The 71,118-nt window shown below is 36.0% G+C and overlaps 3 protein-coding genes and 6 pseudogenes across 3 annotated transcripts; all 9 read right to left on the minus strand.

The window, feature by feature from the left end:
* The window catches only part of LOC135149698 (cullin-3B-like), a 2,950-nt pseudogene extending 1,019 nt beyond the window's left edge, over window positions 1-1,931 (minus strand).
* A 4,686-nt stretch (window positions 1,932-6,617) lies between these two features.
* On the minus strand, window positions 6,618-10,068 carry LOC135146821 (cullin-3B-like). Its single transcript, XM_064085495.1, has 2 exons — window positions 9,920-10,068; window positions 6,618-8,316 (listed from the first exon to the last, which is right to left on the minus strand). The coding sequence occupies exons 1-2, from the start codon at window positions 10,066-10,068 to the stop codon at window positions 6,618-6,620; spliced, it is 1,848 nt and encodes a 615-aa protein (XP_063941565.1).
* A 3,403-nt stretch (window positions 10,069-13,471) lies between these two features.
* Window positions 13,472-16,420, minus strand: LOC108201714 (cullin-3B-like; annotated as a pseudogene).
* Window positions 16,421-21,535: 5,115 nt separating this feature from the next.
* LOC108204132 (cullin-3B-like) lies at window positions 21,536-24,526 on the minus strand. The gene is made up of 2 exons (XM_017373437.2): window positions 24,378-24,526; window positions 21,536-23,234 (listed from the first exon to the last, which is right to left on the minus strand). Exons 1-2 carry the CDS (start codon window positions 24,524-24,526, stop codon window positions 21,536-21,538), a joined length of 1,848 nt encoding a protein of 615 aa, XP_017228926.2.
* A 13,389-nt stretch (window positions 24,527-37,915) lies between these two features.
* Window positions 37,916-40,874, minus strand: LOC135149699 (cullin-3B-like; annotated as a pseudogene).
* Window positions 40,875-45,588: 4,714 nt separating this feature from the next.
* Window positions 45,589-48,575, minus strand: LOC135149700 (cullin-3B-like; annotated as a pseudogene).
* A 1,306-nt stretch (window positions 48,576-49,881) lies between these two features.
* Window positions 49,882-52,840, minus strand: LOC135149701 (cullin-3B-like; annotated as a pseudogene).
* Window positions 52,841-57,559: 4,719 nt separating this feature from the next.
* Window positions 57,560-60,553, minus strand: LOC108201711 (cullin-3B-like). The gene is made up of 2 exons (XM_064085496.1): window positions 60,405-60,553; window positions 57,560-59,258 (listed from the first exon to the last, which is right to left on the minus strand). The coding sequence occupies exons 1-2, from the start codon at window positions 60,551-60,553 to the stop codon at window positions 57,560-57,562; spliced, it is 1,848 nt and encodes a 615-aa protein (XP_063941566.1).
* Window positions 60,554-63,916: 3,363 nt separating this feature from the next.
* LOC135149108 (cullin-3B-like) lies at window positions 63,917-66,865 on the minus strand (annotated as a pseudogene).
* Window positions 66,866-71,118: the final 4,253 nt, after the last annotated feature.

Raw genomic sequence — 71,118 nt, forward strand, 5'->3', positions numbered from 1 at the left:
TGACTGCCTTCAGACCTTTCCTCAGTGTATGATCCAGAAACAATGAGACGAATTCAGCAGAGTGAGGATTCAGATTAAAGATGCTTTCAAACGACGAATCAAAAGCATTTTGAAATGTCTTATCATCGCTAAATGCCAGATATATTATATTATCATATTTCTCCTTGACATCAAGAGGAACTTAACAAACTTTACACTGGATTTCTTGCCCCTTTCCATATCAGTAACAAGCTGTTCACCGGTTTCTCTGAGTGAGAAGCCATCACAGCTCCATCATTGAAAGACCATCTGGAACCCCCGCAAACAAATTGTACATTTTTCTCAGGCTCCTCAAGCTTGTCACCCATAAGCATATTCACTAAGCCTGGCGTATCCAAAAGCCTGGTCTTAATTTAGGGGACAGTAAAACGACGTCCCTCCAAAGATCCATGCCAAGCTTAAGTACAGGGGTTTTTATGGCTATCTGGAATATAAGTCCTGTCCATGTAACTCAGAATGTCATGATCATCTGCAAAGCTTCTTATGATCAACCCAATTTCTGTGGACTTCCTCCAGAAACAACTCATCTTTGGCCTCTTCTAAACCTTTTGAAATCTCTTTTAGGTGGTCAGTCATAGTGGACTCTACCCCTGTATACAGCATCTCGCCAAAGTTGTGCAATACCATTTCATATGCATCTCTAAGACAATGAAGAAAACATATAAGAAACATCATCTTGCAGACTTTGCAGTCACAAGGCATTGCATATATGAGTCTGTAAACTTCGAGGCAGTATCCAGATATCACAATAATCTTTGCAGATTCTAACATACACAATTTTAATGAAATTTTACGAGCAGAAAGGTAAATGATGCAGTTATAAATGCAATTTTAATGAAATATTGTGAGCAGAAAGGTAAATGGTGCAACTACAAATGCAATTTGAATGAAATCTTACGAGCAGAAAGGTAAATGATGCAGCTACAATGGCAATTTTAATGAAATCTTACAAGCAGAAAGGTAAATGATGAACATCTTCAACAATGCAAAAAATTTGATGGTAAGAGCTAGTGTGTGTCAAGTAGATCAAAAGCTCAGCGAAAAACCCTAGTTAAACAAAGAGAGGGAGCTTGAGTTGGGAATTAATATGCAAGGTTATTGTTATATTTCTAGAATGCGTCTCTCAAGTGCAAATTGCTATATATTTAACCTCAGCCCGATTTCCTTTTTTGTTATGAAATATATCATTTAAGAATTCTGTATCAATTCTTCAATCGTGTATTGTAATAATAGAACAACGTTATAATTGTCCACATGTGATAATGGGTAACATTAGCTTAAAAGTATCATGGCCCGATTCTTTTTTCTATATGACATATACCATTTAAGAATCGATTTTGTATCAAATTCAATTGTTTATAATTAAAGTGTGACAATGGATAACATTAGTTTAAAAGTATTACTGCAAGAAACAATTTCCCAAATCAAAACTCCATGTGTCTATCACATAATTTTCCAATAGGGTGATTCTTCAATATCTAATTTAAAATTATCTCATTTTTATATATCTGCGGACTGATGGAATTAATGGGAAGTCCCAGATATGATAAATGTTTACAGATGTTTCAAGACTAGTAGCAAAATACACTTTAAGATCCTGTTACATGTATCAGAGTGAATAACAATCAACAAGATGCAAGCAACTTTGACAAACATAAACAAGAGAAATGCAGTAGCAAACAATTCACTGGTGCAACTGAAAATCAATGCAAAAGAGTAAATAAGTGAAAGATTGAGGCTTACCTATAGAGTTCCTCGTAGCTAAGACGAAAAGCATTGTAATTGTAGATTTCACTGATAGCATGCTCCAATTTTTTCCAAATCTTCTCGGCATACTTGGCATCAACAACCTTGCGCCTCTTAAATTTTTGTTCCTTCCGATTAATATCCATCTCTTCAACTCTTAACTCAATCTACGGATGTACCATTCGGAAAATGAACTCGATCAGCACAATCATGTAGTACAAAATTGATCAGAATTGAACTGACTTTAACATAAACACTTTTTTTTAAGGAGAATACAGACACAACACAATCATACCATACAAAATTCTTATGCATGTAATTAATCAGTCTAAGAAAGAACAAGAATTAAAGAAATGATCAGAATTTTTTTTTAAACAGATTGTACTTGAGGAAAACACCAACCTGCTCTAGCTCTTTTCAATGTAAATTGGTACTTAAAATATTGAACCTTGCTTTGAAATCTTGTAAGTTGCAGAGAATGAACTCAAGAAATCCTTTAATTTAGTTGAGTACGTATTCACTTTAAGAGTAATGCTCCCTACATAAAATTACAAAATTTGTTACTTATGGATTTCAAAAGATGATATAAACGCTTAAGAAGTACTCCCTCGGTCCCATTCACATTTCTATTTTTGTTGGTCAAACTGAAAATTTATATCTTAAAGTTTATTTAAAATTATTTCTAATGATATATTTTTAATTTTTACAGTATCAATTAATAAAATATTAATAAATTTCAGTCAAACTTTAGTCAATTTGAGACGGAGGGAGTAATGACTAATGCATGCTAACTACACAAAATTACAAAATCAGTTACAACTTTTCTAAAGAGTGATGTGTCTATCCATATCCAAGTATAAAGTAGTATTAATTAAGATGTCGGTCATTTTTCTCATGCATGTTTCTCATTTTATTTAAATATATTTTAATTTGTTTTATTTATAATTTTTTCTTTCATGTTCTCATTATACATAAACAGTTTAAGATGAATATTATTTTGTTAATTTTTTTTGCCACATGTTATTTTATATTTACCGTACATAGTTATTAATCTTTATATATTATTAAATTCATTTCACAAGTAACAAGCATATATCATAAAAGTTCATGGTATAACATTTTTATAAAATAATATAACTAGAATAAAAGGAAAATAAAATCTTGACAATAGAAATATGATCAACTTTGTCATGATAGTCGAAAATTATTTAAACTAATTAAAATTATTAAAATAATAAATGAGAAGCGCAACAAAATAACAAAAAAAAATCAAACGACTAATAACTAATTCAAAAAGATACATATCAAAAGATTTTATGTACTTAATCATATTCATAATTTAAAATAAGGAATTACAACAAATCTGCATTATTTATGGTTTATTTTGCTAGCTCCTTTACTTTGAGATTATCTTCAATTTTTAATTTATGTTTAAATATTTAAATTGTAATAATAACCTATAATGGCATTAAATATGTGAGGATCAGAGGGAATTAAATAACTAGCAATCTAGCATTATTGTTTATAAGATGCATTCTGTTCAATATCCTCCTATTTCTCATTTGTGACTTCCACATTACAAGTTTGATCTCATTTTGTAAGAACTCCAAGTAATTGTTACAAGAAATGTTCAAATTTTCGAATGTGTTAATTTGTTTTGTTTGTCTAATTTATTTATAGTGTTGACCTTAACCATCAGGATTGGTCTGTATACAAGACTGATCAACAGCAAGCTTAATGAAGGACTACATAATCACTATTACTAAGCCTGTGATACAAGGAATACCATACTTACCTCAGACAAGCTTCCTTCTGTTAAACATATTGCCTGTAATATGAAGTTTTATGCCATGTAGCTAAAATTGAGTTGATCAGAGAAATTGGCTCAAACACCCGAATAAGCATAGAAAATTAATCCTTTACGGCTTGCAAGTTGCAAAGATTCAAAAATATATTTATGTTAAATGTGAAATAAAATTGGTGTACAATACTCCAACGATAAACAAGGTGACTTGAAAAAATTCTAGTGTCATCCTAAAGTTGTATATAAGGCAAGATCGGTACAAGTTTCTTGCTGTGTCGTGCCCATCCAAGTACTCACACTCAATCAAATACCTTATTCTTGTCTCCATCAATAAGGGTTCACCTGAAATCTGAACTGCAGATGCTTTATGACTTCTGCAATAAATTTTGTAGCCTGCTTTTAACGCGATGGAAGGATATCTGTAGCCTGCTTGATCCCTTTATGTACTGATCAGCACCATTGAATGAAGATCATGAGGACACACATCTCATATGTAGATACATTCAGCTTATTTCTCTGCGCCTTCCCAAAAGCTGCATTTTAAGTCCAAAGTGCGCATGTTAGTTTGCCAAGACAACAGCCTGGGTGCGTTCCTAGATAATGAGAGCGGAACTTCTCACACAGAGCTGACGTTGCAGCTGGCAGGTTGCAAGTGACAATGGGCAAGATCTTAATATATATTGTCATTTGTAAATTGAGGTAGTTCCGAACTCTTTATTTCTTCACTTCGACGTATCAGCTTTCTTTAAGTAGTCCTCACAATCACAGTGTTCATTAAGCTTCCAAAACTAGATCTTGTTGAACTCATCAAGAAATAAAAAGATAGCTCAAAATAATCCCTGTAGGCTGCATGTCCTAACTCTTATGACATAATTCCTTTTTGTGTTTTATAATATTTGACTCCCGTAATCGGACCGAGACGATATCATCTGATCAAGAAGTCATTTATTTGGTTTGTGCCACTTCATAGTTGATTAATCTTGCCAACGTTGTGCAATACCATATTATAAGCATTTCTGAAACATTAAAGAAAACATATTAGAAACATCCTCGTTTGTATAAAAAGTTGTTAGCAACAGAAATTGGGCTGTACATAGGAATTAGTAACATGAAAAAAGGGATTAAACTGGACGATACTAGCTCATAAAGTGGATTTTATAATCTATTTATTAAATTTCTTTTTCAACATGTATTCCATCATCAATTCATCATGTTATCCCAAGTGCAAGAAGATTTTAGAATTCAGCTAAAAGATCTTGATAGGCATCGGAAGATAAACATAGACAACCATCCCGGAGTGAGTTTACAATTGGATAGGCCCAGCAGAGTGCTTTCACCGTTTGTATTTTTTTCGATCTCCAGTTGCACCTAATTATTTAGTGAAATTCAGACACAACACAATCATACAGTACAAAATTGTTAAAAGGAAAAAAAAGTGAACTGATACAAATACTAATATGCATGTAAATAAGTCAAGAAAGAACAAGAATGAAAGAAATGATCAGCAGAAAAATGTTAATAACATTGTAATTAAGAAAAAGACTAATCCGGGCTAGCTTCTTTAAAGGTGAATTAGTGAAAGACTGCACCTTTCTTTAAAAGTTTTTGAGTTGCAGAGAAGTGAATTCAAGAACCCTTTGAATTTACTCCAGGCTATTAGCACATACTCAACTTAAATAGGTGCCTCACTTGATTTTGTAATTAATCTGGAAAAATTGAATCTTTTGGATTTTTGAATATTAAGAGAAGTGCTAGGTATCTGAATTGGGTATTATAAAAGGTTCATGAATGATGTGGCGGAGAATATACGCTATTTCTATTATCATTCGCGGGTAAAATGGAAGATATTAATTGGCGTGGTTGATGTGAAGGAGGTCAGTCTCATTTATTATCTTCGTAACCGACAATGTCTTTTGCAATTTTTTTTTTCTGGAATCAATTTGAGGTCCCTGACATTTTCCTGTAATGATATCAGGTTCACCATAAAAGATCCTGTAATGATATCTGGTTCACCAAAAAAGATAGATCCACTTTTTCAGAAAAAGAAATGAATAAAATCTACGTGGCTATATAAATATTTTGACATTAACAAAAATCAACGTATTCATTTCGAAAAGAATCTACTGGCAACAGTTTGATTCATATTAGACTCTAACATTTTCATGCTAAGCACCAAATTTCATTTTCATACATAATTTCATTTTCAAACATTCACGAATCATTTTGGCGTCTCTAGCATTTCACATTTAAACGGGGTTATTTCAACAAGACCAAATATAAGGAGATCTCATGAGACCTGAGGGCCTCAACGTACCATCAATTTTGTTCCAACTTTTCAACCCTGCAAAAAGTATTCAAGCCTTACAGCAAAACAAGTGTATGTTGGTCAAGACAGAAGAGTGTACTGTTAGTATTAGTTACCCAGGCAAAATGCATGAGCCATGGAGCTATCAGTTCTGAGTTGTCTATATATAGAGAAACATACCTGCTCAACACAAAGCCATATGAAAAATCTCTTGCATTGTAAAGTCTTAAGTGAGGATTAGAGGGAACTAAACATGCAGCATTGTTGTTTGATTACACTTTATGTTTAGTTTCCTCTAATATCTTACCTGTGGCTTTCACTTCTCTCCGCGTTCATTAAAACTCCTCTTCACCGCACATCTCCTTGATTCTACTGTGTATTGCCCTATGTGAGAATCGCAGGGAATTAAATAGCCAGCATCTTTGTTTATAAGATGCATTCTGTTTAATTTCCTCCGATATCTCATTTGTGGCTTGCACAATATTAGTTTCATCTCATTTCGCAAGAACTTCAAGAAATACTAACAAGAAATGTAGCTATAAGAGATTTGACTAAAGAATAAGGCTCAGAATCCCGAATAAGCAAGCATTTATCCTTTACAGATCGCAAACATTCAAAAAAAGACAAATTTATGGTTTAAAAGGAAATATATTCAGAGTACTATACTCCAACAGTAAATAAAGATGAGTTCAAGATATCTGGTAATATCCTAAAGTTGCAGACTCAGGCAAGATATCGGTACAAGTTTCTTTGAGTGCCATCCCTTTCCAAATATTCACGCTCAATCAAACTCTCAATTCTTCTTCCAATCACTATAGGGTCTGCCAGGAATCTTGGCTGCAGATGCTCTGTGACCTCCGCGATGATATCAGTATGATCCAACACTCGCCTTGATTTCATTATTCGTACTATTGCAGCATCAATATGATGATTTCGGTTATTCTCCACTCTCTGCCTTATCTCTACTTTCTTAGGATCAGATTCCTTTTCAGCTGAAACAGTTCTTATAGTTAGTTTGTAACTTTTGCCAATGAAATTTTCATTCACGGAAAATAAATCCCCCTCACTGACATCCTTGGTCTCCGGATCTTTTTTCAGTACATTCTTTCCCTCGACACAAGCCAAGGAGTGCAGGCTCCTCTTCAAGTCTGATGGAGGGATCTCTGTAGCCTCCTGGATCTCTCTATAGCTATACTGATCAGCATTATTGAACATCATGAGGACACACATCTGATAAGTAGATACGGTCAACTGATGCTCTTGTCCCTTCCCAAAGATTGCCTTCAAGACAGCTGTGCCCATGTTAGTTTGCCAAGACAATCTACGGCCTGCATGAATTTCTAGATAATAATAGCGGAACTTCTCACAGAGAGCTGACATTTCAGCTGGCAGGTTGCAAGTGACAGTGGGCTGGGGAGGCCATGACCCTGTCGTCAGAACTTGGACTATAAATGTAGGGCTGTCTACCAGCTCAGCATCATGGGCCCAATAGAACCCCAGCATTGTTTCTTGAGAGGTTATCATGTCCGCGAGCATTCTTTCTGCTTTTAAAGTGAACTGATATCCAAATTCAGTCTTTAGCATAACAATCAGACTTCTCTCAGCATTGTAAGAAACAGTTTTTGCTGACAACAGCCGTTGAGCTAAGTGTTGCTTATAGTATTTCTCAAAAACATCTTTCTCCTTTAAGAAACGGAGGAGCACCACTATCTTGTTAAGAGCAGCCTCAACATTCTCCTCACTGACTACCTTCAGACCTTTCCTCAATGTATAATCCAGAAATAATGAGATGAATTCAGAAGAGCGAGGATTCAGATTAAAGATGCTTTCAAACGACGAATCAAAAGCATTTTGAAATGTCTTATCATCACAAAATGCCAGATATATTATTTTATCATATTTCTCCTTGACATCCAAGAGGAACTTAACAAACTTCACAGGATTTCTTGCCCTTTCCGTATCAGCAACAAGCTGTTCACCGGTTTCTCTGAGGTGAGAAGTCATCACAGCCTTCATCGTTGAAAGACCATCAGGAACCCCGTGAAACAAATTATACATTCTTCTCAGGTCCTCAATCTTGTCATCCATAAGCATATTCACTAAGCCCGGCGTATCCAAAAGCCTGGTCTTAATTTTAGGGGACTGTAAAACAATGTCCCTCCAAAGGTGCATGCCAAGCTCACGTACAGGGGTTTTATGGTTATGTGGAATATAAGTCCTGTCCATGTACCTCAGAATGTCATGGATCATCAGCAACACTGTCCTATTCTTAACCCAATTTTTGAAGACTTCCTCCAGAAACAAATCACCTTCGGCCTCTGCTAAACGTTTTGAAATCTCCCTTAGGCGGTTAGTCATAGTGGACTCTACCCCTGTATACAGCATCTCGCCAAAGTTGTGCAATACCATTTCATATGCATCTCTAAGACAATGAAGAAAACATATTAGAAACATCATCTTACAGACTTTGCAGTCACAAGTTATTGCAGATATGAGTCTGTAAACTTCAAGCAGTATCCAGATATCACAATAAATCTTGGCAGATTCTAACAAACACAATTTTAATGAAATCTTTCAAGCAGAAAGGTAAATGATGCAACTACAAATGCAATTTAAAAAAAAATCTTACAAGCAGAAAGGTAAATTATGCAACTTGTCTTTTTCAAAATCTAGATAATATTTTACTTAATCATATGATACTATCATAACAATTATTATATTAAGTGTAAAGAGTAGTCCTTATCAACATTATAAAGTATCTAATATCATCTCTAAGAGCATAATAACTAAAATATAAATTTAGAATACTCGGTAAGTTGCCCAAAGCACGCCATTTTACTATAATTAGCTTTCATGGTTTCCCCTTGTATCTAATATATATTCCTTAACTGTAAAAGCTATAACAACTACAAAACAAATCTAATTTTAGGGAAATAATATCTTCAGCAATGCAAAAAACTTGACTACAAGAGCCGGTGCGTGTCAATTAGATCAAAAGCTCAGCGAAAAAACCTAGTTGAACAAAGAGAGGGAGCTTGAGTTGGGAAATTAATATGCAAGGTTATTGTTATATTTCTATAATGCGTCTTTTAAGTGCACATTGCTATATATTTAACCTCATCCCCGTTTCCTCTTTCGTTATGACATATACCTATGTTACCCGGACTCTCCATTTTTGTGCCTATACCCGTGTCCACCGGACATGACATGGGTGTGGGTATGGGATCTGAGTCGGATCCTTCTAATTACAACCGGACACTTCACCTTGTAGCATACCAGGTCAAAATGAAAACTTAGGGCTTGTTTCAACTTGTTTATAGAGATCAAGATCCATGAATGACTTGTTTCTATGTTGTTCTATTGATTTTATGCTTCAATTTTCAGTTTATGTGATTTATGTGCAATAGACACTATTTTTATGAATGTATAATAAATCAGTCTATATAAAGTTTTACTTGCGTGGAACTTAAGTGCCAAGTCCCCGTACCCGAGTCTAATTCCGGATCCATGTCCACGAATCCTAATTATCCTAAAACTACGAATCTGACTCTTGGATCTGTACCCGTGTCCGATACCCATACCCGTGTCCGGGTAACTTAGACATATACCATTTAAGAATTCTGTATCGAAGTCAATTGTGTATAGTAATAATAGAATAGAACAACGTTATAATTGTCCCCGTGTGACAATGGGTAACATAAGCCTAAAAGTATCACCGCGATAAACAATATCCCAAATCAAAAGTTCCTGTAACTATAACATAATTTTCCAATAGGGTGCTTCTTTAATATATAATCTAAAATGGTCTAAAAATCATTTATATATCTGCAGACTGATGGAATTAATTGGATTCTGTTACATGTATCAGAGGGAATAACAATCAACTAGATGCAAGCAACTTTGACAAACATAAACACGAAAAACAAAACAAAACTTCCACATAAAATGCAGCAGCAAACAATCCACTGGTGCAACTGAAAATCAATTTAATTAAGAGAGTAAATAAGTGAAAGATTGAGGCTTACCTATAGAGCTCATGGTAACTAAGAAGCCTACCATTGTGATTGTAAATTTCATTGATAGCATGCTCCAATTTCTTCCAAATCTTCTCGGCATATTTGGCATCAACAACCTTGCGCCTCTTAAAATTCTGTTCCTTCTGATTATTATCCATCTCTCCAGCTCTTGGCTCAATCTACTGCTGTATCATTCACCAAAAATGAACTAAATCAGCACAATCATGCAGTACAAAATTGATCAGAAGTGAACCGACATTAACATATACACTTTTTTATCAAGTAGAATCAGACACAACAATCATACAGTACAAAATTGTTATGCATGTAATCATAAGTCTAAGAAAGAACAAGAATTAAAGAAATGATCACCAGTTTTTTAAAAGGTAAATTATTAGTACTTAAAAGACTGCACCTTGCTTTGAAATCTTTGAAGTAGCAGAGACTGAATTCAGGGATTCTTTTAATTTAGTTGAGACTCCGGTGCATATTCACTTTAGGAGTAATGCTACCTACACAAAATTACAAAATCCGTTACTTATGGATATCTACGAGAATGATATCCTCACTTAAGGAGTAATGAGGAATGCATGCTAACTACACAAAATTACAAAATCAGTTACAGTTTTTTAAGAGAATGATGTGTATAGTGAAGTATAAAGTTACCAAGTATTAATTATGCTGTCGTGTCATTTTTCTGGTACATGTTTATCATTTTATTTAAAAGTAAAGTGCATTTTGTGTAAATATTACACTTCTAAAACATAGTAAAGTATATTTATATTTATATTTATAGTAAAGTATATTTATATTTATATTTATAAAGTATATTTATAGTATAGTAAAGTAGCAGAGACTGAATTCAGGGATTCTTTTAATTTAGTTGAGACTCCGGTGCATATTCACATTAGGAGTAATGCTACCTACACAAAATTACAAAATCCGTTACTTATGGATATCTACGAGAATGATATCCTCACTTAAGGAGTAATGAGGAATGCATGCTAACTACACAAAATTACAAAATCAGTTACAATTTTTGAAGAGAATGATGTGTATAGTGAAGTATAAAGTTACTTAGTACTCCCCCCATCTCTTAATACTTTTCCTGTTTCTCTTTGCCACGCTTGTCAACACACACTTGATCATTAACATCTTTAATTTTGTATTAATATTAAATATAAAAATTTCACTGTATTAAGTATTCATAAATACGAATCCAACAAGATCACTCATGACTAAATTTAGTCTTATAGATCAGATGTAAATAAATAATTTATCTCATGTTATGAACAGTCCCGACATATCAAATGGGAAAAGCATTTAGAGACGGAGGGAGTATTAATTATGTTGTCAGGTCATTTTTGTGGTACATGTTTATCATTTTATTTAAAGGCAAAGTGCATTTTGTGTAAATATTACACTTCTAAAACATAGTAAAGTATATTTATATTTTTTTTCTGTCATATTTTCATTATATATAAATTGTTAGAGATGAATATTACTCCCTCCGTCCCTCCCAATCTCTATCTAATGAGTTGGGCACGGAAGTTATGAAATATGGATAAAGTAATGAAAAAAAGAAAGAAAAGTTGGTGAAGTGATAGGACCCATTGATTTTTAATGTATAAAAAGAAGATAGTGGAGTTTAGGTAGTGTGAAAAGGAAAGAAGTGAAGAAGTGGTGGGACCCATTGATTATTTTTGGAGAATTTTGAAATGTAAAGAATTGGATTGGCACCCAAAAAGGAAATTGTAAATAAATGGAAGGACGAAGAAAGTAGTTTTTTATACTTATATTTATCGAACATAGTTATTAATCTTTAAATATTATTAAATTCATTTCACAAATAACAAGCATATATCAAAAAAAATTCATGGTGCAATATTTTTATAAAGTAATATAACTAGAATAAAAAGAAATTAAAACCTTGAAAATATAACTCTAATATTCAATTTTGTCACGGCAGTCAAAGTTATTAAATAGTAAATGAGTAGTGCATTATGTGAGGATCGGAGGGAATTAAATAGCATTTATTTCTTCCACTGTTCAGTTAAATCTCATATGGAGAATAATTAACAAGAAATGGTTTTTCACAGACAAGCCTTCCTTCTGTTGAAGAAAACCATATGTCAGGTGTTATCCGGTCAATGGAAATTATTAGTACTTAAAAGATTGCACATTGCTTTGAAATCTTTGAAGGAGCAGAGAATGAATTTCAGGAATTCTTCTAATTTAGTTGAGACTCCGGTGCATATTCACTTTAGGAGTAATGCTACCTACACAAAATTACAAAATCGTTTACTTATGAATATCTACGAGAATGATATCCTCATTTAAGGAGTAATGAGGAATGCATGCTAACTACACAAAATTACAAAATCAGTTACAGTTTTTTAAGAGAATGATGTGTATAGTGAAGTATAAAGTTATCAAGTATTAATTATGCTGTCGTGTCATTTTTCTGGTACATGTTTATCATTTTATTTAAAAGTAAAGTGCATTTTGTGTACCTACACTTGCAATACTGCACTTCTAAAATATAGTAAAGTGCATTTATATTTTTTTCTGTCATATTTTCATTATACATAAATTGTTCAGATGAATATTATTTGTTATGCTTATATTTATTGAACATAGTTATTAATCTTTAAATATTATTCAATTCATTACACAAATAAAAAGCACATATCAAGGAAAAAAAATCATGGTGCAACATTTTTATAAAATAATATAACTACTATAAAAAGAAAATAAAACCTTTAAAATACAACTTTAATCAATTTTGTCAGGGTTGTCCGAAAATTATTTAAACTAAACTTATTAAAATAGTAAATGAGAAGTGCATTATGTGAGGATCGGAGGGAATTAAATAGCTAGCATTCTAAATTTCAAGTGCATTTATTTCTTCCACTGTTTTCACATATTGAGAATTTATTTTTATCTTTGACAAAATGCAGATTTCATTACTCCAAATCATTCTAATACAATCTCTAACATTAACCGGAACAGAACTCCCGTCAAAACTACGATCAGGGTACATAACTACATATGAGACACATGAGCAAGTTTGTGTGCGGGCATATTCGCAGATCGCTTAATAAAATACAACTTAAGGTTGTTTGCCTCCTTTATTATCTCCCTACACTCCTGAACTACTTGACCAATTCTTGAGCGCATGGGGGCTGAACTTCTGATCATCTGAACTACTACAAGGAAGTCGGATTCAATAGTAACCATAGTCCATCCCATATAAGAAATGCTTAAATTTTCGTGGTCTGCTTGCTGTTTTTTCACAGACAAGCCTTTCTTCTGTTGAAGAAAACCATATCAGGTGTTATCCAGTCAATGGAAATTTTACACTATGTAGCTATAAGAGAGTTGAATAGAGAATATGGCTCAGAAGCCCGAATAAGCAAGCATTTATCCTTTACAGATCGCAAATATTCAAAAAAAAAGAGACAAATTTATGCTTTAAAAGGAAAATTATTCAGAGTACTATACTCCAACAGAAAATAAAGATGAGCTGAAGATATCTGGTAATAGCCTGAAGTTGCAGAGTCAGGCAAGATATCGGTACAAGTTTCTTTGAGTGCCATCCCTCTCCAAATATTCACGCTCAATCAAATCTTCAATTCTTCTTCCAATCACTATAGGGTCCGGCAGAAATCTTGACTGCAGATGCTTTGTGACCTCCACAATGATATCAGTATGATCCAGCACTCGCCTTGATTTCATTATCCGTACTATTGCAGCATCAATATGATGCTTTCGGTTTTTCTCCACCCTCTGCCTTATCTCTAGTTTTTCAGAATCAGAATCCTTTTGAGCAGAAGCAGTTCTTATAGTTAGTTTGTACCTTTTGCCAGTGAAATTTTCATTCACGGAAAATAAGTCCCCCTCACTGACATCCTTGGTGTCCGGATCTTTTTTCAGTACATTCTTTCCCTCGACACAAGCCAAGGAGTGCAGGCTCCTCTTTAAGTCTGATGGAGGGATCTCTGCAGCCTCCTCGATCTCTCTATAGCTATACTGATCAGCATTATTGAACATCATGAGGACACACATCTGATAAGTGGATACAGTCAACTGATGCTCTTGCCCCTTCCCAAAGATTGCCTTCAAGACAGCTGTGCCCATGTTTGTTTGCCAAGACAATCTACGGCCTGCATGAATTCCTAGGTAATAAGAGCGGAACTTCTCACATAGAGCTGAAATTTCGGCTGGCAGGTTGCAAGTGACAGTGGGCTGGGGAGGCCATGACCCTGTCGTCATAACTTGGACAACCAATGTAGGACTGTCTACCAGCTCAGCATCATGGGACCAATAGAACCCCTGCATTGTTTCTTGAGAAGTTACCATATCCGCGAGCATTCTTTCTAATTTTAATGTGAACTGATATCCAAATTCAGCCTTTAGCATAAGAATCAGACTTCTCTCAGCATTTTCAGAAATATATTTCCCTGACAACAGCCGTTGAGCTAAGTGTTGCTTGTAGTATTTCTCAAAAACATCTTTCTCCTAAGTAACGGAGGAGCACCACTATCTTGTTAAGGGCGGCCTCAACATTCTCCTCACTGACTGCCTTCAGACCTTTCCTCAGTGTATGATCCAGAAACAATGAGACGAATTCAGCCGAGTGAGGATTCAGATTAAAGATGCTTTCAAATGACGAATCAAAAGCATTTTGAAATGTCTTATCATCGCTAAATGCCAGATATATTATATTATCATATTTCTCCTTGACATCCAAGAGGAACTTAACAAACTTTACAGGATTTCTTGCCCTTTCCCTATCAGTAACAAGCTGTTCACCGGTTTCTCTGAGGTGAGAAGCCATCACAGCCTCCATCATTGAAAGACCATCTGGAACCCCGCAAAACAAATTGTACATTTTTCTCAGGTCCTCAAGCTTGTCACCCATAAGCATATTCACTAAGCCTGGCGTATCCAAAAGCCTGGTGTTAATATTAGGGGACAGTAAAACGACGTCCCTCCAAAGATCCATGCCAAGCTTAAGTACAGGGGTTTTATGGTTATCTGGAATATAAGTCCTGTCCATGTAACTCAGAATGTCATGGATCTTCTGCAAAGCTTTCTTATGATCAACCCAATTTCTGTGGACTTCCTCCAGAAACAAATCATCTTTGGCCTCTTCTAAACCTTTTGAAATCTCTTTTAGGTGGTCAGTCATAGTGGACTCTACCCCTGTATACAGCATCTCGCCAAAGTTGTGCAATACCATTTCATATGCATCTCTAAGACAATGAAGAAAACATATGAGAAACATCATCTTGCAGACTTTGCAGTCACAAGGCATTGCATATATGAGTCTGTAAACTTCGAGCAGTATCCAGATATCACAATAAATCTTTGCAGATTCTAACATACACAATTTTAATGAAATTTTACGAGCAGAAAGGTAAATGATGCAGTTATAAATGCAATTTTAATGAAATATTGTGAGCAGAAAGGTAAATGGTGCAACTACAAATGCAATTTGAATGAAATCTTACGAGCAGAAAGGTAAATGATGCAACTACAAAGGCAATTTTAATGAAATCTTACAAGCAGAAAGGTAAATGATGAACATCTTCAACAATGCAAAAAAATTGATGGTAAGAGCTAGTGTGTGTCAAGTAGATCAAAAGCTCAGCAGAAAAACCTAGTTGAACAAAGAGAGTGAGCCTGAGTTGGGAATTAATATGCAAGGTTATTGTTAAATTTCTAGAATGCGTCTCTCAAGTGCAAATTGCTATATATTTAACCTCAGCCCGGTTTCCTTTTTTGTTATGAAATATATCATCTAAGAATTCTGTATCCATTCAATTGTGTATCGTAATAATAGAACAACGTTATAATTGTTCACATGTGATAATGGGTAACATTAGCTTAAAAGTATTACGGCCCGATTTCTTTGTTCGTTATGACATATACTATCTAAGAATTTTATATCAAATTCAATTGTTTATTATTGTCCACGTGTGACAATGGGTAACATTAGTTTAAAAGCTTTACCCCGAGAAACAATTTCCCAAATCAAAACTCCATGTGTCTATAACATAATTTTCCAATAGGGTGATTCTTTAATATCTAATCTTAAATTGTCTCATTTTTATATATCTGCGGACTGATGGAATTAATGGGATGTCCCAGATATGATAAATGTTTACAGATGTTTCAAGACTAGTAGCAAAATACACTTTAAGCATCTGTTACATGCATGTATCAGAGTGAATAACAATCAACAAGATGGAAGCAACTTTGACAAACATAAACAAGAGAAATGCAGTAGCAAACAATTCACTGGTGCAACTGAAATCAATGTATGAGAGTAAATAAGTGAAAATTTGAGGCTTACCTATAGAGCTCCTCGTAGCTAAGACGAAAAGCATTGTAATTGTAGATTTCATTGATAGCATGCTCCAATTTCTTCCAAATCTTCTCGGCATACTTGGCATCAACAACCTTGCGCCTCTTAAATTTTTGTTCCTTCTGATTATTATCCATCTCTTCAACTCTTAACTCAATCTACTGATGTACCATTTGGAAAATGAACTCGATCAGCACAATCATGTAGTACATAATTGATCAGAAGTTAACTGACTTTAACATAAACACTTTTTTTCAAGTAGAATACAGACACAACACAATCATACCGTACAAAATTCTTATGCATGTAATTAATAAGTCTAAGAAAGAACAAGAATTAAAGAAATGATCAGAATTTTTTTTTAAACAGATTGTACTTGAGGAAAACACCAACCTGCGCTAGCTCTTTTCAATGTAAATTGGTACTTAAAATATTGAACCTTGCTTTGAAATCTTGTAAGTTGCAGAGAATGAACTCAGAAATCCTTTTAATTTAGTTGAGTAAGTATTCACTTTAGCAGTAATGCTTCCTACATAAAATTACAAAATTTGTTATTTATGGATTTCAAAAAGATGAGATACACGCTTAAGAGTACTCCGTCCGTCCCATTTTAGTTGTCACATTTCTATTTTTGTTGGTCAAATTGACTAATTTTTGACCAAAAATTATGAATCACTTTTTCATTAATTTAAAAAAATGAAAATTACATTTTGAAGTTTATTTAAAATTATTTCTGATGATATATTTTTTAATTTCAGTCAAACTTTAGTCAATTTGACTGGCACAAAACCAAATGTTACAACTAAAATGGGACGGATGGAGTAATGACTAATGCATGCTAACTACACAAAATTACAAAATCAGTTACAACTTTTCTAAAGAGGGATGTGTCTATCCATATCCAAGTATAAAGTTAATTACATAGTATTAATTAAGATGTCGGTAATTTTTCTCGTGCATGTTTCTCATTTTATTTAAATATATTTTAATTTGTTTTATTTATAATTTTTTCTTTCATGTTCTCATTATACATAAACAGTTTAAGATGAATATTATTTTGTTATTTTTTTTTGCCACATGTTATTTTATATTCACCGTACATAGTTATTAATCTTTAAATATTATTAAATTCATTTCACAAGTAACAAGCATATATCATAAAAATTCATGGTATAACATTTTTATAAAATAATATAACTAGAATAAAAGGAAAATAAAATCTTGACAATATAAATATGATCAACTTTGTCATGATAGTCGAAAATTATTTAAACTAATTAAAATTATTAAAATAATAAATGAGAAGCGCAACAAAATAACAAAAGAAATCAAACGACTAATAACTAATTCAAAAAGATACATATCAAAAGATTTTATGTACTTAATCATATTCATAATTTAAAATAAGGAATTACAACAAATCTGCATTATTTATGGTTTATTTTGCTAGCTCCTTTACTTTGAGATTATCTTCAATTTTTAATTTATGTTTAAATATTTAAATTGTAATAACAACCTATAATGGCATTAAATATATGAGGATCAGAGGGATTTTTTTTTTTTTTTTTGTCATAAGACTTTCACAGTGAATTGTATCGAAATACAATACCGATGGAATCGAAAGAGCCTTTTTCATACATATAAACTTTCATCTAACCAAAGGGCATGTCAAAAAGTCCCACAAGAAATGAGATAAAAATTTATGATGCCCGAAAAAAAAACACTCGAAAGAAAAAAAAATCCGCAGAACTAAGAAGAAAGGAGAACTTTCATTCAAAAAAGTCTATCAACTAACCGAAGGTCATGCAGAGATGGCCCCGAAAATTTAGCCAATAAAACTTTAATGACCGAGAAGAAAACCCAGATGAAGGATAAAAATCCGCGGAAAGGAAAAAAAATAAGGTGGAGAGGAAAAAAGGAGGAAGAAAAAAAGAAACAAGCATGAAAGATTATGCTAGGCACCAAAACAAAGTAATCTAAAATGACATAATCGTTAAAATAACGACAACCAAAATCGCAATATACGATCAATTTCCTCCTACTAGCAATCTAGCATTATTGTTTATAAGATGCATTCTGTTCAATTTCCTCCTATTTCTCATTTGTGACTTCCACATTACAAGTTTGACCTCATTTTGTAAGAACTCCAAGTAAATATTGTTACAAGAAATGTTCAAATTTTCGAATGTGCTTGTTTTGTTTGTCTAATTTATTTATAGTGTTGACCTTTAACCATCAGGATTGGTCTGTATACAAGACTGATCAGCAGCAAGCTTAATGAAGGACTGCACAATCACTATTACTAAGCCTGTGATACAATGAAAACCATACTTCCCTCAGACAAGCTTCCTTCTGTTAAACATATTGCCTGTAATTATGCCATGTAGCTAAAATTGAGTTGATCAGAAAAATGGCTCAAACACCCGAATAAGCATAGAAAACTAATTCTTTACCGCTTGCAAGTTGCAAAGATTCAAAAATATATTTATGTTTAAATGTGAAATAAAATTGGTGTACAATACTCCAACCTTAAACAAGGTGACTTGAAAAAATCTAGTGTCATCCTTGTATATACCTTATTCGTGTCTCCACCAATAAGGGTTCAATTGAAATCTGTACTGCAGATGCTTCATGACTTTTGCAATAAATTTTGTAGCCTGCTTTAACGCGATGGAAGGATATCTGTAGCCTGCTTGATCCCTTTACATCTGTACTGATCAGCACCAATGATGATCATGAGGACACACATCTAATATGTAGATAAATTCAGTTTTTTTTTTCTGTGACTTCCCAAAGGTTGCATTTTAAGTCCAAAGTGCACATGTTAGTTAAGCCAAGACAAGAATCTGTGTGTTCTCCTAGAAAATAAGAGCGGAACTTCTCACACAGAGCTGACATTTCAGATGGCAGGTTGCAAGTGACAATGGGCAAGATCTTAATATATATTGTCATTTGTACATTGAGGTAGTTCCGAACTCTTTTTTATTTCTTCACTTCGACGTATCAGTTTTCTTCAAGTAGGCCTGACAATCACAGTGTTCATTAAGCTTCCAAAACTAAATCTTGTAAAACTCATCAAGAAAAGATAGCTCAAAATAATCCCTGTAGGCTGCGTGTCCTAACTCTTACGACATCTTAATTCCTTTTTGTGTTTTATAATATTTGACTCCTGTAATCGGACTGAGACGATATCATCTGATCAAGAAGTCATTTTTTTGGTTTGTGCCACTTCATAGTTGATTAATCTTGCCAAAGTTGTGCAATACCATATTATATGCATTTCTGAAACTTTAAAGAAAACATATTAGAAACATCCTCCTTAGTAATATGAAAAAAGAGATTAAACTGGACAATACTAGCTCATAAAGTGGATTTTATAATCGTTTTTTTATTAAATTTCTTTTTCAACATGTATTCCATAATCAATTCATCATGTTATCCCAAGTGCAAGAAGATTTTAGAATTCAGCTAAAAGATCTTGATAGGCATTGGAAGATAAACATAAACAACCATCCCGGAGTGAGTTTACAATTGGATAGGCCCAGCAGAGTGCTTTCACCGTTTGTATTTTTTTCGATCTCCAGTTGCACCTAATTATTTAGTGAAATTCAGACACAACACAATCATACAGTACAAAATTGTTAGAAGGAAAAAAAAGTGAACTGATACAAATACTAATATGCATGTAAATAAGTCAAGAAAGAACAAGAATGAAAGAAATGATCAGCAGAAAAATGTTAATAACATTGTAATTAAGAAAAAGGCTAATCCGGGCTAGCTTCTTTAAAGGTGAATTAGTGAAAGACTGCACCTTTCTTTAAAAGTTTTTGAGTTGCAGAGAAGTGAATTCAAGAACCCTTTGAATTTACTCCAGGCTATTAGCACATACTCAACTTAAATAGGTGCCTCACTTGATTTTGTAATTAATCTGGAAAAATTGAATCTTTTGGATTTTTGAATATTAAGAGAAGTGCTAGGTATCTGAATTGGGTATTATAAAAGGTTCATGAATGATGTGGCGGAGAATATACGCTAATTCTATTATCATTCGCGGGTAAAATGAAAGATATTCATTGGCGTGGTTGATGTGAAGGAGGTCAGTCTCATTTATTATCTTCGTAACCGACAATGTCTTTTGCAATTTTTTTTTTCTGGAATCAATTTGAGGTCCCTGACATTTTCCTGTAATGATATCAGGTTCACCATAAAAGATCCTGTAATGATATCCGGTTCACCAAAAAAGATAGATCCACTTTTTCAGAAAAAGAAATGAATAAAATCTACGTGGCTATATAAATATTTTGACATTAACAAAAATCAACGTATTCATTTCGAAAAGAATCTACTGGCAACAGTTTGATTCATATTAGACTCTAACATTTTCATGCTAAGCACCAAATTTCATTTTCATACATAATTTCATTTTCAAACATTCACGAATCATTTTGGCGTCTCTAGCATATTTCACATTTAAACGGGGTTATTTCAACAAGACCAAATATAAGGAGATCTCATGAGACCTGAGGGCCTCAACGTACCATCAATTTTGTTCCAACTTTTCAACCCTGCAAAAAGTATTCAAGCCTTACAGCAAAACAAGTGTATGTTGGTCAAGACAGAAGAGTGTACTGTTAGTATTAGTTACCCAGGCAAAATGCATGAGCCATGGAGCTATCAGTTCTGAGTTGTCTATATATAGAGAAACATACCTGCTCAACACAAAGCCATATGAAAAATCTCTTGCATTGTAAAGTCTTAAGTGAGGATTAGAGGGAACTAAACATGCAGCATTGTTGTTTGATTACACTTTATGTTTAGTTTCCTCTAATATCTTACCTGTGGCTTTCACTTCTCTCCGCGTTCATTAAAACTCCTCTTCACCGCACATCTCCTTGATTCTACTGTGTATTGCCCTATGTGAGAATCGCAGGGAATTAAATAGCCAGCATCTTTGTTTATAAGATGCATTCTGTTTAATTTCCTCCGATATCTCATTTGTGGCTTGCACAATATTAGTTTCATCTCATTTCGCAAGAACTTCAAGAAATACTAACAAGAAATGTAGCTATAAGAGATTTGACTAAAGAATAAGGCTCAGAATCCCGAATAAGCAAGCATTTATCCTTTACAGATCGCAAACATTCAAAAAAAGACAAATTTATGGTTTAAAAGGAAATATATTCAGAGTACTATACTCCAACAGTAAATAAAGATGAGTTCAAGATATCTGGTAATATCCTAAAGTTGCAGACTCAGGCAAGATATCGGTACAAGTTTCTTTGAGTGCCATCCCTTTCCAAATATTCACGCTCAATCAAACTCTCAATTCTTCTTCCAATCACTATAGGGTCTGCCAGGAATCTTGGCTGCAGATGCTCTGTGACCTCCGCGATGATATCAGTATGATCCACCACTCGCCTTGATTTCATTATTCGTACTATTGCAGCATCAATATGATGATTTCGGTTATTCTCCACTCTCTGCCTTATCTCTACTTTCTTAGGATCAGATTCCTTTTCAGCTGAAACAGTTCTTATAGTTAGTTTGTAACTTTTGCCAATGAAATTTTCATTCACGGAAAATAAATTCCCCTCACTGACATCCTTGGTCTCCGGATCTTTTTTCAGTACATTCTTTCCCTCGACACAAGCCAAGGAGTGCAGGCTCCTCTTCAAGTCTGATGGAGGGATCTCTGTAGCCTCCTGGATCTCTCTATAGCTATACTGATCAGCATTATTGAACATCATGAGGACACACATCTGATAAGTAGATACGGTCAACTGATGCTCTTGTCCCTTCCCAAAGATTGCCTTCAAGACAGCTGTGCCCATGTTAGTTTGCCAAGACAATCTACGGCCTGCATGAATTTCTAGATAATAATAGCGGAACTTCTCACAGAGAGCTGACATTTCAGCTGGCAGGTTGCAAGTGACAGTGGGCTGGGGAGGCCATGACCCTGTCGTCAGAACTTGGACTATAAATGTAGGGCTGTCTACCAGCTCAGCATCATGGGCCCAATAGAACCCCAGCATTGTTTCTTGAGAGGTTATCATGTCCGCGAGCATTCTTTCTGCTTTTAAAGTGAACTGATATCCAAATTCAGTCTTTAGCATAACAATCAGACTTCTCTCAGCATTGTAAGAAACAGTTTTTGCTGACAACAGCCGTTGAGCTAAGTGTTGCTTATAGTATTTCTCAAAAACATCTTTCTCCTTTAAGAAACGGAGGAGCACCACTATCTTGTTAAGAGCAGCCTCAACATTCTCCTCACTGACTACCTTCAGACCTTTCCTCAATGTATAATCCAGAAATAATGAGATGAATTCAGAAGAGCGAGGATTCAGATTAAAGATGCTTTCAAACGACGAATCAAAAGCATTTTGAAATGTCTTATCATCACAAAATGCCAGATATATTATTTTATCATATTTCTCCTTGACATCCAAGAGGAACTTAACAAACTTCACAGGATTTCTTGCCCTTTCCGTATCAGCAACAAGCTGTTCACCGGTTTCTCTGAGGTGAGAAGTCATCACAGCCTTCATCGTTGAAAGACCATCAGGAACCCCGTGAAACAAATTATACATTCTTCTCAGGTCCTCAATCTTGTCATCCATAAGCATATTCACTAAGCCCGGCGTATCCAAAAGCCTGGTCTTAATTTTAGGGGACTGTAAAACAATGTCCCTCCAAAGGTGCATGCCAAGCTCACGTACAGGGGTTTTATGGTTATGTGGAATATAAGTCCTGTCCATGTACCTCAGAATGTCATGGATCATCAGCAACACTGTCCTATTCTTAACCCAATTTTTGAAGACTTCCTCCAGAAACAAATCACCTTCGGCCTCTGCTAAACGTTTTGAAATCTCCCTTAGGCGGTTAGTCATAGTGGACTCTACCCCTGTATACAGCATCTCGCCAAAGTTGTGCAATACCATATCATATGCATCTCTAAGACAATGAAGAAAACATATTAGAAACATCATCTTACAGACTTTGCAGTCACAAGTTATTGCATATATGAGTCTGTAAACTTCGAGCAGTATCCAGATATCACAATAAATCTTTGCAGATTCTAACATACACAATTTTAATGAAATCTTTCAAGCAGAAAGGTAAATGATGCATCTACAAATGCAATTTTAAAGAAATCTTACAAGCAGAAAGGTAAATTATGCAACTTGTCTTTTTCGAAATCTAGATAATATTTTACTCAATCATATGGTACTATCATAAAATTATTATATTAAGTGTAAAGAATAGTACTTATCAACATTATAAAGTATCTAATATCATCTCTAAGAGCATAATAACTGAAATATAAATTTAGAATACTCGGTAAGTTGCCCAAAGCACGCCATTTTACTATAATTACCTTTCACAGTTTTCCCTTGTATCAAGTATATATACCTTAACTGTCAAAGCTATAACAACAAAACAAATCTAATTTCAGGGAAATAATATCTTCAGCAATGCAAAAAACTTGACTATAAGAGCCGGTGCGTGTCAATTAGATCAAAAGCTCAGCGAAAAAACCTAGTTGAACAAAGAGAGGGAGCTTGAGTTGGGAATTAATATGCAAGGTTATTGTTATATTTCTAAAATGCGTCTCTTAAGTGCACATTGCTATATATTTAACCTCAGCCCGGTTTCATCTTTCGTTATGACACATACCATTTAAGAATTCTGTATCGAATTCAATTGTGTATAGTAATAATAGTATAGAACAACGTTATAATTGTCCACGTGTGACAATGGGTAACATAAGCCAAAGTATCAGCGCGATAAACAATTTCCCAAATCAAAAGTCCCTGTAACTATAACATAATTTTCCAATAGGGTGCTCCTTTAATATTTAATCTAAAATGGTCTAAAAATCATTTATATATCTGCAGACTGATGGAATTAATTGGATTCTGTTACATGTATCAGAGGGAATACCAATCAACAAGATGCAAGCAACTTTGACAAACATACACACGAAAAACAAAACAAAACAAAAATTCCACATAAAATGCAGCAGCAAACAATTCACTGGTGCAACTGAAAATCAATTTAATTAAGAGAATAAATAAGTGAAAGATTGAGGCTTACCTCTGGAGCTCATGGTAACTAAGAAGCCTACCATTGTGATTGTAAATTTCATTGATAGCATGCTCCAATTTCTTCCAAATCTTCTCGGCATACTTGGCATCAACAACCTTGCGCCTCTTAAAATTCTGTTCCTTCTGATTATCATCCATCTCTCCAGCTCTTGGCTCAATCTACTACTGTATCATTCACAAAAAATGAACTAAATCAGCACAATCATGTAGTACAAAATTGATCAGAAGTGAACTGACATTAACATATACACTTTTTTATCAAGTAGAATCAGACACAACAATCATACAGTACAAAATTGTTATGCATGTAATTATAAGTCTAAGAAAGAACAAGAATTAAAGAAATGATCAGCAGTTTTTTTAAAGGTAAATGACTAGTACTTAAAAGATTGCACCTTGCTGTTAACGGAGAAAACTGGTAGGTTAACAAAGATGAGGTTCGCGGCGTGGATCAAGATTCTGTTGGCGAGAATGTAGGAGATGGTTGATTGTTTGTTATGAGGGTGGCTGCAATTGTAAGCAAAGGGTTCTAGATTGCTAACTGGAATAGCTCTCAAGAATGATCGATGCCTACAATCTGCCTACGTACCCCTATTTATAGGGGATCAAGCCGTTACGTAGTTCTTTCTCCTAAGAGACCCATGTGGGCTGGGCCTCCCCTTCTAGAATCTTCCTCCTGGAAGGGGTCCAATACGATGAGGCCTAGCCCTTTGGGCTTACCCCAAATGCAAGGACACTCCCCTACTCCCCGACAGGGACAACCCGCCAGACTACAGAGATAGGACCTTCCAAGGTGTCTTCTTCTCTATCCTCTACCTCCCAAGGAGGACAACTCCTCAGACTACAAGGCAGGGTCTTCTTAATACAACAATGAGACCTACTCATGCTCAAGGGCGTCCCCCTAAACATAAAGTACCCCTCATTGCCCTTCGGAATTATATTAAGATGAACTTTCCTCAGCAAGTGGGCGCGCCTAAAGATAGGGCGCGCCCTTTCTTTTGACAGGGTCACTAGTCTGGACTGATCTTGACTTTCCTGGCCTATGACAAGCCTTCTTCTGTGGGCCCGGCCCATCCAATTAGTCTTCATAATTTTGCATATAACAACTACCCCCCAGATCTTGGTGGCGTTGAAGATGTCGACGAGATCTCTTAAAAGTTTTCATCTCCTTTTAATAACTGTCTTTGGCATATCTAGGCGCGCCTTATGTTTACGACCGTTAAAACTCTTGTTGTATACAGCTGTATCCCATGATCGTGTTATTTTTCCTTTTTTTTTTTTTTTTTATTCTTTATTTTCTTCCAGGTATAAATACGGGTCTTCCTTTTCACTTCTTCATTTTTCACCGTCTTTTACTCTAAAAACCCCCTACGCCGCCGTTATCGTTCTTCGAGCTTTATCAGTCGCATTGCTGCTCCATTCGTGATTTTAAAGTCATCCCACAACTCCTCTCGTCGCAAGGTACACATTCATGTCTTCTTTTTGTTATTTCACCGAGTAAATCTTCGTATTTAAGCACATGACCCTTCACTTTCTTCACTGTTCTTCATACACTTCTCCTGTATGTATATGCGTGTATATATGTTTGATCTTGTTTTCTGATACTGTAATTTTATGTTTATGATATTAAGGTGTTATGATTTAGAGATTTGATGTGTCGGCTAGCCATATTGCATAATCTTTACTTCTCTTTTTGCGTATGTATGTTGGAGAATGATAGTTACTTAGCGCTGCTTGTACTCTCTTTTTTATTGATAAGACGCGCCCTATGACTAGACGCGCCTCTTCTCTTCTTAAGTTAGAACCTTTATCTTCTTTCGTACACATAGATTTGTATATCAGTACCAGGTTTTTGCTTGAAATTTCGTTGCAGCTTTTAAAGTATCCGTTTTTACTTTGTGTTTTGCCAGTCTTCCCCTTTTTATTGTCGTGGCGCGCCCTGTTTCTGGGCGCGCCTACTTGTCGTAGTGTTTGTCTGCATTACCATGACTGGAGCCCTGAATGTTGCTATATCCTTTAGTCTTTGTATCCTCCTTCTTCTTCTTGTATTCGACCCTCCTTTGGGTGTTCATGTTTTCTCAGTAATCTCTTCCTCGTCTCTTTTTCTTTATATGTATCTCGGCGCGCCCAGTTGCTAAATCTTCTTCTGTCTCCTTTTTGCAGCTGGCCGATTTAGGCGCGCCGAGTTATTTCTCCCCTATTCCTTTGAGATCATTTCCTCCTCAATCCTCTAGAACTATGGCTGAAAGTGGAGCTTCCTCACCTGAACCCCCTGTTACTGACCCTGTTGTTTTAGAGGAACTTCTGGATCAGGACGAGGAAGATCTTCGAGGCGCCCCTAACCGCACTAATCCATTCGTAACTTCCCACGGCTCTGAAGATTTACAAAATGAAGATGAGGGCACCGATGAGGAGGATTCAGCTGAAGCTGAGGCCGAAGCCCAGGCCGAAAATTTCTACCAATCCTTAGTTGACGAGGACGAGGACCCTGAGGCGCGCCCTCCTTCTCCTCAGGCTTCACCCAATCCATATGTTCACCCCCCTATTTCTGATCGTGAACTTGATTTCGACTGGGACGAGGACCAGGAAATCCCTGAAGCAGTTAAAGCCAAAAGGCGAAAGAGGGCTGGCAAGTTGGCGTGCGTTGGTCTTTCTTCTACAGCCTCAAATGCTGAAATTAAATGGTGTCTTAAGTATTATAACCTGGGCTGTCTTTGGGCGCGCCCACACCCTGAAATGCGTCCTCACATCTTTGACTACAATCCCCGTCTGAGGATCCCTAGGATGGTGCTTACCCCAAAACTTGTGAGATTAGGTATCGGATTTCCACTTCACCCCTACTTCAGATCTATCTTAGAATGGTTTGACATAGCTCCCATTCAGCTTTCTCCAAACAGCTGGAAACTCGCCATCGCCCTATATATGTTATATCAGGATCACAACCAACGAGCGCCTACTATGATGGATCTTAGCTATTTCTTCAGACTGGGCGCGTCCAGTGTGGGTTATTTTTACTTGGTAGTGAGGAGGTCTCACAATTCCACTGGCTGGTCTGAAGGGAAGACCAGCAACGAGAAGAAGTGGAAAGAGCCCTTTTTCTACCTTTGGCCAGAGTATGACAGAGTTAGGACCCAGTTTAACTTGACCCCTAGTAAGATTCTTCTTTAACTTTGTTCTTTTCTTCCATTTTATCCCCGATTTCTTATAACTGGGCGCGCCTTGTTATATTATATTACTTTTACACTTTTCCTTACTTTTCTTCGTAGCCGAGAGGAAACAGTCAATCCTATCTGGGCGCGCCCAGAGAAGGGCGGACAATATTTCTAACCTTCCATATGAGGCCAAGATAATCAATCATCTGGTTACTACGGAACGCCTGAAGGAGTATGGATTTCTTAGTGAGGCCGTCGGCTCTATCTGCTCCTTTCAAGACTTCTATGGTGGACGCCCCATCAAAAGAAAAGCTAAAGAACCCGAAGAAGCCATTCTTGAGGAAGATGCAAATCCTGACGAAGAAACATCGGATGATCAGGGCGCGCCTGATTATGGTATTGGTAATTCTATGTGGTGTTTTTTTTTTTTTTTTTTTTTTTAGACTGTTTATCAGTTTACTCGGGCATGCTTTGCTTATTTCTTGCCTTTATTCCTGTAAATGCTCCTTATTAACTGCTTTGTCATCTTTCTTTATCTCTTCTGCAGATATGTCACTTCCCAGTGGTTTTGGCGTAAAGAGTGGGCGCGCCTCCAATGCTGGCGCGTCCAGTTCTAAACAGGTGCCGAAGGTATCTGTTAGCCAGCAAGTTACTAGGTTTTCTTCACCTAAGAAGAAAGGTTCTGAGAAGAGAAAAAACCAAGAAACTGATTTGCATAACTCCAAGAAGCCCAAGGTACAGGAACTATCTTCTGGATTCCCTTACGAGGCACCGGTAACTGCTGCAGGGGATTGGTTCTCCAAAGTGGCGGATGGCTATATAGAGCCATCTAAGTTTGCCATCTGGCAACAGAGAAACGGTGAACAAGCGGCCGATGCATGTAGGCGCGCCGCTGCTGAGCTCTTCTTTCACCTTACCTGCAACCCGTCTGATACGGAAAAGCTCAGGGCGCGCCTAGATACCGCGAAGGAAGAGATTGGCCAGTTGAAGGTTCAATTAACTGAGGCTGGGAAAGAAAAAGCTGAGTTGGAGAAATTTAAAGTGAGAGCTGAAAAGGACATTTCCAGGTTGAAGACAGATGCTGACAACCTCCGGGCCAACCTGAATCAATCAGCCCAAGAGCTTACCGCATCTAGTGAGAAGGTGATCGAGCTAGAGAAACAGGCAGAGGACTTTCAACATCAATTAGGGGAGGTTGAGAAGTCATCTTTTGCTGCTGGGTTCAGAGACTTCGTGGCTGGTTTCCTTGCTGTGGACCCTGAGTATGACTGGGGCAAATTCATCCCGGCAACCAAACAGTGGGTTGATGACTTCAGAGTCGAGGAAGCAAAAGCTATTGAAGAAAAGAAGATGGAGATTGAACCGGAGGTTGCAGCGATCTCTGCCAACAAGTTCCTACAGCAACCATCTCCAGGGCAGCTTGACAATGATGAGGCGCGCCAAACCGGAGAGGGCTCGCCTGATGTTCATGCAACTGACCCTGTCCCTCGCCTAACTTCTGGGGAGATTCCTCAAGAGATCCCTGTTATTTCTTCTTCTCAACCTGGGAACATAGACTCCTCACAAGATCAAATCTGATATTTAATTCTGTTTTCTCTGAATATTCATCTGGGTGCGGGTCCCTGTAACCCTGCAAGTTGTATGCTTTTGTTTATTTGGCTGTGATGAAGTTTAATTATGAGGCGTGCCCTCATATTACTGTTCCCGTACTTAATTATTAACTGCTTTTATTATGCACTTTTGTTTTATGATATTGCTTGCCTGCTTTTCTTCCTTGTGTTCACCATGTGTATATGAAGTTCTATTCTATCATGCTGGGTTATTGAATTTTTACAAGTAGACATGTGGCGCGCCGTATGTCTTGGCGCGCCTAGTGTCGATATACTTCGAGCCAGAAAGAGCAAGTGCTGATTGTTCTGCTGGATTATTCCTTCTGCAAACTTTTCTTTAATATTTAACTTCTCTTTTCGTTAGGATTTAGCTGTCCTTGCATACTGAAGGACCAAGTTGATAACATTGGGGCGCGCCTTAAGATGAGGCGCGCCGTGTGTTTTGAAAATGGCGGAATCAAGCGAATTAAGCGAACTATACTAGCTTTATCATTTCATCAAAGGATCAGCAAATACATTCCATCTTCTATTGTTCTAACAATTACAAGTTGCTTCTATTGATAGTATTTCTTTAAGTGCTCAGCATTCCATGCCTTAGAGATGGGCTTCCCCTGCATGTCCTCCAAGTAATATGCACCTCCAAAAATCTCAGCTCGAACACGGTAGGGTCCTTCCCAATTTGCACCGAACACTCCTTGACCTGGCACTTTCATTCCTGGCATCATCTTGCGCAACACCAAGTCTCCTACTTTGAAAGGTCTGGGCTTGACTCGACTGTTGTAGAACCGGGCTGTCCTTTGTTGGTATGCTGCCAACCTAACTTGCGACTCCCTTCTGACTTCTTCCAGCATATCTAGATGTAGCCTCTGGTTGACAGCATTGTCTTCTTCCTGAAAGTGGTCTCTCCTAAAAGAACCTGCTCCGACTTCTACTGGAACCATTGCCTCGCAGCCGTAAGTTAACATGAATGGCGACTCCCCAGTGGTTGTCCTTGGCGTAGTGTTGTACGACCATAGTACCATTGGAAGCTCCTCCGGCCAATCTCCTTTCTTCTCTTCCAACTTGGCCTTCAGCGTGTGTTTGATGATCTTGTTGACTGCTTCAGTCTGTCCATTGCTTTGTGGATGGTACACAGCTGCAAAGTTCCTCCTTATATTCAAGTCATCACATAACTTCTTCAATTCTCTGCTATCAAATTGTTTCCCATTATCAGATATTAGTTTATACGGGATACCAAATCTGCACACGATTGAATTGAATACAAAACTTGTTATCTTCCTAGCAGTAATGGTTGCTAGAGGTGCGGCCTCGGCCCATTTTGTAAAGTAATCTACTGCCACTACTGCATACCTGACTCCTCCTTTGGCCTTTGGAAGTTCTCCAATGAGATCTATCCCCCACAAAGCGAATGGCCATGGACTGAGTAACGGAGTTAGACTAACTGCAGGACGAGATGAATATGTGGCAAATCGCTGGCACTTGTCACAAGCTTGCACGAACTTGCTTGCTTCACTCCTCATAGTTGGCCAGTAGTATCCTTGCCTAAGGATCTTCAGTGCAAGTGAACTACCCCCCGAGTGATTGCCACATATTCCTTCATGCACTTCCCTTAAGATATAATTGCACTCTTCCCCTGCAATGCACTTCAGCAACGGTTGGTTGAACCCTCTCTTGTACAAGACACCATCATATATCACAAATCTTGCTGCTTTGTATCTGAGACTTCTGGCTTCCTTTAAACTCTCTGGGAGTTGACCCTCCTGGATGAACTTAAGTATAGGAGTCATCCAAGTATCCACAACTTCCTTCTCTACTTCCATCAGATCTCCTCTGAACCGGGTGACCTTCTGTGCTTCTAACACACTAGGCTTCTCCTGAACACAGAATTGGATAGTTCCTAATAACTTGGTGTCCCTTCTTGAACTGGCCTTGGCCAAGGCATCAGCACCTTCATTTTTCTCGCGAGGAACTTTTTCCAAATGTACCTCTCTGAACTTCTTCATCAGTTCTTGCGTATGGGTCATGTATAAGTTCGTCCTCCATCCTCGAGCTAAGAACCCCCCATTTACCTGGTGGACCACCAACATTGAGTCACTATATACAATAAGGTTCCTAGCCCTCATTTCCACAGCTAGGGCTAGACCATTGATCAAAGCTTCATACTCTGCATCGTTATTGGTAGCGGGGAACCCCAGGTGGATGGCACTCAACAACCGACACCCCCCGGGACTAACCAAAACTATACCAACTCCAGCTCCGTCAGAGTTGACAGCTCCATCGACATGCAAGTTCCACCATGTGTCATCCTCTACTAAAAGACCTTCAATGGGTTCAACAACTGGACTATATGGTATTATTGCCCACTCTTGAGTATCATCCTCAAATTCCAATAAGAAATCAGCCAGGGCTTGGCCTTTGATAGTAGCCCTAGGCTTGTAATCCAAGTCAAACTGTCCTAGCTCAACAGCCCACTTCATGAGTCTTCCCGTTGCTTCCGGCTTATGCATAATCTGACGGAGAGGGTATGAAGTTCTTACCTCAATCTTATGTGCCTGAAAGTATGGACGAAGCTTCCTTGCTGCTAAGATCAAAGAGTATACCAACTTTTCCATGCTAGTGTATCTTGTCTCAGCATCCAATAGCCTTTTGCTAACATAATATACCGGGAATTGAACATCCTTCTCCTCCTTTACAAGAACGGCGCTGACCGAGTATCTTGAAACGGCCAGGTATAAGATCAATGTTTCCCCTTCTACGGGTTTGGCCAAGAGAGGTGGCTTTCCCAATTGTTCCTTTATCTTTCGGAAGGCCTCTTCACATTCATCCGTCCATACAAACGTTTTCCCAGCCTCCTTTATAGCCTTAAAGAACTCCTTGCACTTGTCTGAGGATTTAGACACAAATCTATTTAGTGCCGCTATCCTTCCCGTAAGGCTCTGAACTTGCCTCACATTCTGAGGAGACTTCATATCGAGTAATGCCTTGATTTTTGCAGGATTAGCTTCGATCCCTCGATGATTTACCATGAACCCCAAGAATTTACCAGACTCAACTCCAAATACACACTTCTGGGGATTCAACTTCATTCGATACTTCCTAAGTATGTCAAACATTTCAGACAAATGCCGAATGTGATCTTGCGCCTCCTTGGACTTGACCAGCATGTCATCCACATAAACCTCCATAGTCTTACCAATCTGATCCTTAAACATCATGTTCACAAGGCGTTGGTAAGTTGCGCCAGCATTGATTAGTCCAAATGGCATCCCTATATAGCAATAGAGTCCTCTATCAGTTATAAATGAAGTGTGCTCCTGATCCGGTTCATGCATGGGTATCTGATTATACCCTGAATAGGCATCCATGAAACTTAACAGAGCGTGTCCTGCTGTGGCATCCACCAACTGGTCTATCCTTGGGAGTGGAAAACTATCTTTTGGGCATGCTTTGTTTAGATCTGTGAAATCAACACAGGTTCTCCACTTCCCATTAGGCTTCCTGACAAGGACCGGATTAGCCAGCCATGTAGGGTAGAACGACTCCTTGATCAACTTAGCACCCAACAACCGGTCAACCTCCTCCTTTAGTGCTTGAGCTCTTTCTCCACTAACAGGCCTTCTCTTCTGTCTCATCCCTTTCTTGGTAGGGTCAATGTTTAAATGGTGACTCATTACTTCTGGGTCGATCCCTACCATATCAGCATGACACCAAGCAAAAACATCCAAGTTGCTTCTTAAGAAACGGATAAGGCTTGCCTTCAACTCTCCTTTAAGTTTAGATCCTATCTTCAATGTTTTGGCCTCTCCGGCCTCCCCAACCTGGATTTCAACGGTATCTTCGGCCGGACCGGTCTTGGTTGACTCTAAGGGCAGCCTTGGGTCTAGATCAGACTCCTCTTTGGTTCCAGATGTCTCCCCTTTTTCCCATATAGAGCAAGGCTTAAGCTCGGCATCTGAATCTACTTCCATTGGTTCTTTCCCTTTTGATTGCCCGAGATTATCTCCTTCATCAGGAAATTGGACAAAGTAAGTCATATTGACCTCCCCACCAGTGTTGGCAACAAGGGGCTCTTTCAGCGGTCTACCCTTCTTGAAACCTTTAAGAGATTGCAGGTAACACTCTCTGGAGTCATATTGGCACCCCCTCACAACTCCAATTCCTCCAGGTGTCGGGAATTTCATAGACAAATGATATATTGATGTGACCACCCTCATCTCTTTCAATAACGGTCGCCCAATAATAGCATTGTGTGATGAGTCGTGATCGACAATCATAAAATCCATAACCTGAGTGGCTGAGCATGTTCCTTCCCCTAGTGTTACCGGGAGCCGGATTGTCCCTTTTACCTTTACAGCCTCTCCACCAAATCCATAGATATAGACATCCTCAACCTTCATATCCTTATCAGGGAGGCCAAGCTTCTGGTAGGTGCCATAATAAAGAATGTTGACAGAACTTCCATTGTCAACAAGCACACGATGAACATTCATTGGACCAATACGAAGAGCGATCACCAAGGCATCATTGTGCGGGTGGTGAACCCATCTGGCATCTTCTTCTGAAAAAGTAATGTCAATGGCTTCACCTCTAAAGACTTTAGGCGGCCTAGATGACAAATTATGTATATTAGTAAGGGGCCTACCTTTTGCCTCCTTTGCATATCTCTCCATAGCCCTGGTTCCCTCACCGGCCAAATGTGGCCCTCCGAAGATGACATGAATGCTTCCTTCCTTAACGAACTGGATATCCTCTTGCTTCCCTCTCTCTTGGTCGCCAGTATAGCCAAGCCCTCTTCTGTCCTTGGCTCGAATATCTCGTCGGGATCGGGCTTCTCGTACTATCCATTCGTTAAGCTGGCCTTCTTTGATTAACAATTCAATCTCTTCTTTCAGTTGTCTACATTCATGGGTATCATGCCCGGTTGATTCATGGTATTCACAGTACTTGTCCTTATTCTTGGCTTGCCAAGAATTTAGTGGAGCTGGCCTGCGGAAGAGTCCCTTATCACGATTGACTTCAAAGATGTGATCGATTGGTGCGGCAAGCGGTGTCCAGCGATCTTCCCTTTCCTCATGATCTCGGGGAGGTGTATAGTTCCTCCTATACATGGTGTTGACCCGGTTAGGGCTTCGTCGCCTCCCCCTTTGTTCTGGACTTGGAGACCGGTCCCTTCTCTTTTGTCGGGCCTTACCAGGGCTTCTCTCATTCTTTCGGCTCTCAGCCAATGACTGTTCAACATTTTTGTATGCCTCAGCCCTCGCATATAAATCTGCCAGAGACTTGGGATCATTGCCTTGCAAGTGCTTCCAAAAATCAGTCCCCACTCGAAGCCCAGCCACCAAGAAGCTTTTTAATGTCTCGTCAGTCGCCCCCCGAACGTTGGATGACTCTGCATTGAAACGTTTGAAGTAGGCATGAAGAGTCTCTCCTTCCTTCTGTTTGATATTTGCCAGAGTGGTGACTGGTGGAGCATACTTGACGGTTGCCTGGAACTGAGTCAAGAACATGGTCTGCATGCTTGTCCAAGAAGTGATGGATGCTGGTTCCAATTTCCGGAACCATTGGTAGGCGCTATCTCTGAATGTTGCCGCCAGAAGTCTACACCTGACAGGGTCCGGTATCTGGTAAACACCCATCTCGACATTGAATCTTCCAAGAAACTCTACAGCATCTGAGTTGCCGTGAAACTTTAAATCGGAAGTGGTGTTTCTGTAATTGGCTGGCAACGGAGCCTCTATCACTTCCGCAGAGAAGGGTGATAGGGCTTGGCTTGAAAGAGACGTTTGGCTTCCATCGAAGTGTGCCAGAAGTTTCCTTAGGCTGTTGACATCAATAGCTCCGATGCCTGGAATGGTCTGAACGTTTGGCTGTGACTGAGTCATCGATGGTAGCGTTCCGATAGGCACGAAGTCACTTGCCGAGACGAGAGGATTGGACTGATTGGCGTGAGTCTGAGCAGATGGGGGCGCATTGGCCTGAGATAAGGCTTGAATATGCGTATGGGCATGAGCATTGGCCTGAGACGAGGCTTGAATGTGTGGATCGGCAATGGTCTGATCAAGATTTGCCTAACCATTCATTATTACATATCCTACTACTAACAAAACGAAATATAACATAACTTTTATGATAATTCACAAAGAGGAGACAAGAAAAGAACCTGATGATGAGTCTTTCCGTTGCCCGGAGACGTCGCATGCTCGCGCGTTCCTCCCTGACTCTGCCGTCCTTCAAGCACGATCGGGTCTTGCTCCGATCTTCCTCCCAAACCCCGAGGTTCTTGCGATCTGTCATAACTTCTTGGGTCTGATCCATGCGGAATCTCCTTCCTATGTCCTTCTCGACCCGTGCCTGCCGTTCTTGACCCGGTATTCGCATATTCAGGTCTGCTTTCAAGATCTTTGATCAGGGCCAGAAGATCCGCCCTACTGACTCTTCCTCGGTATCTTTCCGCCAGAGCGTTAATATCTCGACTGGCCTCCTCCAGATGTGCGGTCGATCGTCTATCTTGCGGGGGTCTTCCTCCGTCCCTGACGCCCTCTCCTCCGGTAGTAGTTTGGCCGCCTGACGCGAATAAGTTTCGTGGAACAATTACAGCCCTTCTATCGTCGCGATGACCTGACTGACTTTCCTCTTCAAAGGGCTGCTTCCCGGAACGATGTGTTCCGGGAACAAGGGCCTCCAGTTGCGCGACTCGCTCTCTGAGCGCTTGCTGTTCTCTTGCTTCGTTTCTCAAGTAGTGCAACTCCTTGAGTAACTCCTCGTTGCTTATGAATACCGGCGGCGAGCCGGAGATGGGGCGTCTCATAACGCCAGACTCTCCGTCTGTTATGATGATTGCTCTGTCCTGAGAGGCGTTCCCGATCGGTGTGTTGTCGGCGGGAGGGTTATCGCCTATCCCCGATCTGGGATCGGGGGGTTGGTTCCCACCAGGTGTTGTCTCGCCGTGATTCGACATCTTTCTCCTCGATGGAAAATCTTGAACTAGCCCCTCCTTCTAGCGCCAATTTGTTAACGGAGAAAACTGGTAGGTTAACAAAGATGAGGTTCGCGGCGTGGATCAAGATTCTGTTGGCGAGAATGTAGGAGATGGTTGATTGTTTGTTATGAGGGTGGCTGCAATTGTAAGCAAAGGGTTCTAGATTGCTAACTGGAATAGCTCTCAAGAATGATCGATGCCTACAATCTGCCTACGTACCCCTATTTATAGGGGATCAAGCCGTTACGTAGTTCTTTCTCCTAAGAGACCCATGTGGGCTGGGCCTCCCCTTCTAGAATCTTCCTCCTGGAAGGGGTCCAATACGATGAGGCCTAGCCCTTTGGGCTTACCCCAAATGCAAGGACACTCCCCTACTCCCCGACAGGGACAACCCGCCAGACTACAGAGATAGGACCTTCCAAGGTGTCTTCTTCTCTATCCTCTACCTCCCAAGGAGGACAACTCCTCAGACTACAAGGCAGGGTCTTCTTAATACAACAATGAGACCTACTCATGCTCAAGGGCGTCCCCCTAAACATAAAGTACCCCTCATTGCCCTTCGGAATTATATTAAGATGAACTTTCCTCAGCAAGTGGGCGCGCCTAAAGATAGGGCGCGCCCTTTCTTTTGACAGGGTCACTAGTCTGGACTGATCTTGACTTTCCTGGCCTATGACAAGCCTTCTTCTGTGGGCCCGGCCCATCCAATTAGTCTTCATAATTTTGCATATAACACTTGCTTTGAAATCTTTGAAGCAGGAGAGAATGAATTCAGGGATTCTTTTAATTTAGTTGAGACTCCGGTACATATTCACTTTAGAAGTAATGCTACCTACACAAAATTACAAAATCAGTTACTTATGGATTTCTACGAGAATGATATACTCACTTAAGGAGTAATGAGTAATGCATGCTAACTACACAAAATTACAAAATCAGTTACAGTTTTTTAAGAGAATGATGTGTCCAGTGAAGTATAAAGTTACCTAGTATTAATTATGCTATCGGGTCATTTTTGTGGTACATGTTTATCATTTTATTTAAGAGTAAAGTGCATTTTGTGTATCTGCACTTGCAATACTGCACTTCTAAAACATAGTAAAGTGTATTTATATTTTTTTCTGTCATATTTTCATTATACATAAACTGTTGAGATGAATATTATTTTTTATACTTATATTTATTGAACATAGTTATTAATCTTTAAATATTATTAAATTCATTTCGCAAATAACAAGCACATATAAAAAAAATCATGGTGCAACATTTTTATAAAATAATATAACTACAATAAAAAGAAAATAAAACCTTGGAAATATAACTTTAATCAATTTTGTCACGCCAGTCGAAAATTATTTAAACTAATTAGAGTTATTAAATAGTAAATGATTAGTGCATTATGTCAGGATTGGAGGGAATTAAATAGTTAGCATTCTAATTTCAAGTGCATTTATTTCTTCCACTCTTCAGTTAAATCTCACATGGAGAATTAGTAACAATCTGCTTGCTGGTTTTTCACAGACAAGCCTTACTTCTGTTGAAGAAAACCATATATCAGGTGTTAACCAGTCGATGGAAATTTTACACCATTGTAGCTATAAGAGAGTTGATCAGAGAATATGGCTCAGAATCCCGAATAAGCAAGCATTTATCCTTTACAGATCGCAAATATTCAAAAAAAGAGAGACAAATTTATGCTTTAAAAGGAAAATTATTCAGAGTACTATACTCCAACAGAAAATAAAGATGAGCTGAAGATATCTGGTAATAGCCTGAAGTTGCAGAGTCAGGCAAGATATCGGTACAAGTTTCTTCGAGTGCCATCCCTCTCCAAATATTCACGCTCAATCAAATCTTCAATTCTTTTTCCAATCACTATAGGGTCCGGCAGAAATCTTGACTGCAGATGCTTTGTGACCTCCACAATGATATCAGTATGATCCAGCACTAGCCTTGATTTCATTATCCGTACTATTGCAGCATCAATATGATGCTTTCGGTTTTTCTCCACCCTCTGCCTTATCTCTAGTTTTTCAGAATCAGAATCCTTTTGAGCAGAAGCAGTTCTTATAGTTAGTTTGTACCTTTTGCCAGTGAAATTTTCATTCACGGAAAATAAGTCCCCCTCACTGACATCCTTGGTGTCCGGATCTTTATTCAGTACATTCTTTCCCTCGACACAAGCCAAGGAGTGCAGGCTCCTCTTTAAGTCTGATGGAGAGATCTCTGTAGCCTCCTCGATCTCTCTATAGCTATACTGATCAGCATTATTGAACATCATGAGGACACACATCTGATAAGTGGATACAGTCAACTGATGCTCTTGCCCCTTCCCAAAGATTGCCTTCAAGACAGCTGTGCCCATGTTTGTTTGCCAAGACAATCTACGGCCTGCATGAATTCCTAGGTAATAAGAGCGGAACTTCTCACAGAGAGCTGAAATTTCGGCTGGCAGGTTGCAAGTGACAGTGGGCTGGGGAGGCCATGACCCTGTCGTCATAACTTGGACAACCAATGTAGGACTGTTTAGTGTTTACCAGCTCAGCATCATGGGCCCAATAGAACCCCTGCATTGTTTCTTGAGAAGTTACCATATCCGCGAGCATTCTTTCTAATTTTAAGGTGAACTGATATCCAAATTCAGCCTTTAGCATAAGAATCAGACTTCTCTCAGCATTTTCAGAAACATATTTTCCTGATAACAGCCGTTGAGCTAAGTGTTGCTTATAGTATTTCTCAAAAACATCTTTCTCCTTTAAGTAACGGAGGAGCATCACTATCTTGTTAAGGGCAGCCTCAACATTCTCCTCACTGACTGCCTTCAGACCTTTCCTCAGTGTATGATCCAGAAACAATGAGACGAATTCAGCAGAGTGAGGATTCAGATTAAAGATGCTTTCAAACGACGAATCAAAAGCATTTTGAAATGTCTTATCATCGCTAAATGCCAGATATATTATATTATCATATTTCTCCTTGACATCCAAGAGGAACTTAACAAACTTTACAGGATTTCTTGCCCTTTCCATATCAGTAACAAGCTGTTCACCGGTTTCTCTGAGGTGAGAAGCCATCACAGCCTCCATCATTGAAAGACCATCTGGAACCCCGCAAAACAAATTGTACATTTTTCTCAGGTCTTCAAGCTTGTCACCCATAAGCATATTCACTAAGCCTGGCGTATCCAAAAGCCTGGTCTTAATTTTAGGGGACAGTAAAACGACGTCCCTCCAAAGATCCATGCCAAGCTTAAGTACAGGGGTTTTATGGCTATCTGGAATATAAGTCCTGTCCATGTAACTCAGAATGTCATGGACCATCTGCAAAGCTTTCTTATGATCAACCCAATTTCTGTGGACTTCCTCCAGAAACAACTCATCTTTGGCCTCTTCTAAACCTTTTGAAATCTCTTTTAGGTGGTCAGTCATAGTGGACTCTACCCCTGTATACAGCATCTCGCCAAAGTTGTGCAATACCATTTCATATGCATCTCTAAGACAATGAAGAAAACATATAAGAAACATCATCTTGCAGACTTTGCAGTCACAAGGCATTGCATATATGAGTCTGTAAACTTCGAGCAGTATCCAGATATCACAATAAATCTTTGCAGATTCTAACATACACAATTTTAATGAAATTTTACGAGCAGAAAGGTAAATGATGCAGTTATAAATGCAATTTTAATGAAATATTGTGAGCAGAAAGGTAAATGGTGCAACTACAAATGCAATTTGAATGAAATCTTACGAGCAGAAAGGTAAATGATGCAGCTACAAAGGCAATTTTAATGAAATCTTACAAGCAGAAAGGTAAATGATGAACATCTTCAACAATGCAAAAAATTTGATGGTAAGAGCTAGTGTGTGTCAAGTAGATCAAAAGCTCAGCGAAAAACCCTAGTTAAACAAAGAGAGGGAGCTTGAGTTGGGAATTAATATGCAAGGTTATTGTTATATTTCTAGAATGCGTCTCTCAAGTGCAAATTGCTATATATTTAACCTCAGCCCGATTTCCTTTTTTGTTATGAAATATATCATTTAAGAATTCTGTATCAATTCTTCAATCGTGTATTGTAATAATAGAACAACGTTATAATTGTCCACATGTGATAATGGGTAACATTAGCTTAAAAGTATCATGGCCCGATTTCTTTTTTCTATATGACATATACCATTTAAGAATCGATTTTGTATCAAATTCAATTGTTTATAATTAAAGTGTGACAATGGATAACATTAGTTTAAAAGTATTACTGCAAGAAACAATTTCCCAAATCAAAACTCCATGTGTCTATCACATAATTTTCCAATAGGGTGATTCTTCAATATCTAATTTAAAATTATCTCATTTTTATATATCTGCGGACTGATGGAATTAATGGGAAGTCCCAGATATGATAAATGTTTACAGATGTTTCAAGACTAGTAGCAAAATACACTTTAAGATCCTGTTACATGTATCAGAGTGAATAACAATCAACAAGATGCAAGCAACTTTGACAAACATAAACAAGAGAAATGCAGTAGCAAACAATTCACTGGTGCAACTGAAAATCAATGCAAAAGAGTAAATAAGTGAAAGATTGAGGCTTACCTATAGAGTTCCTCGTAGCTAAGACGAAAAGCATTGTAATTGTAGATTTCACTGATAGCATGCTCCAATTTTTTCCAAATCTTCTCGGCATACTTGGCATCAACAACCTTGCGCCTCTTAAATTTTTGTTCCTTCCGATTAATATCCATCTCTTCAACTCTTAACTCAATCTACGGATGTACCATTCGGAAAATGAACTCGATCAGCACAATCATGTAGTACAAAATTGATCAGAATTGAACTGACTTTAACATAAACACTTTTTTTAAGGAGAATACAGACACAACACAATCATACCATACAAAATTCTTATGCATGTAATTAATCAGTCTAAGAAAGAACAAGAATTAAAGAAATGATCAGAATTTTTTTTTAAACAGATTGTACTTGAGGAAAACACCAACCTGCTCTAGCTCTTTTCAATGTAAATTGGTACTTAAAATATTGAACCTTGCTTTGAAATCTTGTAAGTTGCAGAGAATGAACTCAAGAAATCCTTTTAATTTAGTTGAGTACGTATTCACTTTAAGAGTAATGCTCCCTACATAAAATTACAAAATTTGTTACTTATGGATTTCAAAAGATGATATAAACGCTTAAGAAGTACTCCCTCGGTCCCATTCACATTTCTATTTTTGTTGGTCAAACTGAAAATTTATATCTTAAAGTTTATTTAAAATTATTTCTAATGATATATTTTTAATTTTTACAGTATCAATTAATAAAATATTAATAAATTTCAGTCAAACTTTAGTCAATTTGATTGGCACAAAACCAAATGTGACAACTAAAATGGGACGGAGGGAGTAATGACTAATGCATGCTAACTACACAAAATTACAAAATCAGTTACAACTTTTCTAAAGAGTGATGTGTCTATCCATATCCAAGTATAAAGTAGTATTAATTAAGATGTCGGTCATTTTTCTCATGCATGTTTCTCATTTTATTTAAATATATTTTAATTTGTTTTATTTATAATTTTTTCTTTCATGTTCTCATTATACATAAACAGTTTAAGATGAATATTATTTTGTTAATTTTTTTTGCCACATGTTATTTTATATTTACCGTACATAGTTATTAATCTTTATATATTATTAAATTCATTTCACAAGTAACAAGCATATATCATAAAAGTTCATGGTATAACATTTTTATAAAATAATATAACTAGAATAAAAGGAAAATAAAATCTTGACAATAGAAATATGATCAACTTTGTCATGATAGTCGAAAATTATTTAAACTAATTAAAATTATTAAAATAATAAATGAGAAGCGCAACAAAATAACAAAAAAAATCAAACGACTAATAACTAATTCAAAAAGATACATATCAAAAGATTTTATGTACTTAATCATATTCATAATTTAAAATAAGGAATTACAACAAATCTGCATTATTTATGGTTTATTTTGCTAGCTCCTTTACTTTGAGATTATCTTCAATTTTTAATTTATGTTTAAATATTTAAATTGTAATAATAACCTATAATGGCATTAAATATGTGAGGATCAGAGGGAATTAAATAACTAGCAATCTAGCATTATTGTTTATAAGATGCATTCTGTTCAATATCCTCCTATTTCTCATTTGTGACTTCCACATTACAAGTTTGATCTCATTTTGTAAGAACTCCAAGTAATTGTTACAAGAAATGTTCAAATTTTCGAATGTGTTAATTTGTTTTGTTTGTCTAATTTATTTATAGTGTTGACCTTAACCATCAGGATTGGTCTGTATACAAGACTGATCAACAGCAAGCTTAATGAAGGACTACATAATCACTATTACTAAGCCTGTGATACAAGGAATACCATACTTACCTCAGACAAGCTTCCTTCTGTTAAACATATTGCCTGTAATATGAAGTTTTATGCCATGTAGCTAAAATTGAGTTGATCAGAGAAATTGGCTCAAACACCCGAATAAGCATAGAAAATTAATCCTTTACGGCTTGCAAGTTGCAAAGATTCAAAAATATATTTACGTTAAATGTGATATAAAATTGGTGTACAATACTCCAACGATAAACAAGGTGACTTGAAAAAATTCTAGTGTCATCCTAAAGTTGTATATAAGGCAAGATCGGTACAAGTTTCTTGCTGTGTCGTGCCCATCCAAGTACTCACACTCAATCAAATACCTTATTCTTGTCTCCATCAATAAGGGTTCACCTGAAATCTGAACTGCAGATGCTTTATGACTTCTGCAATAAATTTTGTAGCCTGCTTTTAACGCGATGGAAGGATATCTGTAGCCTGCTTGATCCCTTTATGTACTGATCAGCACCATTGAATGAAGATCATGAGGACACACATCTCATATGTAGATACATTCAGCTTATTTTTTTTCTGTGACTTCCCAAAGGTTGCATTTTAAGTCCAAAGTGCACATGTTAGTTAAGCCAAGACAAGAATCTGTGTGTTCTCCTAGAAAATAAGAGCGGAACTTCTCACACAGAGCTGACATTTCAGATGGCAGGTTGCAAGTGACAATGGGCAAGATCTTAATATATATTGTCATTTGTACATTGAGGTAGTTCCGAACTCTTTTTATTTCTTCACTTCGACGTATCAGTTTTCTTCAAGTAGGCCTGACAATCACAGTGTTCATTAAGCTTCCAAAAATAAATCTTGTAAAACTCATCAAGAAAAGATAGCTCAAAATAATCCCTGTAGGCTGCGTGTCCTAACTCTTACGACATCTTAATTCCTTTTTGTGTTTTATAATATTTGACTCCTGTAATCGGACTGAGACGATATCATCTGATCAAGAAGTCATTTTTTGGTTTGTGCCACTTCATAGTTGATTAATCTTGCCAAAGTTGTGCAATACCATATTATAAGCATTTCTGGAACATTAAAGAAAACATATTAGAAACATCCTCGTTTGTATAAAAAGTTGTTAGCAACAGAAATTGGGCTGTACATAGGAATTAGTAACATGAAAAAAGGGATTAAACTGGACGATACTAGCTCATAAAGTGGATTTTATAATCTATTTTATTAAATTTCTTTTTCAACATGTATTCCATCATCAATTCATCATGTTATCCCAAGTGCAAGAAGATTTTAGAATTCAGCTAAAAGATCTTGATAGGCATCGGAAGATAAACATAGACAACCATCCCGGAGTGAGTTTACAATTGGATAGGCCCAGCAGAGTGCTTTCACCGTTTGTATTTTTTTCGATCTCCAGTTGCACCTAATTATTTAGTGAAATTCAGACACAACACAATCATACAGTACAAAATTGTTAAAAGGAAAAAAAAGTGAACTGATACAAATACTAATATGCATGTAAATAAGTCAAGAAAGAACAAGAATGAAAGAAATGATCAGCAGAAAAATGTTAATAACATTGTAATTAAGAAAAAGACTAATCCGGGCTAGCTTCTTTAAAGGTGAATTAGTGAAAGACTGCACCTTTCTTTAAAAGTTTTTGAGTTGCAGAGAAGTGAATTGAAGAACCCTTTGAATTTACTCCAGGCTATTAGCACATACTCAACTTAAATAGGTGCCTCACTTGATTTTGTAATTAATCTGGAAAAATTGAATCTTTTGGATTTTTGAATATTAAGAGAAGTGCTAGGTATCTGAATTGGGTATTATAAAAGGTTCATGAATGATGTGGCGGAGAATATACGCTATTTCTATTATCATTCGCGGGTAAAATGAAGATATTAATTGGCGTGGTTGATGTGAAGGAGGTCAGTCTCATTTATTATCTTCGTAACCGACAATGTCTTTTGCAATTTTTTTTTTCTGGAATCAATTTGAGGTCCCTGACATTTTCCTGTAATGATATCAGGTTCACCATAAAAGATCCTGTAATGATATCTGGTTCACCAAAAAAGATAGATCCACTTTTTCAGAAAAAGAAATGAATAAAATCTACGTGGCTATATAAATATTTTGACATTAACAAAAATCAACGTATTCATTTCGAAAAGAATCTACTGGCAACAGTTTGATTCATATTAGACTCTAACATTTTCATGCTAAGCACCAAATTTCATTTTCATACATAATTTCATTTTCAAACATTCACGAATCATTTTGGCGTCTCTAGCATTTCACATTTAAACGGGGTTATTTCAACAAGACCAAATATAAGGAGATCTCATGAGACCTGAGGGCCTCAACGTACCATCAATTTTGTTCCAACTTTTCAACCCTGCAAAAAGTATTCAAGCCTTACAGCAAAACAAGTGTATGTTGGTCAAGACAGAAGAGTGTACTGTTAGTATTAGTTACCCAGGCAAAATGCATGAGCCATGGAGCTATCAGTTCTGAGTTGTCTATATATAGAGAAACATACCTGCTCAACACAAAGCCATATGAAAAATCTCTTGCATTGTAAAGTGAGGATTAGAGGGAACTAAACATGCAGCATTGTTGTTTGATTACACTTTATGTTTAGTTTCCTCTAATATCTTACCTGTGGCTTTCACTTCTCTCCGCGTTCATTAAAACTCCTCTTCACCGCACATCTCCTTGATTCTACTGTGTATTGCCCTATGTGAGAATCGCAGGGAATTAAATAGCCAGCATCTTTGTTTATAAGATGCATTCTGTTTAATTTCCTCCGATATCTCATTTGTGGCTTGCACAATATTAGTTTCATCTCATTTCGCAAGAACTTCAAGAAATACTAACAAGAAATGTAGCTATAAGAGATTTGACTAAAGAATAAGGCTCAGAATCCCGAATAAGCAAGCATTTATCCTTTACAGATCGCAAACATTCAAAAAAAGACAAATTTATGGTTTAAAAGGAAATATATTCAGAGTACTATACTCCAACAGTAAATAAAGATGAGTTCAAGATATCTGGTAATATCCTAAAGTTGCAGACTCAGGCAAGATATCAGTACAAGTTTCTTTGAGTGCCATCCCTTTCCAAATATTCACGCTCAATCAAACTCTCAATTCTTCTTCCAATCACTATAGGGTCTGCCAGGAATCTTGGCTGCAGATGCTCTGTGACCTCCGCGATGATATCAGTATGATCCAACACTCGCCTTGATTTCATTATTCGTACTATTGCAGCATCAATATGATGATTTCGGTTATTCTCCACTCTCTGCCTTATCTCTACTTTCTTAGGATCAGATTCCTTTTCAGCTGAAACAGTTCTTATAGTTAGTTTGTAACTTTTGCCAATGAAATTTTCATTCACGGAAAATAAATCCCCCTCACTGACATCCTTGGTCTCCGGATCTTTTTTCAGTACATTCTTTCCCTCGACACAAGCCAAGGAGTGCAGGCTCCTCTTCAAGTCTGATGGAGGGATCTCTGTAGCCTCCTGGATCTCTCTATAGCTATACTGATCAGCATTATTGAACATCATGAGGACACACATCTGATAAGTAGATACGGTCAACTGATGCTCTTGTCCCTTCCCAAAGATTGCCTTCAAGACAGCTGTGCCCATGTTAGTTTGCCAAGACAATCTACGGCCTGCATGAATTTCTAGATAATAATAGCGGAACTTCTCACAGAGAGCTGACATTTCAGCTGGCAGGTTGCAAGTGACAGTGGGCTGGGGAGGCCATGACCCTGTCGTCAGAACTTGGACTATAAATGTAGGGCTGTCTACCAGCTCAGCATCATGGGCCCAATAGAACCCCAGCATTGTTTCTTGAGAGGTTATCATGTCCGCGAGCATTCTTTCTGCTTTTAAAGTGAACTGATATCCAAATTCAGTCTTTAGCATAACAATCAGACTTCTCTCAGCATTGTAAGAAACAGTTTTTGCTGACAACAGCCGTTGAGCTAAGTGTTGCTTATAGTATTTCTCAAAAACATCTTTCTCCTTTAAGAAACGGAGGAGCACCACTATCTTGTTAAGAGCAGCCTCAACATTCTCCTCACTGACTACCTTCAGACCTTTCCTCAATGTATAATCCAGAAATAATGAGATGAATTCAGAAGAGCGAGGATTCAGATTAAAGATGCTTTCAAACGACGAATCAAAAGCATTTTGAAATGTCTTATCATCACAAAATGCCAGATATATTATTTTATCATATTTCTCCTTGACATCCAAGAGGAACTTAACAAACTTCACAGGATTTCTTGCCCTTTCCGTATCAGCAACAAGCTGTTCACCGGTTTCTCTGAGGTGAGAAGTCATCACAGCCTTCATCGTTGAAAGACCATCAGGAACCCCGTGAAACAAATTATACATTCTTCTCAGGTCCTCAATCTTGTCATCCATAAGCATATTCACTAAGCCCGGCGTATCCAAAAGCCTGGTCTTAATTTTAGGGGACTGTAAAACAATGTCCCTCCAAAGGTGCATGCCAAGCTCACGTACAGGGGTTTTATGGTTATGTGGAATATAAGTCCTGTCCATGTACCTCAGAATGTCATGGATCATCAGCAACACTGTCCTATTCTTAACCCAATTTTTGAAGACTTCCTCCAGAAACAAATCACCTTCGGCCTCTGCTAAACGTTTTGAAATCTCCCTTAGGCGGTTAGTCATAGTGGACTCTACCCCTGTATACAGCATCTCGCCAAAGTTGTGCAATACCATATCATATGCATCTCTAAGACAATGAAGAAAACATATTAGAAACATCATCTTACAGACTTTGCAGTCACAAGTTATTGCATATATGAGTCTGTAAACTTCGAGCAGTATCCAGATATCACAATAAATCTTTGCAGATTCTAACATACACAATTTTAATGAAATCTTTCAAGCAGAAAGGTAAATGATGCATCTACAAATGCAATTTTAAAGAAATCTTACAAGCAGAAAGGTAAATTATGCAACTTGTCTTTTTCGAAATCTAGATAATATTTTACTCAATCATATGGTACTATCATAAAATTATTATATTAAGTGTAAAGAATAGTACTTATCAACATTATAAAGTATCTAATATCATCTCTAAGAGCATAATAACTGAAATATAAATTTAGAATACTCGGTAAGTTGCCCAAAGCACGCCATTTTACTATAATTACCTTTCACAGTTTTCCCTTGTATCAAGTATATATACCTTAACTGTCAAAGCTATAACAACAAAACAAATCTAATTTCAGGGAAATAATATCTTCAGCAATGCAAAAAACTTGACTATAAGAGCCGGTGCGTGTCAATTAGATCAAAAGCTCAGCGAAAAAACCTAGTTGAACAAAGAGAGGGAGCTTGAGTTGGGAATTAATATGCAAGGTTATTGTTATATTTCTAAAATGCGTCTCTTAAGTGCACATTGCTATATATTTAACCTCAGCCCGGTTTCATCTTTCGTTATGACACATACCATTTAAGAATTCTGTATCGAATTCAATTGTGTATAGTAATAATAGTATAGAACAACGTTATAATTGTCCACGTGTGACAATGGGTAACATAAGCCAAAGTATCAGCGCGATAAACAATTTCCCAAATCAAAAGTCCCTGTAACTATAACATAATTTTCCAATAGGGTGCTCCTTTAATATTTAATCTAAAATGGTCTAAAAATCATTTATATATCTGCAGACTGATGGAATTAATTGGATTCTGTTACATGTATCAGAGGGAATACCAATCAACAAGATGCAAGCAACTTTGACAACATACACACGAAAACAAACAAAACAAAATTCCACATAAAATGCAGCAGCAAACAATTCACTGGTGCAACTGAAAATCAATTTAATTAAGAGAATAAATAAGTGAAAGATTGAGGCTTACCTCTGGAGCTCATGGTAACTAAGAAGCCTACCATTGTGATTGTAAATTTCATTGATAGCATGCTCCAATTTCTTCCAAATCTTCTCGGCATACTTGGCATCAACAACCTTGCGCCTCTTAAAATTCTGTTCCTTCTGATTATCATCCATCTCTCCAGCTCTTGGCTCAATCTACTACTGTATCATTCACAAAAAATGAACTAAATCAGCACAATCATGTAGTACAAAATTGATCAGAAGTGAACTGACATTAACATATACACTTTTTTATCAAGTAGAATCAGACACAACAATCATACAGTACAAAATTGTTATGCATGTAATTATAAGTCTAAGAAAGAACAAGAATTAAAGAAATGATCAGCAGTTTTTTTAAAGGTAAATGACTAGTACTTAAAAGATTGCACCTTGCTTTGAAATCTTTGAAGCAGGAGAGAATGAATTCAGGGATTCTTTTAATTTAGTTGAGACTCCGGTACATATTCACTTTAGAAGTAATGCTACCTACACAAAATTACAAAATCAGTTACTTATGGATTTCTACGAGAATGATATACTCACTTAAGGAGTAATGAGTAATGCATGCTAACTACACAAAATTACAAAATCAGTTACAGTTTTTTAAGAGAATGATGTGTCCAGTGAAGTATAAAGTTACCTAGTATTAATTATGCTATCGGGTCATTTTTGTGGTACATGTTTATCATTTTATTTAAGAGTAAAGTGCATTTTGTGTATCTGCACTTGCAATACTGCACTTCTAAAACATAGTAAAGTGTATTTATATTTTTCTGTCATATTTTCATTATACATAAACTGTTGAGATGAATATTATTTGTTATACTTATATTTATTGAACATAGTTATTAATCTTTAAATATTATTAAATTCATTTCGCAAATAACAAGCACATATAAAAAAAATCATGGTGCAACATTTTTATAAAATAATATAACTACAATAAAAAGAAAATAAAACCTTGGAAATATAACTTTAATCAATTTTGTCACGCCAGTCGAAAATTATTTAAACTAATTAGAGTTATTAAATAGTAAATGATTAGTGCATTATGTCAGGATTGGAGGGAATTAAATAGTTAGCATTCTAATTTCAAGTGCATTTATTTCTTCCACTCTTCAGTTAAATCTCACATGGAGAATTAGTAACAATCTGCTTGCTGGTTTTTCACAGACAAGCCTTACTTCTGTTGAAGAAAACCATATATCAGGTGTTAACCAGTCGATGGAAATTTTACACCATTGTAGCTATAAGAGAGTTGATCAGAGAATATGGCTCAGAATCCCGAATAAGCAAGCATTTATCCTTTACAGATCGCAAATATTCAAAAAAAGAGAGACAAATTTATGCTTTAAAAGGAAAATTATTCAGAGTACTATACTCCAACAGAAAATAAAGATGAGCTGAAGATATCTGGTAATAGCCTGAAGTTGCAGAGTCAGGCAAGATATCGGTACAAGTTTCTTCGAGTGCCATCCCTCTCCAAATATTCACGCTCAATCAAATCTTCAATTCTTTTTCCAATCACTATAGGGTCCGGCAGAAATCTTGACTGCAGATGCTTTGTGACCTCCACAATGATATCAGTATGATCCAGCACTAGCCTTGATTTCATTATCCGTACTATTGCAGCATCAATATGATGCTTTCGGTTTTTCTCCACCCTCTGCCTTATCTCTAGTTTTTCAGAATCAGAATCCTTTTGAGCAGAAGCAGTTCTTATAGTTAGTTTGTACCTTTTGCCAGTGAATTTTTCATTCACGGAAAATAAGTCCCCCTCACTGACATCCTTGGTGTCCGGATCTTTATTCAGTACATTCTTTCCCTCGACACAAGCCAAGGAGTGCAGGCTCCTCTTTAAGTCTGATGGAGAGATCTCTGTAGCCTCCTCGATCTCTCTATAGCTATACTGATCAGCATTATTGAACATCATGAGGACACACATCTGATAAGTGGATACAGTCAACTGATGCTCTTGCCCCTTCCCAAAGATTGCCTTCAAGACAGCTGTGCCCATGTTTGTTTGCCAAGACAATCTACGGCCTGCATGAATTCCTAGGTAATAAGAGCGGAACTTCTCACAGAGAGCTGAAATTTCGGCTGGCAGGTTGCAAGTGACAGTGGGCTGGGGAGGCCATGACCCTGTCGTCATAACTTGGACAACCAATGTAGGACTGTTTAGTGTTTACCAGCTCAGCATCATGGGCCCAATAGAACCCCTGCATTGTTTCTTGAGAAGTTACCATATCCGCGAGCATTCTTTCTAATTTTAAGGTGAACTGATATCCAAATTCAGCCTTTAGCATAAGAATCAGACTTCTCTCAGCATTTTCAGAAACATATTTTCCTGATAACAGCCGTTGAGCTAAGTGTTGCTTATAGTATTTCTCAAAAACATCTTTCTCCTTTAAGTAACGGAGGAGCATCACTATCTTGTTAAGGGCAGCCTCAACATTCTCCTCACTGACTGCCTTCAGACCTTTCCTCAGTGTATGATCCAGAAACAATGAGACGAATTCAGCAGAGTGAGGATTCAGATTAAAGATGCTTTCAAACGACGAATCAAAAGCATTTTGAAATGTCTTATCATCGCTAAATGCCAGATATATTATATTATCATATTTCTCCTTGACATCCAAGAGGAACTTAACAAACTTTACAGGATTTCTTGCCCTTTCCATATCAGTAACAAGCTGTTCACCGGTTTCTCTGAGGTGAGAAGCCATCACAGCCTCCATCATTGAAAGACCATCTGGAACCCCGCAAAACAAATTGTACATTTTTCTCAGGTCCTCAAGCTTGTCACCCATAAGCATATTCACTAAGCCTGGCGTATCCAAAAGCCTGGTCTTAATTTTAGGGGACAGTAAAACGACGTCCCTCCAAAGATCCATGCCAAGCTTAAGTACAGGGGTTTTATGGCTATCTGGAATATAAGTCCTGTCCATGTAACTCAGAATGTCATGGACCATCTGCAAAGCTTTCTTATGATCAACCCAATTTCTGTGGACTTCCTCCAGAAACAACTCATCTTTGGCCTCTTCTAAACCTTTTGAAATCTCTTTTAGGTGGTCAGTCATAGTGGACTCTACCCCTGTATACAGCATCTCGCCAAAGTTGTGCAATACCATTTCATATGCATCTCTAAGACAATGAAGAAAACATATAAGAAACATCATCTTGCAGACTTTGCAGTCACAAGGCATTGCATATATGAGTCTGTAAACTTCGAGCAGTATCCAGATATCACAATAAATCTTTGCAGATTCTAACATACACAATTTTAATGAAATTTTACGAGCAGAAAGGTAAATGATGCAGTTATAAATGCAATTTTAATGAAATATTGTGAGCAGAAAGGTAAATGGTGCAACTACAAATGCAATTTGAATGAAATCTTACGAGCAGAAAGGTAAATGATGCAGCTACAAAGGCAATTTTAATGAAATCTTACAAGCAGAAAGGTAAATGATGAACATCTTCAACAATGCAAAAAATTTGATGGTAAGAGCTAGTGTGTGTCAAGTAGATCAAAAGCTCAGCGAAAAACCCTAGTTAAACAAAGAGAGGGAGCTTGAGTTGGGAATTAATATGCAAGGTTATTGTTATATTTCTAGAATGCGTCTCTCAAGTGCAAATTGCTATATATTTAACCTCAGCCCGATTTCCTTTTTTGTTATGAAATATATCATTTAAGAATTCTGTATCAATTCTTCAATCGTGTATTGTAATAATAGAACAACGTTATAATTGTCCACATGTGATAATGGGTAACATTAGCTTAAAAGTATCATGGCCCGATTTCTTTTTTCTATATGACATATACCATTTAAGAATCGATTTTGTATCAAATTCAATTGTTTATAATTAAAGTGTGACAATGGATAACATTAGTTTAAAAGTATTACTGCAAGAAACAATTTCCCAAATCAAAACTCCATGTGTCTATCACATAATTTTCCAATAGGGTGATTCTTCAATATCTAATTTAAAATTATCTCATTTTTATATATCTGCGGACTGATGGAATTAATGGGAAGTCCCAGATATGATAAATGTTTACAGATGTTTCAAGACTAGTAGCAAAATACACTTTAAGATCCTGTTACATGTATCAGAGTGAATAACAATCAACAAGATGCAAGCAACTTTGACAAACATAAACAAGAGAAATGCAGTAGCAAACAATTCACTGGTGCAACTGAAAATCAATGCAAAAGAGTAAATAAGTGAAAGATTGAGGCTTACCTATAGAGTTCCTCGTAGCTAAGACGAAAAGCATTGTAATTGTAGATTTCACTGATAGCATGCTCCAATTTTTTCCAAATCTTCTCGGCATACTTGGCATCAACAACCTTGCGCCTCTTAAATTTTTGTTCCTTCCGATTAATATCCATCTCTTCAACTCTTAACTCAATCTACGGATGTACCATTCGGAAAATGAACTCGATCAGCACAATCATGTAGTACAAAATTGATCAGAATTGAACTGACTTTAACATAAACACTTTTTTTTAAGGAGAATACAGACACAACACAATCATACCATACAAAATTCTTATGCATGTAATTAATCAGTCTAAGAAAGAACAAGAATTAAAGAAATGATCAGAATTTTTTTTTAAACAGATTGTACTTGAGGAAAACACCAACCTGCTCTAGCTCTTTTCAATGTAAATTGGTACTTAAAATATTGAACCTTGCTTTGAAATCTTGTAAGTTGCAGAGAATGAACTCAAGAAATCCTTTTAATTTAGTTGAGTACGTATTCACTTTAAGAGTAATGCTCCCTACATAAAATTACAAAATTTGTTACTTATGGATTTCAAAAGATGATATAAACGCTTAAGAAGTACTCCCTCGGTCCCATTCACATTTCTATTTTTGTTGGTCAAACTGAAAATTTATATCTTAAAGTTTATTTAAAATTATTTCTAATGATATATTTTTTAATTTTTACAGTATCAATTAATAAAATATTAATAAATTTCAGTCAAACTTTAGTCAATTTGATTGGCACAAAACCAAATGTGACAACTAAAATGGGACGGAGAGAGTAATGACTAATGCATGCTAACTACACAAAATTACAAAATCAGTTACAACTTTTCTAAAGAGTGATGTGTCTATCCATATCCAAGTATAAAGTAGTATTAATTAAGATGTCGGTCATTTTTCTCATGCATGTTTCTCATTTTATTTAAATATATTTTAATTTGTTTTATTTATAATTTTTTCTTTCATGTTCTCATTATACATAAACAGTTTAAGATGAATATTATTTTGTTAATTTTTTTTGCCACATGTTATTTTATATTTACCGTACATAGTTATTAATCTTTATATATTATTAAATTCATTTCACAAGTAACAAGCATATATCATAAAAGTTCATGGTATAACATTTTTATAAAATAATATAACTAGAATAAAAGGAAAATAAAATCTTGACAATAGAAATATGATCAACTTTGTCATGATAGTCGAAAATTATTTAAACTAATTAAAATTATTAAAATAATAAATGAGAAGCGCAACAAAATAACAAAAAAAATCAAACGACTAATAACTAATTCAAAAAGATACATATCAAAAGATTTTATGTACTTAATCATATTCATAATTTAAAATAAGGAATTACAACAAATCTGCATTATTTATGGTTTATTTTGCTAGCTCCTTTACTTTAAGATTATCTTCAATTTTTAATTTATGTTTAAATATTTAAATTGTAATAATAACCTATAATGGCATTAAATATGTGAGGATCAGAGGGAATTAAATAACTAGCAATCTAGCATTATTGTTTATAAGATGCATTCTGTTCAATATCCTCCTATTTCTCATTTGTGACTTCCACATTACAAGTTTGATCTCATTTTGTAAGAACTCCAAGTAATTGTTACAAGAAATGTTCAAATTTTCGAATGTGTTAATTTGTTTTGTTTGTCTAATTTATTTATAGTGTTGACCTTAACCATCAGGATTGGTCTGTATACAAGACTGATCAACAGCAAGCTTAATGAAGGACTACATAATCACTATTACTAAGCCTGTGATACAAGGAATACCATACTTACCTCAGACAAGCTTCCTTCTGTTAAACATATTGCCTGTAATATGAAGTTTTATGCCATGTAGCTAAAATTGAGTTGATCAGAGAAATTGGCTCAAACACCCGAATAAGCATAGAAAATTAATCCTTTACGGCTTGCAAGTTGCAAAGATTCAAAAATATATTTATGTTAAATGTGATATAAAATTGGTGTACAATACTCCAACGATAAACAAGGTGACTTGAAAAAATTCTAGTGTCATCCTAAAGTTGTATATAAGGCAAGATCGGTACAAGTTTCTTGCTGTGTCGTGCCCATCCAAGTACTCACACTCAATCAAATACCTTATTCTTGTCTCCATCAATAAGGGTTCACCTGAAATCTGAACTGCAGATGCTTTATGACTTCTGCAATAAATTTTGTAGCCTGCTTTTAACGCGATGGAAGGATATCTGTAGCCTGCTTGATCCCTTTATGTACTGATCAGCACCATTGAATGAAGATCATGAGGACACACATCTCATATGTAGATACATTCAGCTTATTTCTCTGCGCCTTCCCAAAAGCTGCATTTTAAGTCCAAAGTGCGCATGTTAGTTTGCCAAGACAACAGCCTGGGTGCGTTCCTAGATAATGAGAGCGGAACTTCTCACACAGAGCTGACGTTGCAGCTGGCAGGTTGCAAGTGACAATGGGCAAGATCTTAATATATATTGTCATTTGTAAATTGAGGTAGTTCCGAACTCTTTATTTCTTCACTTCGACGTATCAGCTTTCTTTAAGTAGTCCTCACAATCACAGTGTTCATTAAGCTTCCAAAACTAGATCTTGTTGAACTCATCAAGAAATAAAAAGATAGCTCAAAATAATCCTGTAGGCTGCATGTCCTAACTCTTATGACATAATTCCTTTTTGTGTTTTATAATATTTGACTCCCGTAATCGGACCGAGACGATATCATCTGATCAAGAAGTCATTTATTTGGTTTGTGCCACTTCATAGTTGATTAATCTTGCCAACGTTGTGCAATACCATATTATAAGCATTTCTGAAACATTAAAGAAAACATATTAGAAACATCCTCGTTTGTATAAAAAGTTGTTAGCAACAGAAATTGGGCTGTACATAGGAATTAGTAACATGAAAAAAGGGATTAAACTGGACGATACTAGCTCATAAAGTGGATTTTATAATCTATTTTATTAAATTTCTTTTTCAACATGTATTCCATCATCAATTCATCATGTTATCCCAAGTGCAAGAAGATTTTAGAATTCAGCTAAAAGATCTTGATAGGCATCGGAAGATAAACATAGACAACCATCCCGGAGTGAGTTTACAATTGGATAGGCCCAGCAGAGTGCTTTCACCGTTTGTATTTTTTTCGATCTCCAGTTGCACCTAATTATTTAGTGAAATTCAGACACAACACAATCATACAGTACAAAATTGTTAAAAGGAAAAAAAAGTGAACTGATACAAATACTAATATGCATGTAAATAAGTCAAGAAAGAACAAGAATGAAAGAAATGATCAGCAGAAAAATGTTAATAACATTGTAATTAAGAAAAAGACTAATCCGGGCTAGCTTCTTTAAAGGTGAATTAGTGAAAGACTGCACCTTTCTTTAAAAGTTTTTGAGTTGCAGAGAAGTGAATTGAAGAACCCTTTGAATTTACTCCAGGCTATTAGCACATACTCAACTTAAATAGGTGCCTCACTTGATTTTGTAATTAATCTGGAAAAATTGAATCTTTTGGATTTTTGAATATTAAGAGAAGTGCTAGGTATCTGAATTGGGTATTATAAAAGGTTCATGAATGATGTGGCGGAGAATATACGCTATTTCTATTATCATTCGCGGGTAAAATGGAAGATATTAATTGGCGTGGTTGATGTGAAGGAGGTCAGTCTCATTTATTATCTTCGTAACCGACAATGTCTTTTGCAATTTTTTTTTCTGGAATCAATTTGAGGTCCCTGACATTTTCCTGTAATGATATCAGGTTCACCATAAAAGATCCTGTAATGATATCTGGTTCACCATAAAAGATAGATCCACTTTTTCAGAAAAAGAAATGAATAAAATCTACGTGGCTATATAAATATTTTGACATTAACAAAAATCCACGTATTCATTTCGAAAAGAATCTACTGCCAACAGTTTGATTCATATTAGACTCTAGCATTTTCATGCTAAGCACCAAATTTCATTTTCATACATAATTTCATTTTCAAACATTCACGAATCATTTTGGCGTCTCTAGCATTTCACATTTAAACGGGGTTATTTCAACAAGACCAAATATAAGGAGATCTCATGAGACCTGAGGGCCTCAACGTACCATCAATTTTGTTCCAACTTTTCAACCCTGCAAAAAGTATTCAAGCCTTACAGCAAAACAAGTGTATGTTGGTCAAGACAGAAGAGTGTACTGTTAGTATTAGTTACCCAGGCAAAATGCATGAGCCATGGAGCTATCAGTTCTGAGTTGTCTATATATAGAGAAACATACCTGCTCAACACAAAGCCATATGAAAAATCTCTTGCATTGTAAAGTCTTAAGTGAGGATTAGAGGGAACTAAACATGCAGCATTGTTGTTTGATTACACTTTATGTTTAGTTTCCTCTAATATCTTACCTGTGGCTTTCACTTCTCTCCGCGTTCATTAAAACTCCTCTTCACCGCACATCTCCTTGATTCTACTGTGTATTGCCCTATGTGAGAATCGCAGGGAATTAAATAGCCAGCATCTTTGTTTATAAGATGCATTCTGTTTAATTTCCTCCGATATCTCATTTGTGGCTTGCACAATATTAGTTTCATCTCATTTCGCAAGAACTTCAAGAAATACTAACAAGAAATGTAGCTATAAGAGATTTGACTAAAGAATAAGGCTCAGAATCCCGAATAAGCAAGCATTTATCCTTTACAGATCGCAAACATTCAAAAAAAGACAAATTTATGGTTTAAAAGGAAATATATTCAGAGTACTATACTCCAACAGTAAATAAAGATGAGTTCAAGATATCTGGTAATATCCTAAAGTTGCAGACTCAGGCAAGATATCGGTACAAGTTTCTTTGAGTGCCATCCCTTTCCAAATATTCACGCTCAATCAAACTCTCAATTCTTCTTCCAATCACTATAGGGTCTGCCAGGAATCTTGGCTGCAGATGCTCTGTGACCTCCGCGATGATATCAGTATGATCCACCACTCGCCTTGATTTCATTATTCGTACTATTGCAGCATCAATATGATGATTTCGGTTATTCTCCACTCTCTGCCTTATCTCTACTTTCTTAGGATCAGATTCCTTTTCAGCTGAAACAGTTCTTATAGTTAGTTTGTAACTTTTGCCAATGAAATTTTCATTCACGGAAAATAAATCCCCCTCACTGACATCCTTGGTCTCCGGATCTTTTTTCAGTACATTCTTTCCCTCGACACAAGCCAAGGAGTGCAGGCTCCTCTTCAAGTCTGATGGAGGGATCTCTGTAGCCTCCTGGATCTCTCTATAGCTATACTGATCAGCATTATTGAACATCATGAGGACACACATCTGATAAGTAGATACGGTCAACTGATGCTCTTGTCCCTTCCCAAAGATTGCCTTCAAGACAGCTGTGCCCATGTTAGTTTGCCAAGACAATCTACGGCCTGCATGAATTTCTAGATAATAATAGCGGAACTTCTCACAGAGAGCTGACATTTCAGCTGGCAGGTTGCAAGTGACAGTGGGCTGGGGAGGCCATGACCCTGTCGTCAGAACTTGGACTATAAATGTAGGGCTGTCTACCAGCTCAGCATCATGGGCCCAATAGAACCCCAGCATTGTTTCTTGAGAGGTTATCATGTCCGCGAGCATTCTTTCTGCTTTTAAAGTGAACTGATATCCAAATTCAGTCTTTAGCATAACAATCAGACTTCTCTCAGCATTGTAAGAAACAGTTTTTGCTGACAACAGCCGTTGAGCTAAGTGTTGCTTATAGTATTTCTCAAAAACATCTTTCTCCTTTAAGAAACGGAGGAGCACCACTATCTTGTTAAGAGCAGCCTCAACATTCTCCTCACTGACTACCTTCAGACCTTTCCTCAATGTATAATCCAGAAATAATGAGATGAATTCAGAAGAGCGAGGATTCAGATTAAAGATGCTTTCAAACGACGAATCAAAAGCATTTTGAAATGTCTTATCATCACAAAATGCCAGATATATTATTTTATCATATTTCTCCTTGACATCCAAGAGGAACTTAACAAACTTCACAGGATTTCTTGCCCTTTCCGTATCAGCAACAAGCTGTTCACCGGTTTCTCTGAGGTGAGAAGTCATCACAGCCTTCATCGTTGAAAGACCATCAGGAACCCCGTGAAACAAATTATACATTCTTCTCAGGTCCTCAATCTTGTCATCCATAAGCATATTCACTAAGCCCGGCGTATCCAAAAGCCTGGTCTTAATTTTAGGGGACTGTAAAACAATGTCCCTCCAAAGGTGCATGCCAAGCTCACGTACAGGGGTTTTATGGTTATGTGGAATATAAGTCCTGTCCATGTACCTCAGAATGTCATGGATCATCAGCAACACTGTCCTATTCTTAACCCAATTTTTGAAGACTTCCTCCAGAAACAAATCACCTTCGGCCTCTGCTAAACGTTTTGAAATCTCCCTTAGGCGGTTAGTCATAGTGGACTCTACCCCTGTATACAGCATCTCGCCAAAGTTGTGCAATACCATTTCATATGCATCTCTAAGACAATGAAGAAAACATATTAGAAACATCATCTTACAGACTTTGCAGTCACAAGTTATTGCATATATGAGTCTGTAAACTTCAAGCAGTATCCAGATATCACAATAAATCTTGGCAGATTCTAACAAACACAATTTTAATGAAATCTTTCAAGCAGAAAGGTAAATGATGCAACTACAAATGCAATTTAAAAAAAAATCTTACAAGCAGAAAGGTAAATTATGCAACTTGTCTTTTTCAAAATCTAGATAATATTTTACTTAATCATATGATACTATCATAACAATTATTATATTAAGTGTAAAGAGTAGTCCTTATCAACATTATAAAGTATCTAATATCATCTCTAAGAGCATAATAACTAAAATATAAATTTAGAATACTCGGTAAGTTGCCCAAAGCACGCCATTTTACTATAATTAGCTTTCATGGTTTTCCCTTGTATCTAATATATATTCCTTAACTGTAAAAGCTATAACAACTACAAAACAAATCTAATTTTAGGGAAATAATATCTTCAGCAATGCAAAAAACTTGACTACAAGAGCCGGTGCGTGTCAATTAGATCAAAAGCTCAGCGAAAAAACCTAGTTGAACAAAGAGAGGGAGCTTGAGTTGGGAAATTAATATGCAAGGTTATTGTTATATTTCTATAATGCGTCTTTTAAGTGCACATTGCTATATATTTAACCTCATCCCCGTTTCCTCTTTCGTTATGACATATACCATTTAAGAATTCTGTATCGAAGTCAATTGTGTATAGTAATAATAGAATAGAACAACGTTATAATTGTCCCCGTGTGACAATGGGTAACATAAGCCTAAAAGTATCACCGCGATAAACAATATCCCAAATCAAAAGTTCCTGTAACTATAACATAATTTTCCAATAGGGTGCTGCTTTAATATATAATCTAAAATGGTCTAAAAATCATTTATATATCTGCAGACTGATGGAATTAATTGGATTCTGTTACATGTATCAGAGGGAATAACAATCAACTAGATGCAAGCAACTTTGACAAACATAAACACGAAAAACAAAACAAAACTTCCACATAAAATGCAGCAGCAAACAATCCACTGGTGCAACTGAAAATCAATTTAATTAAGAGAGTAAATAAGTGAAAGATTGAGGCTTACCTATAGAGCTCATGGTAACTAAGAAGCCTACCATTGTGATTGTAAATTTCATTGATAGCATGCTCCAATTTCTTCCAAATCTTCTCGGCATATTTGGCATCAACAACCTTGCGCCTCTTAAAATTCTGTTCCTTCTGATTATTATCCATCTCTCCAGCTCTTGGCTCAATCTATTGCTGTATCATTCACCAAAAATGAACTAAATCAGCACAATCATGCAGTACAAAATTGATCAGAAGTGAACCGACATTAACATATACACTTTTTTATCAAGTAGAATCAAACACAACAATCATACAGTACAAAATTGTTATGCATGTAATCATAAGTCTAAGAAAGAACAAGAATTAAAGAAATGATCACCAGTTTTTTAAAAGGTAAATTATTAGTACTTAAAAGACTGCACCTTGCTTTGAAATCTTTGAAGTAGCAGAGACTGAATTCAGGGATTCTTTTAATTTAGTTGAGACTCCGGTGCATATTCACTTTAGGAGTAATGCTACCTACACAAAATTACAAAATCCGTTACTTATGGATATCTACGAGAATGATATCCTCACTTAAGGAGTAATGAGGAATGCATGCTAACTACACAAAATTACAAAATCAGTTACAGTTTTTTAAGAGAATGATGTGTATAGTGAAGTATAAAGTTACCAAGTATTAATTATGCTGTCGTGTCATTTTTCTGGTACATGTTTATCATTTTATTTAAAAGTAAAGTGCATTTTGTGTAAATATTACACTTCTAAAACATAGTAAAGTATATTTATATTTATATTTATAGTAAAGTATATTTATATTTATATTTATAAAGTATATTTATAGTATAGTAAAGTAGCAGAGACTGAATTCAGGGATTCTTTTAATTTAGTTGAGACTCCGGTGCATATTCACATTAGGAGTAATGCTATCTACGAGAATGATATCCTCACTTAAGGAGTAATGAGGAATGCATGCTAACTACACAAAATTACAAAATCAGTTACAATTTTTGAAGAGAATGATGTGTATAGTGAAGTATAAAGTTACTTAGTACTCCCCCCATCTCTTAATACTTTTCCTGTTTCTCTTTGTCACGCTTGTCAACACACACTTGATCATTAACATCTTTAATTTTGTATTAATATTAAATATAAAAATTTCACTGTATTAAGTATTCATAAATACGAATCCAACAAGATCACTCATGACTAAATTTAGTCTTATAGATCAGATGTAAATAAATAATTTATCTCATGTTATGAACAGTCCCGACATATCAAATGGGAAAAGCATTTAGAGACGGAGGGAGTATTAATTATGTTGTCGGGTCATTTTTGTGGTACATGTTTATCATTTTATTTAAAGGCAAAGTGCATTTTGTGTAAATATTACACTTCTAAAACATAGTAAAGTATATTTATATTTTTTTTCTGTCATATTTTCATTATATATAAATTGTTAGAGATGAATATTACTCCCTCCGTCCCTCCCAATCTCTATCTAATGAGTTGGGCACGGAAGTTATGAAATATGGATAAAGTAATGAAAAAAAGAAAGAAAAGTTGGTGAAGTGATAGGACCCATTGATTTTTAATGTATAAAAAGAAGATAGTGGAGTTTAGGTAGTGTGAAAAGGAAAGAAGTGAAGAAGTGGTGGGACCCATTGATTATTTTTGGAGAATTTTGAAATGTAAAGAATTGGATTGGCACCCAAAAAGGAAATTGTAAATAAATGGAAGGACGAAGAAAGTAGTTTTTTATACTTATATTTATCGAACATAGTTATTAATCTTTAAATATTATTAAATTCATTTCACAAATAACAAGCATATATCAAAAAAAATTCATGGTGCAATATTTTTATAAAGTAATATAACTAGAATAAAAGAAATTAAAACCTTGAAAATATAACTCTAATATTCAATTTTGTCACGGCAGTCAAAGTTATTAAATAGTAAATGAGTAGTGCATTATGTGAGGATCGGAGGGAATTAAATAGCATTTATTTCTTCCACTGTTCAGTTAAATCTCATATGGAGAATAATTAACAAGAAATGGTTTTTCACAGACAAGCCTTCCTTCTGTTGAAGAAAACCATATGTCAGGTGTTATCCGGTCAATGGAAATTACTAGTACTTAAAAGATTGCACATTGCTTTGAAATCTTTGAAGGAGCAGAGAATGAATTTCAGGAATTCTTCTAATTTAGTTGAGACTCCGGTGCATATTCACTTTAGGAGTAATGCTACCTACACAAAATTACAAAATCGTTTACTTATGAATATCTACGAGAATGATATCCTCACTTAAGGAGTAATGAGGAATGCATGCTAACTACACAAAATTACAAAATCAGTTACAGTTTTTTAAGAGAATGATGTGTATAGTGAAGTATAAAGTTATCAAGTATTAATTATGCTGTCGTGTCATTTTTCTGGTACATGTTTATCATTTTATTTAAAAGTAAAGTGCATTTTGTGTACCTACACTTGCAATACTGCACTTCTAAAATATAGTAAAGTGCATTTATATTTTTTTCTGTCATATTTTCATTATACATAAATTGTTCAGATGAATATTATTTGTTATGCTTATATTTATTGAACATAGTTATTAATCTTTAAATATTATTCAATTCATTACACAAATAAAAAGCACATATCAAGGAAAAAAAATCATGGTGCAACATTTTTATAAAATAATATAACTACTATAAAAAGAAAATAAAACCTTTAAAATACAACTTTAATCAATTTTGTCAGGGTTGTCCGAAAATTATTTAAACTAAACTTATTAAAATAGTAAATGAGAAGTGCATTATGTGAGGATCGGAGGGAATTAAATAGCTAGCATTCTAAATTTCAAGTGCATTTATTTCTTCCACTGTTTTCACATATTGAGAATTTATTTTTATCTTTGACAAAATGCAGATTTCATTACTCCAAATCATTCTAATACAATCTCTAACATTAACCGGAACAGAACTCCCGTCAAAACTACGATCAGGGTACATAACATATGAGACACATGAGCAAGTTTGTGTGCGGGCATATTCGCAGATCGCTTAATAAAATACAACTTAAGGTTGTTTGCCTCCTTTATTATCTCCCTACACTCCTGAACTACTTGACCAATTCTTGAGCGCATGGGGGCTGAACTTCTGATCATCTGAACTACTACAAGGCAGTCGGATTCAATAGTAACCATAGTCCATCCCATATAAGAAATGCTTAAATTTTCGTGGTCTGCTTGCTGTTTTTTCACAGACAAGCCTTTCTTCTGTTGAAGAAAACCATATCAGGTGTTATCCAGTCAATGGAAATTTTACACTATGTAGCTATAAGAGAGTTGAATAGAGAATATGGCTCAGAAGCCCGAATAAGCAAGCATTTATCCTTTACAGATCGCAAATATTCAAAAAAAAAGAGACAAATTTATGCTTTAAAAGGAAAATTATTCAGAGTACTATACTCCAACAGAAAATAAAGATGAGCTGAAGATATCTGGTAATAGCCTGAAGTTGCAGAGTCAGGCAAGATATCGGTACAAGTTTCTTTGAGTGCCATCCCTCTCCAAATATTCACGCTCAATCAAATCTTCAATTCTTCTTCCAATCACTATAGGGTCCGGCAGAAATCTTGACTGCAGATGCTTTGTGACCTCCACAATGATATCAGTATGATCCAGCACTCGCCTTGATTTCATTATCCGTACTATTGCAGCATCAATATGATGCTTTCGGTTTTTCTCCACCCTCTGCCTTATCTCTAGTTTTTCAGAATCAGAATCCTTTTGAGCAGAAGCAGTTCTTATAGTTAGTTTGTACCTTTTGCCAGTGAAATTTTCATTCACGGAAAATAAGTCCCCCTCACTGACATCCTTGGTGTCCGGATCTTTTTTCAGTACATTCTTTCCCTCGACACAAGCCAAGGAGTGCAGGCTCCTCTTTAAGTCTGATGGAGGGATCTCTGCAGCCTCCTCGATCTCTCTATAGCTATACTGATCAGCATTATTGAACATCATGAGGACACACATCTGATAAGTGGATACAGTCAACTGATGCTCTTGCCCCTTCCCAAAGATTGCCTTCAAGACAGCTGTGCCCATGTTTGTTTGCCAAGACAATCTACGGCCTGCATGAATTCCTAGGTAATAAGAGCGGAACTTCTCACAGAGAGCTGAAATTTCGGCTGGCAGGTTGCAAGTGACAGTGGGCTGGGGAGGCCATGACCCTGTCGTCATAACTTGGACAACCAATGTAGGACTGTCTACCAGCTCAGCATCATGGGACCAATAGAACCCCTGCATTGTTTCTTGAGAAGTTACCATATCCGCGAGCATTCTTTCTAATTTTAATGTGAACTGATATCCAAATTCAGCCTTTAGCATAAGAATCAGACTTCTCTCAGCATTTTCAGAAATATATTTCCCTGACAACAGCCGTTGAGCTAAGTGTTGCTTGTAGTATTTCTCAAAAACATCTTTCTCCTAAGTAACGGAGGAGCACCACTATCTTGTTAAGGGCGGCCTCAACATTCTCCTCACTGACTGCCTTCAGACCTTTCCTCAGTGTATGATCCAGAAACAATGAGACGAATTCAGCCGAGTGAGGATTCAGATTAAAGATGCTTTCAAATGACGAATCAAAAGCATTTTGAAATGTCTTATCATCGCTAAATGCCAGATATATTATATTATCATATTTCTCCTTGACATCCAAGAGGAACTTAACAAACTTTACAGGATTTCTTGCCCTTTCCCTATCAGTAACAAGCTGTTCACCGGTTTCTCTGAGGTGAGAAGCCATCACAGCCTCCATCATTGAAAGACCATCTGGAACCCCGCAAAACAAATTGTACATTTTTCTCAGGTCCTCAAGCTTGTCACCCATAAGCATATTCACTAAGCCTGGCGTATCCAAAAGCCTGGTGTTAATATTAGGGGACAGTAAAACGACGTCCCTCCAAAGATCCATGCCAAGCTTAAGTACAGGGGTTTTATGGTTATCTGGAATATAAGTCCTGTCCATGTAACTCAGAATGTCATGGATCTTCTGCAAAGCTTTCTTATGATCAACCCAATTTCTGTGGACTTCCTCCAGAAACAAATCATCTTTGGCCTCTTCTAAACCTTTTGAAATCTCTTTTAGGTGGTCAGTCATAGTGGACTCTACCCCTGTATACAGCATCTCGCCAAAGTTGTGCAATACCATTTCATATGCATCTCTAAGACAATGAAGAAAACATATGAGAAACATCATCTTGCAGACTTTGCAGTCACAAGGCATTGCATATATGAGTCTGTAAACTTCGAGCAGTATCCAGATATCACAATAAATCTTTGCAGATTCTAACATACACAATTTTAATGAAATTTTACGAGCAGAAAGGTAAATGATGCAGTTATAAATGCAATTTTAATGAAATATTGTGAGCAGAAAGGTAAATGGTGCAACTACAAATGCAATTTGAATGAAATCTTACGAGCAGAAAGGTAAATGATGCAACTACAAAGGCAATTTTAATGAAATCTTACAAGCAGAAAGGTAAATGATGAACATCTTCAACAATGCAAAAAAATTGATGGTAAGAGCTAGTGTGTGTCAAGTAGATCAAAAGCTCAGCAGAAAAACCTAGTTGAACAAAGAGAGTGAGCCTGAGTTGGGAATTAATATGCAAGGTTATTGTTAAATTTCTAGAATGCGTCTCTCAAGTGCAAATTGCTATATATTTAACCTCAGCCCGGTTTCCTTTTTTGTTATGAAATATATCATCTAAGAATTCTGTATCCATTCAATTGTGTATCGTAATAATAGAACAACGTTATAATTGTTCACATGTGATAATGGGTAACATTAGCTTAAAAGTATTACGGCCCGATTTCTTTGTTCGTTATGACATATACTATCTAAGAATTTTATATCAAATTCAATTGTTTATTATTGTCCACGTGTGACAATGGGTAACATTAGTTTAAAAGCTTTACCCCGAGAAACAATTTCCCAAATCAAAACTCCATGTGTCTATAACATAATTTTCCAATAGGGTGATTCTTTAATATCTAATCTTAAATTGTCTCATTTTTATATATCTGCGGACTGATGGAATTAATGGGAAGTCCCAGATATGATAAATGTTTACAGATGTTTCAAGACTAGTAGCAAAATACACTTTAAGCATCTGTTACATGCATGTATCAGAGTGAATAACAATCAACAAGATGGAAGCAACTTTGACAAACATAAACAAGAGAAATGCAGTAGCAAACAATTCACTGGTGCAACTGAAATCAATGTATGAGAGTAAAAAAGTGAAAATTTGAGGCTTACCTATAGAGCTCCTCGTAGCTAAGACGAAAAGCATTGTAATTGTAGATTTCATTGATAGCATGCTCCAATTTCTTCCAAATCTTCTCGGCATACTTGGCATCAACAACCTTGCGCCTCTTAAATTTTTGTTCCTTCTGATTATTATCCATCTCTTCAACTCTTAACTCAATCTACTGATGTACCATTTGGAAAATGAACTCGATCAGCACAATCATGTAGTACATAATTGATCAGAAGTTAACTGACTTTAACATAAACACTTTTTTTCAAGTAGAATACAGACACAACACAATCATACCGTACAAAATTCTTATGCATGTAATTAATAAGTCTAAGAAAGAACAAGAATTAAAGAAATGATCAGAATTTTTTTTTAAACAGATTGTACTTGAGGAAAACACCAACCTGCGCTAGCTCTTTTCAATGTAAATTGGTACTTAAAATATTGAACCTTGCTTTGAAATCTTGTAAGTTGCAGAGAATGAACTCAGAAATCCTTTTAATTTAGTTGAGTAAGTATTCACTTTAGCAGTAATGCTTCCTACATAAAATTACAAAATTTGTTATTTATGGATTTCAAAAAGATGAGATACACGCTTAAGAGTACTCCGTCCGTCCCATTTTAGTTGTCACATTTCTATTTTTGTTGGTCAAATTGACTAATTTTTGACCAAAAATTATGAATCACTTTTCATTAATTTAAAAAAATGAAAATTACATTTTGAAGTTTATTTAAAATTATTTCTGATGATATATTTTTTAATTTCAGTCAAACTTTAGTCAATTTGACTGGCACAAAACCAAATGTTACAACTAAAATGGGACGGATGGAGTAATGACTAATGCATGCTAACTACACAAAATTACAAAATCAGTTACAACTTTTCTAAAGAGGGATGTGTCTATCCATATCCAAGTATAAAGTTAATTACATAGTATTAATTAAGATGTCGGTAATTTTTCTCGTGCATGTTTCTCATTTTATTTAAATATATTTTAATTTGTTTTATTTATAATTTTTTCTTTCATGTTCTCATTATACATAAACAGTTTAAGATGAATATTATTTTGTTATTTTTTTTTGCCACATGTTATTTTATATTCACCGTACATAGTTATTAATCTTTAAATATTATTAAATTCATTTCACAAGTAACAAGCATATATCATAAAAATTCATGGTATAACATTTTTATAAAATAATATAACTAGAATAAAAGGAAAATAAAATCTTGACAATATAAATATGATCAACTTTGTCATGATAGTCGAAAATTATTTAAACTAATTAAAATTATTAAAATAATAAATGAGAAGCGCAACAAAATAACAAAAGAAATCAAACGACTAATAACTAATTCAAAAAGATACATATCAAAAGATTTTATGTACTTAATCATATTCATAATTTAAAATAAGGAATTACAACAAATCTGCATTATTTATGGTTTATTTTGCTAGCTCCTTTACTTTGAGATTATCTTCAATTTTTAATTTATGTTTAAATATTTAAATTGTAATAACAACCTATAATGGCATTAAATATATGAGGATCAGAGGGATTTTTTTTTTTTTTTGTCATAAGACTTTCACAGTGAATTGTATCGAAATACAATACCGATGGAATCGAAAGAGCCTTTTTCATACATATAAACTTTCATCTAACCAAAGGGCATGTCAAAAAGTCCACAAGAAATGAGATAAAAATTTATGATGCCCGAAAAAAAAACACTCGAAAGAAAAAAAAATCCGCAGAACTAAGAAGAAAGGAGAACTTTCATTCAAAAAGTCTATCAACTAACCGAAGGTCATGCAGAGATGGCCCCGAAAATTTAGCCAATAAAACTTTAATGACCGAGAAGAAAACCCAGATAAAGGATAAAAATCCGCGGAAAGGAAAAAAAATAAGGTGGAGAGGAAAAAAGGAGGAAGAAAAAAAGAAACAAGCATGAAAGATTATGCTAGGCACCAAAACAAAGTAATCTAAAATGACATAATCGTTAAAATAACGACAACCAAAATCGCAATATACGATCAATTTCCTCCTACTAGCAATCTAGCATTATTGTTAATTATAAGATGCATTCTGTTCAATTTCCTCCTATTTCTCATTTGTGACTTCCACATTACAAGTTTGACCTCATTTTGTAAGAACTCCAAGTAAATATTGTTACAAGAAATGTTCAAATTTTCGAATGTGCTTGTTTTGTTTGTCTAATTTATTTATAGTGTTGACCTTTAACCATCAGGATTGGTCTGTATACAAGACTGATCAGCAGCAAGCTTAATGAAGGACTGCACAATCACTATTACTAAGCCTGTGATACAATGAAAACCATACTTCCCTCAGACAAGCTTCCTTCTGTTAAACATATTGCCTGTAATTATGCCATGTAGCTAAAATTGAGTTGATCAGAAAAATGGCTCAAACACCCGAATAAGCATAGAAAACTAATTCTTTACCGCTTGCAAGTTGCAAAGATTCAAAAATATATTTATGTTTAAATGTGAAATAAAATTGGTGTACAATACTCCAACCTTAAACAAGGTGACTTGAAAAAATCTAGTGTCATCCTTGTATATACCTATTCGTGTCTCCACCAATAAGGGTTCAATTGAAATCTGTACTGCAGATGCTTCGTGACTTTTGCAATAAATTTTGTAGCCTGCTTTAACGCGATGGAAGGATATCTGTAGCCTGCTTGATCCCTTTACATCTGTACTGATCAGCACCAATGATGATCATGAGGACACACATCTAATATGTAGATAAATTCAGTTTTTTTTTTTTTTTCTGTGACTTCCCAAAGGTTGCATTTTAAGTCCAAAGTGCACATGTTAGTTAAGCCAAGACAAGAATGTGTGTTCTCCTAGAAATAAGAGCGGAACTTCTCACACAGAGCTGACATTTCAGATGGCAGGGTTGCAAGTGACAATGGGCAAGATCTTAATATATATTGTCATTTGTACATTGAGGTAGTTCCGAACTCTTTTTTATTTCTTCACTTCGACGTATCAGTTTTCTTCAAGTAGGCCTGACAATCACAGTGTTCATTAAGCTTTCCAAAAATAAATCTTGTAAAACTCATCAAGAAAAGATAGCTCAAAATAATCCCTGTAGGCTGCGTGTCCTAACTCTTACGACATCTTAATTCCTTTTGTGTTTTATAATATTTGACTCCTGTAATCGGACTGAGACGATATCATCTGATCAAGAAGTCATTTTTTTGGTTGTGCCACTTCATAGTTGATTAATCTTGCCAAAGTTGTGCAATACCATATTATATGCATTTCTGAAACTTTAAAGAAAACATATTAGAAACATCCTCCTTAGTAATATGAAAAAAGAGATTAAACTGGACAATACTAGCTCATAAAGTGGATTTTATAATCGTTTTTTTTTATTAAATTTCTTTTCAACATGTATTCCATATCAATTCAATCATGTTATCCCAAGTGCAAGAAGATTTTAGAATTCAGCTAAAAGATCTTGATAGGCATTGGAAGATAAACATAAACAACCATCCCGGAGTGAGTTTACAATTGGATCGGCCCAGCAGAGTGCTTTCATCCGTTTGTATTTTTTTCGATCTCCAGTTGCACCTAATTATTTAGTGAAATTCAGACAACAACACAATCATACAGTACAAAATTGTTAGAAGGAAAAAAAAAGTGAACTGATACAAATACTAATATGCATGTAAATAAGTCAAGAAAGAACAAGAATGAAAGAAATGATCAGCAGAAAAATGTTAATAACATTGTAATTAAGAAAAAGGCTAATCCGGGCTAGCTTCTTTAAAGGTGAATTAGTGAAAGACTGCACCTTTCTTTAAAAGTTTTTGAGTTGCAGAGAAGTGAATTCAAGAACCCTTTGAATTTACTCCAGGCTATTAGCACATACTCAACTTAAATAGGTGCCTCACTTGATTTTGTAATTAATCTGGAAAAATTGAATCTTTTGGATTTTTGAATATTAAGAGAAGTGCTAGGTATCTGAATTGGGTATTATAAAAGGTTCATGAATGATGTGGCGGAGAATATACGCTAATTCTATTATCATTCGCGGGTAAAATGAAAGATATTCATTGGCGTGGTTGATGTGAAGGAGGTCAGTCTCATTTATTTCTTCGTAACCGACAATGTCTTTTGCAATTTTTTTTTTCTGGAATCAATTTGAGGGTCCCTGACATTTTTCCTGTAATGATATCAGGTTCACCATAAAAGATCCTGTAATGATATCCGGTTCACCAAAAAGATAGATCCACTTTTTCAGAAAAAGAAATGAATAAAATCTACGTGGCTATATAAATATTTTGACATTAACAAAAATCAACGTATTCATTTCAAAAGAATCTACTGGCAACAGTTTGATTCATATTAGACTCTAACATTTTCATGC

The sequence above is a fragment of the Daucus carota genome, chromosome 9 (genome assembly GCF_001625215.2).
Source record: "Daucus carota subsp. sativus chromosome 9, DH1 v3.0, whole genome shotgun sequence".
In the NCBI taxonomy this organism is placed as follows: domain Eukaryota; kingdom Viridiplantae; phylum Streptophyta; class Magnoliopsida; order Apiales; family Apiaceae; genus Daucus; species Daucus carota.

Bases quoted from the DNA above. Each gene is read 5' to 3' on its own strand.
- LOC108204132 (XM_017373437.2), bottom strand. From the start codon at position 24,526: ATGGATGATAATCAGAAGGAACAGAATTTTAAGAGGCGCAAGGTTGTT. The intron at 23,235-24,377 runs GTAAGCCTCAAT...TCATTGTCTTAG, and splicing joins AGTTACCATGAGCTCCAGAG to AGATGCATATGATATGGTAT.
- LOC135146821 (XM_064085495.1), bottom strand. From the start codon at position 10,068: ATGGATAATAATCAGAAGGAACAGAATTTTAAGAGGCGCAAGGTTGTT. The intron at 8,317-9,919 runs GTAAGCCTCAAT...TCATTGTCTTAG, and splicing joins AGTTACCATGAGCTCTATAG to AGATGCATATGAAATGGTAT.
- LOC108201711 (XM_064085496.1), bottom strand. From the start codon at position 60,553: ATGGATAATAATCAGAAGGAACAGAATTTTAAGAGGCGCAAGGTTGTT. The intron at 59,259-60,404 runs GTAAGCCTCAAT...TCATTGTCTTAG, and splicing joins AGTTACCATGAGCTCTATAG to AGATGCATATGAAATGGTAT.